General features: G+C 37.1%; 1 protein-coding gene and 1 pseudogene across 1 annotated transcript; one reads left to right on the plus strand and one right to left on the minus strand.

The window, feature by feature from the left end:
• The first annotated feature begins 24347 nt into the window (after positions 1 to 24347).
• LOC150028008 (uncharacterized) lies at positions 24348 to 25010 on the plus strand (annotated as a pseudogene).
• Positions 25011 to 59066: 34056 nt separating this feature from the next.
• LOC137837520 (uncharacterized) lies at positions 59067 to 62282 on the minus strand. Its single transcript, XM_068646535.2, has 2 exons — positions 60128 to 62282; positions 59067 to 59355 (listed from the first exon to the last, which is right to left on the minus strand). Exon 1 carries the CDS (start codon positions 62253 to 62255, stop codon positions 60156 to 60158), a length of 2100 nt encoding a protein of 699 aa, XP_068502636.1. The 5' UTR covers positions 62256 to 62282; the 3' UTR covers positions 59067 to 59355; positions 60128 to 60155.
• Between the last annotated feature and the right edge of the window lie 9807 nt (positions 62283 to 72089).

Genomic DNA, 72089 nt, shown 5'->3' on the forward strand with positions numbered 1-72089 from the left:
TAAGCTTGGGGAGTTCAAAAGATGGGGTTATGTATACAGACCATGTTTTGAAAGATTGTTTGGGAATGATAAATCCTTTTGCAGAAAATCCTCTTAGAAGGTGGAAACCTTTAGAAGGTGTTTGAAAAGCATTCCTAACATTCATTAAAAAAAATGGTGTGTAGGTAGAAACCCTTGGTAATGAAATAGATAAGGAAGAAGGACACCTTGTGATGTGAATGCAATAGCAAGAATACATGATTCTTTGACATTCTTAGGAGCAACTTGAGTTGGTCATGAAATGGCACTTTACTTAGAATTGGATCAATGTTCTAATTCAAGAACTCACCAAGACTTTGCACCAAACCAAAGCTCATATGGAAGTCCATATGTTGTCAAATGGAATCAAACAACAAGGAATGAAGAACAAGAATTGAAACTGAACAGAATTGAAATATAAAGCTGGAAACGCAAACTTAAACGGTGCAAAAGAATGGAAAACGCTAAACAAAGGAAACTACCGAATGAAATTGGAAAGAATTAAAGAAAGAACACTTATGGAGTAAAGCTTGTTGGATTTGAGACTTGGAGAATGCAATCACGCCACTTGGAGCCTTGTTCCAAGACAAGTGAAGGAATGCCGCCACTTGAAGCTCACCATTGGCACACAAGACAAGGCAAAGGAAGAAGAAGACCACAAGACTCACAATTTCTCTCTAAATTTGAGTATAGTCTCTCTACTTCTATTTCCAAATCTCAATTGTGAAGGACGTAATCCCTCCTTTTATAGGAGCAAGGGCTGGTCATTTACATAGCTTATTCCCTAAGCTACCCAAAAAGCTCCTAAGATCACACCCCCTTACTAAGCTCACTCCCCAAGCTTATAGAATTTTCTAAACTAAAGCCTAAAGATGCTTTTACAAAAGAGGTGTCTAATGTTTCCCTCTAAGCACCTTTGTAAACACTATTCTATATTATTTACAATTTAAAAGAAACTATAAAGAGAGATATTTAATTGAAGCCTATTCTTGAAAGCTTGTAGACTTCTTTGGCGTTAGGCTTGATCCTCTCTTTATTTTATGTCTTCTTTTAATTTTGAGAAGAGTAGAAGGAAGAACTTCAAATGTGAAGGTGAATGACCTCTTCCTTCATTAATAAAAGCCTCCTTTATTTGATTCTCATCATACTCCTCGAGTTGGAGAGAATTCGTCCACGAATTCTGAATCCCTGCATAGAACAAAGTCAGTTTATTTTGACAATTAAAAGAGGAAGAAAAAGGCAAACATGACTTAGCTTTTGTAAACATTGGGATTGCAGAAAAGGAGGTTCTAGAAATTGACCAAGTTGGAAAAATTTGTTTGGGAATGATGATATCTTTTGGAAAAAGGCCTCTTAAATGGTGACAACCATTAGGAGGTATGAAAAAGTCATTCCTAACATTTTTTAACCAAGATGGTAGTGAAGTAAGAACATTTGGTAATGACAAAGATAAGGAAGGAAAACACCTTGGATGTGGAAGGATGAGACCCATGTCAATTTGGCCTTCTTTGTCTTTTTCATTTTCACGTGTGGTAGGTGGGGGAATTAGGTCTTGTTTTACCTTGTTTATTATTAAGGTTTGCTTTTGTGGACAATGAAGAGCTATGTGCCCAAAACCTAAACATTTAAAACATTTGGTTTTTAAAGTTTTGGTGGATGACTTAGAGGTAGAAGGATTTTGGGTAGAAACTTTTTGGGAAGAAGTGGTTTCTTTGCAAAAATTTGAAGGAGAATTTTGAGTAGAAACTTTGGTTGCATCCTTCCTAGAAGAGTTGTAGAAACTATCATCATGAGTATTTTTGAAAGTTGTTTCCAATAGGTGTGATTCTACCTTGATGGCTAAGTGAAACACTTTCTTTAAAGAAGTATACTCATGTAGTTTTACCAAATCTTTAATTTCTCTTCTTAAACCACTTACAAACCATTTTATCTTTGATTTTTCATTAACATGCAAATTCATTTTAATCAAAGATGTTTCAAATTCTTGAAAATATTCATCTACCATCCTATGTTCTTGATGAAGCCTTTGGAACTTCAACAAGTGTTCCTTCCTAGAAGGAGGAACAAACCTCGCGCGCATACACTCTTTCAAATCATTCCAAGAAACCACGGGAGGTCTCTTGTGATATCCAATGTCCATTACAATGCTATGCCACCATTTCTTGGCAAAATCAAAAAATTCTAAAGAGGCTATTTTCACCTTTTGGTCTTCATAGACCCCATAGGCTTTGAAAATTTGTTCACATTTAGCCTCCCAATCTAAATACACCTTAGGATCACTATTACCACTAAAGCTAGGTACTTTAACACTTTGAGCATAAGTGATGGAGATCAAGCTCAAGAGAACATGGAGGCCACTCATCAAGCTCAAGAAGAGGTGGAGGCACAAATGGAGGACGCCCATGGAGGTCAAAGTCCACCTCAAAGGATTACAAGAAGCATGTTCAAAGCTTTGGGAGCTAGAGGACATTTATTTTCTATTTTTGTAGTTTCTTTAGTTGAAGGTGCTTAGAGGGAAACTTTAGAAACCTCTTTTGTTATAGCATCTTTTAGGCTTTAGTTAGGAGCTTTAGGGGGGTGTGTTAGTAGATAGGTGTAGAAGTAGAATAGGAGGTGCCAAAGTGAAGGAAGGAGTCACACCTTCCTCATGGCTTGAAATAGGCGCCGGTTTTAGCTAGCTTTGGGAGGGAAATTTGAATTGTTTTAGCTTGCATTTTCAGCACCTTAGGCTATATATAGAGGTGCTCTCTTTGTAAAATGGAGATTGGAATTAATCTAAGAAAACTATACTCAAATTTTGAGTGACCTTTGGAGAGCTTTTGGAGCCTTCTTCCCTAGTCTTATCTTGATGGATCCATGGAGTCCTCAAGTGGCGGCATCACTCTCATCTAGGAGCATTCCACACTTCTAGTGGCGAGATCATCCATCCTCCTTCCATCTTCATGAGCATTCTCTTCTCCTTCCTTTCTTCTTCTTCAATTGTTCATGTTGCCTTGTGTTTTGAGTTGTTTTAGTTTCGGTTCTTCCATTTTCCAGCACCTATATTCTGTTTTGTTTCTTAATTCTGTTCGGTTCAATTGAATATTGGTTTATTTCTGTTCGGTCTTTTCAATTTTAATTCCTTTGTTGATTCAATTTGACAATATTTGGTTCATCCAAATGAGTTTGGGATTTGGTACTAGTTATTGGTGAGTTCTTGTCTTAGAACCATGATCCAACTCTAAGAAAAGTGCCTCTATATTTTCCAGCTCAAGGTGATTCCTAAAAATGTCAAGAATCTTGTTCTATGTGGCTATTGGAATCACATCAATAAGGCAATATCACATGTTGGCTTCTATCTTCACGTTTATGTATTTTCCATTCTTCCTTTTTTTCAAAGCTCCCATAGGTGTTGAAACTCTTTAAAACAAGCCCATGATGATGTTGGCCGTGAGCATTGGAAAAATCTTTGGAAGAATGCCTAGGAGAATGATGTCTTTCATGATTGGAATGTGAAGATCTTTCGTACTTCAATTCAAGTTTTGACAATCTTTTCTCCATGCGTTGTACTTCTAAAATTCGAAGCCTTGTCTCCATTTGGCTCAACACCTCAAGATATTGTGCATTTGATAGTCTAACATTTTTTAAATCTTCCATGAGAGCTGCCTTTTGAGGTGAGTAAGGTTTGGAGGATTCTCCACTAGAAAAATGAGCCATGATCAAAAGGTACAAAAAAAACAGAAACAAACAATTAAAGAAACCTGTTAGCAAAATAAAGTGAGATGTAGGTTGCTGGAAAATGCCAAAAGAAAGTACTCAAACCACTCCAAGAAAATATTTTGTCCTCAACCAAGCCTTTCTTGTGGATTGGATGAGCTTCAAGTGAAAAATGTCAAAGCAAACCACACTCACTTAAGAACAAGTCACCACAAAACTTAGAAGAAACAAGAAGACAAACAAGGAAAGGTATAAGCAAGAAAAGCTAAACCAAAACAGAATGCAAGATATGACAAACTGGAAAAGAATATGAATGAAAGACAAGCAAGAAAATAAGGAACTCAATGAATAAAGAAGGCACACAAAAAGAGTCCTAAAGAGAAGTGCTAGAGTAGATTGAAGAAAACAGAAAACAGCTACTTGGAAAAAAAAATTAATGCAAACTGTGCTATGTTTACAGATTTAACTGTACTGATTGAAAGCGAACTGGAATGTGAAAAATTAACCACAGAAACTTAAATGTCTCAACTCAATAATGGCACTGGAATGAGGTAAAAACAGTAAGCCAATTGAGAGAAATAAATTTTTCAAAATCGCTGCCCAATTACCGTATTTTTTTCGGCAGAATTGTACACTTTTCGTATTTTATTTATCATTTTTTGTGTACTTGGAATTTTTTAGTACTTCTTTTTGCTATGCTTTTGTAACACTTTGAAGAATGTAAATCCAAATTTTCACAAATTTCCAGTGAGCCAATTAATTGCAGTAAATTGAAAACAGTAGCACGTTTGTAAGAAAACAGAGGAGCCTATTTAGGAATGAAAAACAGTATGATGAACTAGTAAAGACATAATGGAAATTATGTAAAGGAACTTGTATAGAATGAGAATACAAGCACGAACTCAAATCTAAAAATGAAAATGCACAAAGGATCAAGCAATAAACTCAAAAAACAGAAAGTAAACCAAAGCAAGAAACAATCAAAGCAATAAAAGTACTACTAGAAGTAATGACAATTATGGAATAACATGACTAAGACAAAACTTGACATGATTACAAAATTAAAAGACATATAACAAGATATACCAACAAGTGAAAGGAAGCTTAAGGTCAGCTCTAGGAAGGAGAATGCCATTCCACAAGAGCAGCCATACTCATATGAACACTGAGTGCTAGAATCCTTTTCACAAACACATGGTGTAACAAAAGAACACAGCAAGAAAACTCAAAATAAATCCTAAAACAGAATGGTAAACAACTTGAATGAAAGAGCTCTTGAAAGTAAAGTGCAATACAACTCAAAAATTAAGCAAAAACAAGCCTAGACTCTAGATACCACATGACGTGAATGCAATAGCAAGAATACATGATTCTTTGACATTCTTAGGAGCAACTTGAGTTGGTCATGAAATGGCACTTTACTTAGAATTGGATCAATGTTCTAATTCAAGAACTCACCAAGACTTTGCACCAAACCAAAGCTCATATGGAAGTCCATATGTTGTCAAATGGAATCAAACAACAAGGAATGAAGAACAAGAATTGAAACTGAACAGAATTGAAATATAAAGCTGGAAACGCAAACTTAAACGGTGCAAAAGAATGGAAAACGCTAAACAAAGGAAACTACCGAATGAAATTGGAAAGAATTAAAGAAAGAACACTTATGGAGTAAAGCTTGTTGGATTTGAGACTTGGAGAATGCAATCACGCCACTTGGAGCCTTGTTCCAAGACAAGTGAAGGAATGCCGCCACTTGAAGCTCACCATTGGCACACAAGACAAGGCAAAGGAAGAAGAAGACCACAAGACTCACAATTTCTCTCTAAATTTGAGTATAGTCTCTCTACTTCTATTTCCAAATCTCAATTGTGAAGGACGTAAGCCCTCCTTTTATAGGAGCAAGGGCTGGTCATTTACATAGCTTATTCCCTAAGCTACCCAAAAAGCTCCTAATATCACACCCCCTTACTAAGCTCACTCCCCAAGCTTATAGAATTTTCTAAACTAAAGCCTAAAGATGCTTTTACAAAAGAGGTGTCTAATGTTTCCCTCTAAGCACCTTTGTAAACACTATTCTATATTATTTACAATTTAAAAGAAACTATAAAGAGAGATATTTAATTGAAGCCTATTCTTGAAAGCTTGTAGACTTCTTTGGCGTTAGGCTTGATCCTCTCTTTATTTTATGTCTTCTTTTAATTTTGAGAAGAGTAGAAGGAAGAACTTCAAATGTGAAGGTGAATGACCTCTTCCTTCATTAATAAAAGCCTCCTTTATTTGATTCTCATCACCTTGGAGGTGCAAATTATAGCATGGCACGAGTCAACATGATTGATTTAGTTGATGAGACTTTATGAATCAGTTGATCATTTCTTTCTTTCTCTTTTTCATTTTCTCTTTTAGTTTTCATTTTTAATAAGTCCTCATGAACCTCTTTGGGAGAGAGGGGTTTAAAGGTAACCTTGTGCCCTTGGAAGGTAAAAGTCATTTTGTTGGTAAGGCCATCATGTAGAACTTGTCTATCATATTGCCATGGCCTTCCTAATAGAATATGGGTTGCTTCCATTGGCACAACATCACATAAAACCTCATATTTATACTTTCCTATTGCAAAGGTTATGAGGACTTTTTTATTTACCATGATTTCTCCTTCGGCACTAAGGCATTGTAATTTATAGGGCTTTGTATGAGAGATAGTGGGTAAACCAAGCTTCTCCACTATTCTTGTACTTCCCACATTAGCACAACTACCCCCATCTATTACCATGGAACATAACTTGTTAGTGATAAGGCAGCGGGTGTGGAAAATATTTTCTCTTTGGGTGTCATCCAAAGGTTTTGGAATGGTCCCAAGCATTCGCCTTATAAGTCACCTTAGCAAGTGTACCGGCCAAAGCGCTCATTGGTTGGAGCTCAGCCACAGTTAGGTCAACTCAGCTTCTAAGCCAAGATGATGGGCCTAGGGGTTGGGCTCAGGACATGGTTTGACTCTTTTCTATATACTTAATGTAATCCCCTCGCGCAAAACCCAAGCGGTCAGCAAGGGGTAGTAATGGACCTAGGGGTGCGCTTAGTGTGTATGGGTTAGCACGAGCAAAATGTTTCCTTTAAACCTAAGCCCATGTGTGCTAGAGCACAATGAGTAGGTTGCAGGTGTAGTACGTAGCGCCTCGCCGCAGGTATCTACGTGAAACAATTGGACCCCTGATGCTGGTACATGAGTTGGTACCCTGGTAGCTATTCTGTTAAGATTTTATGCACTCTAAAAAGGAGAGATTTTGTTTAGTTGTGGTGCTAAGAGAATGTGCCCTAAAAAATAATATATTTATTGACACCGACTTTCAGTTGAAAGGGACTCTCGTGATAGAAAGCTGCTACAAGTGGTAGGCTATAAAAGGGACTTGAGATCCCAAGTAAAGGTAGGTTGTTTCTAAGACTGAAACTAGTTACTTCTTGTTTCTATAAGCCCTGAACTAACTTGATCGTCGGAGTGCAATCAACAGGTAGGGCCCCCTTCTGTTAAAACAGAGTCGCGTCCAAAGGGAAGCACAAAATCCACCAGAAATAGGAGGAGCCACTACTTGTCTCTGAGTCAACCGGTGACAAGGTCAACCGGCAAGAACAACAAGGTACCTCATATTCATTATCACTAGGAGTTTTTGAAGGGGAGGGGGAGTTAGACCTAGAAGATTGATCACTATGTTCACTTACTACTTGCCCCCCTTAACCATCATGGTTCGCTTTGTTGGACAATCGGCCGCTATGTGCCCAAAACCTAAACATTTAAAACACTTTTTACTTAAGGTTTTGGTAGGAGTTTTAGGGGTTAAAGTGGAGGGTTTAGAATCACTCAGTTTGTAAGTGGACTCCTTTAGAAAAAATTTGGGAAAAGTTGAAGAAGACTTGTTCTTTCCAAGATGAGTGGTAGAAGCCATCATTATGAGAGTTCTTTCCTATAGTGTGGAGGCACAAACCTAGCGCGCATGCATAACTTCAAATGCTCCCAAGAGACCACAGTTGACCTCTTGTTAAGTCCAATGTCCATTACAGTTTTGTGCCACCATTGCATGGCATAATCCAAAAATTCTAAGGAGGCTAACTTAACTTTTTGGTCATCTTGGACCTCATGTACATTAAAAATGTGTTCTACTTTAGCCTCCCATGCTAGGTAAATATTGGGATCACCTTCTCCACTAAAACTATGTATTTTTACACATGGTAAAGAAGGTTTTACCACATTTTGGCGCCTATCATAAAAATGATGCATTCTCCATTCGACCTCATCTTCATGGCTACCATAGTCTTGATAACTTCTTGATTCACGCCTAGGATTATATCTTCTTTCTCTTTGAGGTCTATCATAGGTTGCTTCTAGCCTTTGGAGTCTTTCCTCCATTTTCCTCATCTCTTCATCCTTTTGTGTTATAGATCTTTTTGCCACCGCCAATTCTCCCATAAGGAAAACCTTTTGGGGAGATTGAGGTTTAGAATATTCTCCACTTGAAATATGAGCCATAAAAACAAAACACAAGTAACAAACAATTAGAGAAAAGAAGTTAGGAAGAAAAATTTGTAAGGTTGTGCCACTTGTCAAGATCACTCCAAGCACTCAAAGAAAGAAATGTCTTCCCTTAGCCAATGTCTCTCTTGTGGATGAAAAACTCTCAACTGAAAAAGGTCAAAGCCTTCAACACTTCATCTCAAAGGAAAATCACCACAAAACTTTTTAAGGAAAGAAAATAAAAGACAAACAAGAAAAGTTCAAACAAGAAAGACCAAACCAAATTTGAAAAAGAGAATATGAGAAAACTTTGAAAAGGAAGACAAACAAGAAAAGGCACACAAAAAGAGTCTAAGATACTTACTAAACTTTTAACTATGAAACTTTTTTTTAGGAATTGTTAAAGCAAAAGGATAAAAAGTTCCACAAGGTTGAAAATAATTTTGCCAATCAAGTTGAATCCATATTTTGGAAAATGAATTTCTTTGATAAGTGACAACCAAAGATGCGTTTTAAACTTTTCTTTGCTGTTTTTTTTTTTACTAATATGACTTATGGAAAGAAATGACCATAGTTTTCATCATGCATAATTTCCAAGAACTTTCAATTTTCACAAAAAAATTGGGGTTGGATTCAATATAATTGAACACTTGAAATCATGTGTTTGGAACTTTAAATTTACTTCTACTAAAACCAAGTTTCTAGTTACTTTTCAAACTTCAAAATTAAAAGCAAGTAAGTAGAATTAAAACAAGGACCCCTAGAACACTAATGAACATAAGACTCAAAGTAAAAGGCAATATCAACAAAAGACATAACAAGAAACATATTCAGAACGACAAATGCTATGAATATCGGTTAAAAAAATAAAACAATAGGTTGTTTTTCCACTTCTTTAGAGAACACTCTTTTTAAAAAAGGTTTTGATTTAAATCAAATTTGGATTCTAACAAAGAGTGGATTACAAATTCAAACTACCCAGAACACAACCACAGGCAACAACTAAGCCTTCAACCAATCTTCATGGATTTGGAGACATGAAAGCCCTTGTTCAACACAGTATACATGTGGTGAAGGAAATTTATGGATGTATTTCCAGAAGAAATACATGTATTACCTCCAAAGAAAGAAGTGGAATTCGCCATCAATCTAGTACCTGGAGCTGGACTAGTGTCAATGGGACCTTACAGAATGGCTCAAGCCGAGTTGATTGAACTAAAGAAGCAAGTTGAGGATTTGTTGGAGAAACAATTTATCAGACCCAGTGTATCACCATGGGGGGCTCCAGTGCTTCTAGTTAAAAATAAAGATGAAGGGTCTCTGTTGAGTGTAGATTACAGGCAATTGAATAAGTTGACCATAAAAAACAAGTATCCTCTATCCATAATTGATGATTTAATGGATCAATTACATGGAGGCTCAGTGTTCTCAAAGATTGATATGAGATCTGGATACCTTCAGATTTTGGTAAAGGTTAAAGATGTTCAGAAGAGAACCTTTTGGTATCATTATGGACACTATGTGATGAAAACCATCCGACCTCAAAACTTTCAGCTAAGAAGATAGAAGAAGATCGAGACTTACTGAAGAGATTGTAAAGTCTTTTACTTCTTCTTAGCCTTGTAAAATTTGTATAGAGTAGTTAGGAAGTTTTGGGCCAAAGAAGAGAAAAATGTAAATAGAAAAGAAAAAATAGTGTAAAATAGTAAAAGAGGGGTGCAAATAGAAATGTAGGCAAGGAAGGCATGAAACTCCACATGTCTTCTCCTTAATGGAGAGGATTTGCACTAATAAGGTGGTGACACTTGTCACACTCTCATTTGAGAGGTTTTGGGAGACTTTCTCCTATAAGTAGCAATCTCTTCTACATGATTTTTAACTTTGATTTGTGTAATGAAATGTTGTTCAATTGAGACACTTTTACTTGTTCAAAGTTCTCTCTAGAGTTGTCTTCTTGTTAGACAAATTTCTAGATTGTTCCTAATAGTGTTGGCCTAACCTCACTCTCGAAATTAACTGTTAGCCTAACCTCACTTAGATTCACCGTCATAATTTTCATCTCTTTCAAATTTCTACATTTTTTCATGCTTCTACAATAGTTTTCATTATCCCTAGAAGATATTCAAATCAAAACAATGAAAAAGATCTACAAATGAAGATGCAAGCTAGGATTGTATCATTTGATAATCAAAGCTTTGGTTTAGGAGATAAGTAGCTTCTTCTTTGATTTTTTTTAATATCGTGTTGTTCATATTTTTTCTTAATTCTCTTCAATGTTTACATATTGATTTTGTGTTTTTTGTCTTTTTGTTTGGTTCAAATGAATTGTTGTTACTTGAACCTTCTTCATGTATGTCCCTTTAGGTTTTGCTTTGTTCATGTTCATGTGTTCTTTTGAATTTTGTCGAGTTTTCTTCAAATTTGTTGAGTGAAATTTTCTTATAATTGAGTCATTTTGATTTTAAAATCATATATGTTTTGTCTAGAGTAATGTTTAGTCCAAAAATTGTCATAAGCTCCAATAATTAGCTTTTTCAAATTTTTTTCAAACTTTTTCATAGATTAAAACTCTTGAGTGCTTTTGATTTTCATTTTTGAGTTCCTAAATTGCTACTAGATCATTAGCAGTTTTGTTTAAAGTTAGGGTTCCATGATCTTCTTCAAAAGTCATTTTCGAAAATTCTAAAAAATATTCCAAAAAAATTCTGAGGTGCAGAAAGAAAATCAGGAGGTTCGAATATCAATCTGAAACGTTTTTCAGATTTGCTTGAGCTGTGCAATTTTCATCCGCCTTTTTCATCTTGTGCCTTCATCTGTATCATCTTTTGTGTGAAATTTTTTATTCGCGTTGAATTCTGTTGAGATTGTTGTGTATTTTCATCTGCGTTCTTCATCTTGTTCTTCAATTTTTTGGAGCGATATTGGAAATCTATGATTGGAATCGGTTCTATATTGGATCGTTGAAGCATTGAAGCCAGTTGTTAGTGCTAGTGCGAAACGGAGAAATTTCAGCGACAGAGAATCGGGAACGGCAGTGGCATTTTTCGGCGAAAACAGTGGAGCTGGTTTGCAAAGTGTAATCGGAGGAACGATGCGGTATCGATTCCGAACGGCGGTTTTACGTTTTCCGGCGAGATAGGTGAACGAATAACTGACCTCGTTGATCTGTTTGATTCTGGCAATATCGTTTTCAGTTGTTTGCGGTAGAGGAATTTTATTCCGGTTGCTGGAAATACAAAGGTTTGTTTCAAAAAGTTAAGCTCTCCTGGAAATAAAATAGGTAATGAGTTTGTTTGTGGAAAGAATTGGATGTTTCAATATGCTAGTTCTATAATTGGAATGGGTTTAAACATTTCTTCCCGCAGTAGGAGCTTTTGGTAAAAACATTGTTGAAGCAGTTGCCTTTGGTTGAAAACTGCAGTTAAGGTGTTTGTTGAATTGATTCAGTGAAAAATATATATATATCTAAAGTGGTAAAAGCTTATTGGAAATCTGGTTTTCTGCACTTCTGTAAATTTTGGTGCACCTGAAGTAGTTTTTTTTGTCTTGTTTATAATTTTAAACTTTATTCTTGGCTTCTTTTGACGTTCTGCATATGTTTCATGGCTGTCTGAAATGTGTGAGTGAAGGAAGAAGACGATGAACAGTGTAAAAGATAGAAGAAGAGAGAATCCGAGTATATTGCTCTAATTGTTTTATTCTGCATGGCCATCTTTCACGTGCATGCTTGTGGCACTTTTTTCATGTATTCAATCTGAGCTAACTAATATATATATATACACGTGAGCTAAGAAGGACAGAGGCTCAGCCCAAAGGGTTCGGCCCAATCCAGTACAAAACAGAAATCTGTAAAACATCTCTCTGTTAAGAGACTTGGTAAAAAGGTCTGCAGGTTGATCCTCACTGCTGATTGGTAGTAAGTGAAAGAGACCTCCATGAAGCTTCTCCCTTACCACATGGCAATCTATCTCTATGTGCTTGGTCCGTTCATGGAAGCTGCTATTTTGCGCTATGTGTCTCGCTGACTGGTTATCACAGAATAAGCTAGCAACTCCATTGGTGGTTACGTGAAGATCTTCGAGCAAGAAAGTCAACCATTGTATCTCGCAACTTGTAGCTGCAAGAGCTCGGTATTCAGCTTCAGATGAGGAGCGGGATATGGTGCTCTGTTTCTTGGTTCTCCATGATACCAAGGATTCTCCAAGGAAGATACAGAATCCTGTGGTGGAGCGCCGCGTTGTAATGCATGATGCCCAGTCTGAGTCACTGAATGCCTTGATTTGCAAACTGGTATCCTTGGGATAAAAAAGACCTTGTGCTGGAGAAGTCTTTATATAACGAAGGATCCTCTGTGCAGCTTGGTCATGTGCCTTCGCAGGGGATTCAACAAACTGGCTAAGGAATTGCACAGCAAAGCTAATGTCTGGTCGTGTGTTTACTAAGTAGAGCAGCCTTCCAATGATTCTTCTATACAAAGATATATCATGAACTTTTGTATTTCTGTCAAACAGTTTTTCATTCTTTTGCGCCATGGGTGTGGCCGCTGGTTTTGCACCTAGCATTCCTGCATCAGCCAAAATCTCAAGAGCATATTTACGTTGACAAATGTGGATTCCCTCCCTAGTTCTAGCTATCTCGAGTCCTAGGAAGAACTTTAAATGACCTAAGTCTTTTATTTTGAAGGCTGCATCTAAAGAACTCTTTACTATATTAATTTCATTGGCGTTATTTCCAGCAATAAGGATGTCATCAACATATACAAGTAAAGCAATGAAAGAGCCTTCAGTGTTTCTTATAAAAAGAGAATTGTCGGCTTTAGAGCGAGTAAAGTTGATGGAATAAAGAAAGGAAGTGAGCTTGTCATACCATCGTTTGCTTGCTTGTTTTAGACCGTAGAGAGATTTCATTAATCGGCATACCTGATGTGTTTTGTTGGAAGCAATACCTGGTGGGATTTCCATGTAGACTTCTTCTTCTAGGTCACCGTGCAAGAAAGCGTTGTTCACGTCGAGCTGTTCAAGATGCCAGTCCATGGCGGAGGCTACTGCAAGGATGGTGCGAATCGTCGTGAGTCTTGCCACCGGTGAATAGGTTTCCATGTAATCAATGCCTTCACGCTGTGTGTATCCCTTTGCCACAAGCCTTGCTTTGTATCTTTCTATGTCTCCGTTAGCTTTTCGTTTGATTCTGAATACCCACTTGCACCCAATGGCTGTCTTGTTTGGTGGAAGTTCCGTAATCTTCCAAGTTTCATTTTCTTCGAGGGCCTTTATTTCAGCTTTCATGGCTTCCCTCCATTCTGGATATTGCTTGGCTTCCTCATAGTTTTGAGGTTCATTTTGGCATGAAATTGACAAAGCATACTTTAAGTGATGTTCTGCCAAATTCTTGTAAGATATAACAGAGCTAAGAGGATACAACACCTTGGTTTTCTGTGTTGCATTGTTGCATGGTGAGGTCATCATGTTGTGATGGTAATCTTCCAAGTAAGCTGGTGGTCTCTTAACTCTTGAAGATCGCCTGAGTTCTTCTTGTTCAGCGTTTTCCTCTGTCGCAGTAGGTATGGGAATGGCAGCCTCACCCATCGTAAATTCAGTGTCTTCAAAAGTAGTCTCGTCACTGTTTTCCCTTTTTGAGTTACAAAAGTAGGTTTCATAGAATATCACATTTCTTGACACAAGTATCTCTCTAGTATGGACATCCATAACCACATAGCCTTTAGTACCATGCTTGAAGCCAAGGAAGATACATTTGCGTGCCCTGGGGTCAAGCTTGTGTCTGTTTTGCTCAAGGGTAGAAGCAAAACAGAGACATCCAAATACTTTGATATTGTAAAGATCAGGAGCCATACCATGCATTAGTTTATATGGACATTCGTTTTGAATAACAGGGGAAGGAAGGCGGTTTATGAGATGCACAGAATGAAGAACAGCATAAGACCAGAAAATTTTTGGCAAGTTTGACTGATACAGAATGCAGCGAGCAATGTTAAGAATGTGTTGGTGCTTTCTTTCCACAGTGGAGTTTTGTTCGGGAGTTTCATTACAGGAAGTTTGGTGAATTATACCATGTTCATCATAGAAATTTTTCCAGCAAAACTCTTTTCCATTATCGGTTCTAATAGCTTTTACACTTTTGTTGAATTGGTTTTTAACGTGAATGACAAAACGTTGCATGTAATCTCTAGTTTCATTCTTACTTTTCATTAAATGAATCCAAGTATATCTACTGTGATCGTCAACAACAGTGAGAAAATATTTGTGCCCATGCAAAGAGTGTACATTTAAAGGTCCCCATATATCCATGTGAACCAAATCAAAAACATGATCGCTACTAGTTTTGTTTAAAGGAAAGGGAAGCTTATGTTGTTTAGCAAGGTGACAAGGAGTACATACATCAATGTCAGTAGAGTGTATATCCGTGTATTGTTTGGCAAGTTTTTCTAACACCCTTTTTGATGGATGGCCCATTCTACAGTGCCATATATTTAACCCCTTGACAGCTTCAAAATTTTCTTGTTCACGCAGGGAGCAGATCTGGCTTTCTTTTTCATCAATGTGGAGATGGTATAGACCATTCACAATATCAGCTTGACCAATAATCTTCGAAGTATATTTCTCCTGTATCTGACAAACATTATCAGTGAAAACAAGCTTACATTTTAAAGAACTTATCAACCTTTGTACAGATAGAATGTTCAGGGTGAAAGCAGGTATATATAGCACGTTATGAAGGGTAATTTTGTGAGTTAAAATAACAGTGCCAGCATGGGTAGCAATGACATTATGATTATTTGGCAATTTGACCTTTACTGGTTTTATCTCGTAAAAGCTAGTGAAGGAGGTAATGGAGCACGTTACATGATCCGTGGCCCCAGTGTCAAGGATCCAGAGATTTTTACCTTCTTTACCTGTGTTATTTGATTTCAAAGAGTTTCCTATGCTGTTATTTACCACTCTCTGTTTTTCCTTGCACCCCTGAATCATGTCCATAAGCTGTTGTAATTGTTCAGCGTCAAGATTTCTCAGAATTTGGTCATTGTGAGCATCGTTGTGTGCGCTCTTTTCTCCCTCTGTTTCACTGGTTTCCTCACTTTTCATAGTGTTCGCAGCATAACTCGTTCTTTGCTTGATCCAAGGAGGATACCCGTGCTTTGAGTAACACTCATCAGCCGTGTGATTCATCTTATTGCAAAAAGAACATTGCTTACCATAGTTCTTTCCTCTTCCCCTTCCGTAGTTGCGCCAGGAAGGGTTGCTCCCATTGTTCTTCACATTCACCTTTTGGCCATATTGATTAGCATTGTTAATGAGAATCTTTGTATCCACTACTGCACTTTCAGTTAAGTGTCTTTCTTGTTGCTGAACCAAGGAGAAAACACGATTAACCCCTGGCAGAGGATCCATTAGCAGAACTTGCGTCTTTACAGTATTGTAATTTTCTCCCAGTCCTTTTAGAAAACACATGACCCTTTCTGACTCCCTGTATCCCGCTATGATCTTTATCATATTGCACGTACACTTTGATTTGCAAATGCAGGTGGGCAGCGGATGCAGTGAATCCAGCTCTTCCCACAGAGTTTTAGAATCAGTATAGTATTCGTTGATGCTCCTTTCACCTTGTTTGATGGAGTTGATTTCTTGCAGAAGGTCTGAAACACGAAAATGACTCCCCTTTGAGAATCTTTCTTCAAGATCTTTCCATAAGTCTCTTGCATCATCAATGTACACCGTGCTTTGAGCGATCTGTGGAGTAAGGCTTCGTGTAATCCAAGAAACTACTGTAACATTGCATCTTTCCCAAGCCTCGTACTTGGCATCACTTCGCGGGGGTTCAAGGATTTCACCGTTGACGAACTTGTATTTGTTCTTTGACAACAGCGCACGCTTCATTGCTCTGCTCCACGAGTGCTAGTTTGTTCCATCAAGATGTGGCGTAACCAATACCATACCTGGGTTTTCTCCAGGATGAAGGTAATATGCACTGGTGGGGTTTTGTTGGTCATTCTTGGATGGGTCTTGTTCATTGACAGCCATTCTCAAGAGGACAAAGCAAAGGGAGATAAAACGGGAAAAAAGAAATGAAAGATGAGAGCGTAGGGATAGAAGAGAACCAGTCGCAGCGGAGAGCAGAGCGGGTCTGACCCGCTCTGATACCATTTTGACGTTCTGCATATGTTTCATGGCTGTCTGAAATGTGTGAGTGAAGGAAGAAGACGATGAACAGTGTAAAAGATAGAAGAAGAGAGAATCCGAGTATATTGCTCTAATTGTTTTATTCTGCATGGCCATCTTTCACGTGCATGCTTGTGGCACTTTTTTCATGTATTCAATCTGAGCTAACTAATATATATATATACACGTGAGCTAAGAAGGACAGAGGCTCAGCCCAAAGGGTTCGGCCCAATCCAGTAAAAAACAGAAACGCTAAAAGGCCCAATCCAGTACAAAACAGAAACGCTAAAAGCTTCTGTTAAACTATTTTGGTGCAGATTAGTGAAATTTGGTGGTGTGGTTTTATGCTGGTGCAGAATTGTTGTAGCTTATTCTATCAGTTGAATCAGTTTGGTAATTAGAGTAGTAACTTGGGCATGGAAAGCTCGCGCTGTATTGGCTGTCTTATTGCAATTTTGGTGATTTGGAAGTAAATTGAAGTAAGCGAATTGAGTTCTGCAGAACTACAATTTAAATGGGACCGTGTCAGGGAAGTTAATTTGGCTAATTGAATTGAAATTGATTCATGCATGGTGCAGTACTTTTTTATTTGGAAAGGTGTTTTGGCTGGAACAAATCCACACGTGTTATATGTGAGATTAAAGAGAGAGAGAAATTCGTTTAATTGTTTGTGTAGTTTGGCAATTGATATCCGTGAGTTTGTAAAAATCAATTCAAATAGTAAATTGAAAATTCATGTGGACCAGCTGGTAATGAGTTGAATTATGAAAATTGGAACAAATTTTGCACTAAACAGCAGAATTGACCAGAGGAAAGGAAATTACGTTGTGGGACCCAGTTGGTGAAATTGATTTGAATTTCTTTTGTTGAATTGGTGAGTTGGAAACGTGAGTGTGGTTTGCTTCTAACGTTTAAAAGTAAATCCTAGGCCACCTAACGAAACCAACATGGTGTGAGAAAGAACAGTGCCAAAATTCCCTGTTTTTGTAAAAATGTTGGGGATCCGCTAGAAATTGGAATGAGTGCATGGAAACAGTAATTGGTATAGTGTTGACATTGCTTTGACTCATTTGGTGGGTCCATGCATTTTGTTTCATTTTTGTTACATTTGGGCCAAGCCAATGATTTGTGAGTCCAGTAAGCAAGCTTGAATCAAACAAATTGAAGAAATTTGTGGGACAGCGAGAAGTGAAAAGAATGATGGTTTCTTCCTGCACCTCCATATATTCTTTTCTCACCTCCATAAATTTTCGTATTTTTAAAAATACCCTTATGTAATATTCTGGATTACGTAATTTGGAAGTTTTTTTAAATTCGTAATTAGCTTCTGGGTTATGTAATCCGGAAGCCTTTTTTCAAATGCATGATTAATTTTCAGATTATGTAATCTGAAAGTCTTTTTTAGCTTTTGGCACCAAAGCTTCAAAAACAGAAATAGAAATTGCACTCAAAATCAAAATCAAGCAACCAAATCAACGATAAAAGGCACCACTTGGAATTTATGACATTGTAGGATGAACATGACTTTGACAAAACTTGTATGGATTCAAAAATAAAAAAGAATCAACCACAAACATTTTGCACCGATTAAAACATCAATAAGACTCAAATAAAATTAAAAACAAAACGACCAACACAAAATACTCAAAGGAACCTAAAAACAGTTTGGAAGATCTAGAACAATTTGAACCAAAATAAAACCATACAGTAATATGAACTAAAAACAAGAATAAAACAGCAAGACAACCAAACAACATATGACAACCAGGAAATGAAAAAGACTCAAATAAAATGAAGAGAACACTTATCTCTTGAAAAACCTTGGCTATAGATACCGAATGATGGGTTTCACTTCATGATCGGTTGTTCTTCTTGGAGATTTGAAAAGGGTGGCGGAAGCAATGGATGTGATGGATCAAGGAGGGCTCATATAGAGCTATGGGTTCCTTGTAGGTGCATTAAACGTATGAAGAGTGATTGATTGGGCCATATCACTTGAAGAAAGGTGGAAGTGAAGATTAAAGTGTCTAACCTAGAGAGACTAGACAAGGGAGTATAAGCTTGCAATATTTGGCAGCATTTCACTCATAAAATTGATCTTACAAAACATGAGCCAAAGCACCCTATTTATATGAGATGGTACCTTTGAGAGTAAGGAGTAAGGGTATAATGGGAAATACACAAAAGAAGGGTTGTTACATTATTGACTAAAGTCAATGTCGCACCCTAGGAGAAAATTTCTAGAAGCTAGGTTAACTTCCTACCCTAAAAGGCTCTACTCAGGCTACAATGATAAGCACACCTCCCATATTATGCTAAAGGAACCCTACTCTACCGAAATTACAAATAAAGAAACTAGCTCCCATGGCTTGGGTTTTACTTCTTGTGGTCCTCTTTGAACATATACAAAAAAGTTTCTCTGTCATCAGTAGCAGAATCCCAATCTTCTTGAATCCTCTTTGTCATGGACCTAGTTATTGAGCCTGAACTAGGGTCTAAGCTTGGGCCTCTTCCATAAAAAAATGACCTCGACTTCACTCCCCTCTTGATTGGAGGATCCATCAACTGAAAGAACCCACTGGAAGTCATTAGGATCTGGCTAAAGGCCCTCTAATGCAAGCTCTACCATGAAGTCAGCATACACCTGCCCCTTAACCGGCCCCCGAGGCTCGTACTGTATGTCGAACTCAGAAAACTTAATCGCCCAGTGGACCATCTGACCTGCTATGTCAGGCTTTTGAAGGACTTTGTGAATGGGCAAGTCGGTCATCACAATCACAATGAAGCTCTCGAAATAGTGGCGGAGCCTTCGAGTTGTAAACACCACGGCTAAAACGACCTTCTCAATAGCTTGGTACTCTGGTCCCTGCAATACCTTACTCACAAAGTACATTTTCTTCTAGACTTTGTCTTGATCCTGCACAATGACCGAGCTAATTGCCCGATATGTGATAGCAAAATAAAGACGAATGAGAGTACCTGGCAGCGGCTTACCAAGAACGGGGGGGACTAGCCAAGTACTCTTTCAACTTGACAAAGGCTTCTTCACACTCGGCAGTCCACATAAACCGGTTGTTCTTCTTCAGGCATTGAAAATATAGATACCCCTTGTGCATTGGCTGATACGAAACGAGACAGGGCAGCCATGTGTCCATTTAACTGTTGGACTTCTTTTACATTAACAAGGCTTCTCATCCAAATAATCTCAGCTCATTTGTCGGGGTTCGCCTTTGTACCCCTTTCAGTTAACAAAAAAACAAGGAACTTCCTTGATTCAACCTCAAACACACACTTCTCTGGATTCAACTTCAAGTTATACTTAGCAATTGTCATGAATAGCTCTTCTAAGTCAGTAATGTGTTGATCTTTCTCTTTCGATGTGACGACCATGTCGTCCATATATGCTTGAACATTTCGCCCGAGCATGGGGCCGAGGATCCTGTCCATCAACCTCTGGTAAGTGGCATCAACATTCTTGAGGCCAAAAGGCATAGTAGCTGGCAAACTCGACCATAAAGGCAGTCTTGCTCTCATCCTTACGATGCATACGAATCTGATTGTACCCTGAGAAAGCGTGAAAGAAGCTCAACAACTGACAATCCCAGGCATTGTCCCCCAAGGAGTCTATGCTTGGCAGCGGGTAAGAATCCTTAGAACATGCCTTGTTCAGGTTAGTGAAGTCGACGCACATTCTCCATTTCCTGTTGGCTTTCTGCACCAACACAACATTTGCCAGCCACTCAAGGTATTAGATTTCCCTTATGTGTCCAACGTTGAAAAGCTTCTGAGTCTCTTCTCTAATGATCAGACGTTTTTCCTCATTGAACATTCTCCTCCTCTGAACCACTAGCCTGACTTTCTCATCCATAGTAAGCCTATGGCACAAAAAATCTGGGTCTATCCCGAGCATGTCGATGGATGACCATGCAAAAGCACTCTTGTGCTTTGATATCACCTCGGCTATCTTGTCCCGCAACTCCTTGCCTAGCGAGATGCCGAGCTTGAACATCTTCCCTCCTATCTCCCTTTCTTGAACTTCACCAGCAGGTCCAGATCGCCTCTCGTTGGCTACTTCAGTCTCTATAATCTCTTCAGGCCTTCCTCCTTGAACGGCAACTGAATATATTCCCCTCTGGTTCTTCTAGCTACTCTCGTAGCACTTTCGTGCCACCTTCTGATCAAACCTGAGGGTAGTTACTCCTCCCTCAAGAGAAGACAACTTCATTTTCATGTGCCTTGTAAAGGCTACCATACCTAACCTATTCAAAGAAGGTCTCCCCAAAAGCAAATTATAAGTTGAAGGTGTATTAACTACAACATACCATAAAACAATCGTTCTAGCCGAGGTGCCATCAGAAAAGGTTGTCCTCAAATTGACGTACCCCCGCACTTCCACCTAATCTCCCGCAAAGCCAACTAAGCACCCATCATGCGACCTCAGTTGGTCGGGAGATAACTACAAATTATTAAGCGAGGATACAAACCAAGTAGCCAATAGGATGACCAAGGACTCGAGACAGATCACACTATGAGCAGTCATCTCAACAATCAAGTCAAGGCACTACCAAATATACGATGGACCTCCCAAGAAGAAGAATTGGGCATAGACCAGAACATCAATTGTTCTTTCTTCTGGTCTTCTTAAAAGATAAAAACATGTTTGTAAATAATTTGGGCTCACTTTAGGTGTCCAAATAGCAAATTAGGCTAGAGTAGGCTCACATAGCATAAAAGGGACTGTACTTAGCGAAATGGGCTTGCACCAAACCCATTTTTTCAAGACAAGTGACCTAGAATTAGGGTTTTTTAACCTAGCTTCTAGAAGTTATGCCTAAGGGACGTTTTTGACCATGGTTAGCACCCTAGGCAGCCCCTCTCCCCGTCCTTTTCTACCTTTCACTCATCTTGCTCTCCAAGTCACTCCTTCCTATATAAAGGGTGTCTTCCTCCATGTATTGACACATTGAATTTTTATAGTAAAGAAAATCTACAAGAGTGTTTTTGTGAGACTTGTGAGCTCTCTTTTGGGGTCTTATCTTCGGTGGGTAACATCTCGAGTGGCGGCTCTTTGCTCCACTCATCTTGGAGTCATCTCTTCTCCACGTGGCGTGACATCCCTTTTTCTTCCATAAGCATTCTTCATCCCTTCCTCTTTTCATATTTCTTTTTGCGCCATCCATTCCATCCCTCTTTATGATATCATGCCTGTCTTTTAATTTTGGTTATCACTTGTCTTTATTCATCTTATGTTCCTTCCATTTCCGCAATTTACTTTCATCATAATCACCATATTGTGTTTTTCTCTTTGCCCTCTAGAAGTGAACCTTCACACTTACTTGACCACTTGGTTAAGTTTGTGTCCAATGGGGATCTTCTTTGGGTTCTCACCTTAAATTTTTAATCCAAAAATCCTAAACAAAGTGCAACCCATAAATTGTGCAATCCTAAAATCAACTCAAAGTCAACTAAGCACCCATTATGCGGCCTCAGTTGTTCGGGAGATAACTGCAAATTGTTAAACATTGACCAAAACATCACGTCGCTGAGCTCCTCTGGTCAATGAGAACTCTATATACCTTCCTCCCCACAGTGACAACAGATATCACCATTGGATCATTCTCGTGAGGGACCATGTCTTTCAAATCAGAGCTCGTGAGGTAAGGGTCGGGCTCTGGTGGATGGTCAGGTCTCCTCGTCTCCTGGGACATCACTACTCGTGCGTATCGCTTGCACTTAGTAGCAGTGTTCCCTCCTTCAGAAAACTCTCCCGATATGGTGTTTAACTCTCCATGGACTGGTGTCTCATGCATTTGATCCCTTAGGGCAACTTCTCCTTTTGGCTCTTCCTGATCAGCCTCAAGGTACTCCTTTAGGAACCTTTCCTTCACAAGCTCACCAATTGGTAACCTACAACTATACACCACTCAACATCATGCCCAAATCCTTTGTGGAATTCGCACCAAACATCCTTTCGCGGCCCCAGATTATTCCTGTCAGACTTCTGAGGAAACTTCATCTTGTTTACCACCCCTGGCATGCCCAGCAATTCCTTATAAGATACTCGGAACTTGGGCCGAAATTCCAACTCCTCTCTAGCCTTCGTTTTGGGCTCGTTCTTCCTGCATGCATATGGTGCGTACCTCGAGTCCATTTTCTTCTCGGTCGAGGTCTCATTAACCCTCAAAGGTTGGGAGGCTTGACTGCTCTCCTTAGGCTTAGGCTGCCTAGAACATGAGCTGCCACTCTTCGTGGCCACAGCCTCCTCCGCATTGATGTGGGTGACGGCCCGTCGTCGTATCTCAGAGAATGTCTCTGCTGGATTTCTAATCACTGAATTGTTGAACGGTCTTGCCGCAATCCCTTTCCCGAAAGCGATGACCATCACATCTTCATCATGGGTCTGGAGTCTCACTGTGAGTGCCCATAATCTATTCAAATACCCCTTCAACAATTCCCCCCCCTCTCCCGCACATTAAAGAAGTGATATAACATTGGAGGCTTGATCTGGTTGGTGGAGAACTGTTCTCTAAATAGCCTAGCGAACTACGCAAAAAAGGTGATATGGCCATCAGGGAGCCAACTAAACCATTGTAATGTTGTACCTGTGAATGTACTCATGAACATCTTGTACTGAATAACCTCCGATCCTTCAGAAACAATCATCTGGGCATTGAATGTTGTGAGATGATTCTCAAGGTCTTCTACTCTTGTGAAAACAATCTTGGGCGTGATTTAGTGTGCCGGCACAAGCTTATCCATGATTGCTTGCGAAAATGCCTTGGAACAATCTTTCAAGGGAAAGTTTGAACCCCGTTCCCTTGTAGAACATTGGTCATGCTGCTATATATCCTTGCGCAAGTCTTCGTTGGTCTTGCACAACTCTTCTAGCCAATCCTAAATAAGCAGTTGTTAAGCTCGGCCTTCTACTCATAGCCTTTCTTTCTCGACTTTAGCTTTTTGCTAGATCCGCTCCTACTCTTACTTATACTGGTCATTGGCTTCCTAGAGGGCCTTTATGGTCTCCATGAGCTGCTGTAAAGTGGGAGCCTCACTTCCTTTAGATTACAACAGTCCTTGGCTGGTGTTTCTCATCTCGTCAAAAAACTCGTACATGAATATGGATGGGATCATATTTTATCGTGCCCCACGGTGGGCACCAAATATTCTCGTCGGTTGACTCTTTCGCCAGTTGACCTGGGTGGAAAGCTCCTCTTTTATCTACCTCCCTCGGATTCTGTTTCGCGTCTTCTTATTGCATTGGAATGTGGCTTCATTAAGACAGAAGGGCTCTACCTGTTGATCACACTCCGACGATCAAGTCAATAAGAGCTTACTGAAAGTAATCAGTTTCAATTTAGTATTCAGAAACAACGTACCTTCACCTGGGGTCTAAAACCCCTTTTATTACTGTTAGATATTATTAAGTATTATAAATATTATGAGATATTATAGATATTGTTAGATATTTCATGTTTAAGTAATGGGCTTAGCCAATTTGTTTCTTTTCCTATATAAACATAACACTATGTGTTCAATATACACAATGCATTTACCCTATTCTTTATTTTCCTTTAATATGGTATCTAAAGTATAGGTTAAGGTTCAATTTTTATTGTTGAACCCACTGTTCAGTGAAATTTTCCAACTACCGTCCCACCGCCTCGCTGGAGCCGCTACCGTTGCTGCCTCACCAGAGCCATCGCCAGACCCTAACCGGGGTCGCCGTCGGATCCTCACCGGAGCCGTCGCCGGATCCTCATCACAGATTCCGCCAGAATCTCATCGGAACCGCCGCTGGAGACACTGTCAGAATCGCCGTTGGAGACGCTGCCGGAATCGCCGTTGAGACGCTACTGAAATCGCTGTCAGAGCCTTCATCTTTGTTGTTGTCGCTACTTGACCGGTGAATGGATTTATCTTTATCCTCTATGGCTTCTTCCGCTTCCGCTACCACTATGGCTTCTTTCGTTGTCGCTGCCATTGTGACTCCTTCCGCTGTCATTATGCCAGATCCTTCTCTTTATACTAATTATGTCAATGTTCATATTTCCTTTGACAAATTGGATGGAACCAATTATGACACTTGAGCCTCGGATATTAAATTATGGCTTAAAGGTCAAGGTTATATTGATCATCTTACCTGTCCTAATGTTTTTGAAAATGAGGTTTCCCGTTGGTTGAAAATTGATGCTCAATTATGCATTGTTATCAAATCTACCATTCGCTCATCTTTAAAACAAATTTTGCGTACCTGTGAGAAATGATCAGAAGTTTGGGAACAAGCAAAATTATTATACACCAATGATACTCAACGTCTTTATGGTGTATGTCAAAATCTCCTCACAATTGTTGTTCCCAAAAGTCTTAATGGTAGAATGGCGAAATATCTGGGTAAACTTCATGCTCTTCTTCATGATTTTAATGAGTTATTACCTCCTACCCCCAATCCTTCTCAAGAACTGGAACAAAGATCTAAGTTCTTCATGTTATAGGGTTTACATGGCCTTCTTTATTATTATTCTCATGTTCGTGATCAAATTTTGGGATCTCCTATCATACCCAATTTTACTTCCACTTGTTCTACCCTTCTGCGTGTGCCAGGTAAACACACCACATAATTAACATCTCATGTAGATCACTCTTCTGCTTTAGTCTCTCAGCATAATGATCGTACTCGTCCTCCCAAGTCGGGCAAAGGGCGTCACAAGTGTGATCATTCTGGAAAACTTGGCCACAAAATTGATAGATGTCCCTAGGTCTCCATTTAACTTATTATCCATTAGTCGTCTCACTCGTTCCCTTAATTGTGTTATTTCTTTTACCAAAGATTTTGTTTCTTTATAAGACCGGAGTTTGGGATGGATGATTGACACCGGATGTGAGTCTCATGGACTTTATCACTTATAGATCTCTGCATATGTTGGCACAATTATGGATTCTCCATCTCTCATTCATGCTCGGTTAGGTAATCCTAGTCTTGCCAAGATGCAACAGCTTGTTCCAAGTTTTTCTAATGTGTCTAGTTTATCATGTGAGTCATGTCAATTAGGGAAGCACATTTGTAGTTCTTTTCCTAGTAGTGTCTCACAACGTGTTTCATCTTCTTTTACCTTAGTTCACTTTGACATTTGGGGATCAAGTCGTATTAAGTCTAATTTAGGATTTCAGTATTTTGTTACTTTTATTTATGATTATTCAAGATGTGCTTGGGTGTTTTTAATGAAAAAACATTATGAGTTGTTTTCTATATTTCAAATATTTTACAAAAAATTAAAAATCAATTTGGAATTTCCATTCAAATTTTGTGCAGTGATAATTAATGTGAGTATCTTTCTCATTCTTTTAAAAATTTTATGGCTTCTCATCGTATTCTTCATCAAACTTCATGTGCTTATACACCTCAAACAAAATGGGGTAGCTGAGCGCAAGAATAGACATCTTGTTGAAAGAACTCTTACTATTTTAATCCATGGTGATGTTCCTCAGTGTTTTTGGGGTGATGTTGTTCCTAGTGCATGTTATCTCATTAATCGCATGCCATCTTAAGTTTTAGATGACAAAATTCCTCATTCTATTTTATTTCCACATGACCCTCTCCACTCTTTACCTCCAAAAGTTTTTGGGTCCACATGCTTTGTTCATAACTTTAGTCCTGGTCTTGATAAATTATCTCCTAGGTCACACAAATGTGTCTTTTTAGGGTTCACTAGATCCCAAAAAGGATATAAATGTTTCTCACCTTCTCTAAACTGTTATTTTATTTCAGCAGATGTCACCTTCAGTGAATCTTCCCTTACTTTAAGTCTTATTCTTCTCCTTTTATGTCTTCATCTAATCAAGTTAATATTCCTCTTGTTGTGCCTAGTGCACCTAAAGATTCACCATCGCCACCAACTCTTTAGGTGTATAGTTGTCATCAAACATCTCATCGTCCATCAGATGACTCTCTTCTAGTGCCAACACCTCAACTCCTCCGACTTCGATAGTTGAACCTAATCTTCCTATTGATATCCCTATAGGTATGCGTTCTAACCGTAATCCCTCTCCACATTATATTGCTTTGAGTTACCATAGACTATCTCAACCCTTTTATACCTGCCTTTCGTCTATTTTTTTGTGTCCCTTCCAAAATTTGTAGGTGATGCCTTAGCTTATCCTGGTTGGTGTCAGACCATACTTGATGAAATGAATGCGCTTCAAAATAATGGAACTTGGGAACTCGTTCCTTTACCATCTAGGAAGTTTATTGTTGGTTTCAGGTGGATTTTTGCTATCAAAGTTGGTCCTGATGGTACTATTGATCATCTCAAAACTCATCTTGTGGCTAAGGGTTATACCCAAATTTTTTGTTTAGACTATGGTGATACTTTTTCTCTAGTGGCAAAGATGGCTTATGTTCGCTTATTCATAGCTATGGATGCTTTCCAATAATAGCCTATTTATCAACTGGATGTCAAATATGCCTTTCTTAATGGGGATTTGCAGGAAGAAATTTATATGGAGCAACCTTCCGGTTTTGTTGCTCAGGGGGAGTCTTCTGGATTGGTATGTCGTCTTCGCAAATCCTTATATGGCCTCAAGAAATCTCCTAGGACTTGGTTTGGGAAATTTAGGAATTTTGTTCAACAGTTTGGTATGACTAGCAGTGAAGCAGATCATTCAATTTTTTACCGTCGCTCGAGTGCTAGGTATATTTATCTTGTAGTATATGTTGATGATATTGTTCTTACAAGCAATGATCACCATGGCATCTAACAAGTAAAACAACACCTTTTTCGGTACTTTCAGACCAAAGATCTTCGCAAACTCAAATATTTCTTGGGGATTGAGGTAACACAATCCAATACTGGTATTGTTATCTCTTAAAGAAAACATGCATTGGATATTTTGGAGGAAATTGGGTTGATGAATTCGAAATCTGTTGATACTTCCATGGATCCCAATGTCAAGCTTCTACCCAATCAGGGGGATCCTCTTTCAGATCTTGAGAAGTACATGAGATTAGTTGGAAAATTGAACTATCTCACTGTTACTCGTCCTAATATTTCCTTTGCAATCAGTGTGGTGAGTCAATTTCTTAATTCTCCATGTGATGATCATTGGAATGCAGTCATTTGTATAATAAAGGACATTAAAGGCTCTCTTGGAAAAGGTTTGTTATATGGTCATAATAACCATACTAAAGTCGTTTGTTATTCAGATGCCGATTGGGCAAGATCTCCATCTAATTGAAGATCAACTTTTGGTTATTGTGTCTCCATTGGTGATAACTTGATCTCTTGGAAGAGCAAGAAACAAAGTGTTATGGTGAGATCTAGTGCAGAAGCAGAATATAGAGCTATGGCCTTGATTACTTGTGAGCTTATTTGCTTAAACAGTTACTTAAAGAATAACAATTTGGAGAAGTCACTCAAATGACACTTATATGTGATAATCAGGTTGCTCTTCATATTAGCTCAAATCCAGTTTTTCATGAAAGGACCAAACATATTGAGATTGATTGTCATTTCATTCAAGAAAATATTATATTGGGAGATATCAAGACTTGTTAATTCAAATAATCAATTAACATATATTTTTACTAAACCCTTACGAGGGCCTAGAATTGATTACATTTGTAACAAATCACTTCTTTGGCTGCTTTAACTTTCCTTGCACAATTTGCTTCAAGAAATTAACTTAGCGATTTCGTAAGCGCGATCATATACTTAACTGCTTCGAACCACTTCGATTTCGAATAACAATCACTCTAACAACTTGTAGTCTTAAGGCAATGAACCTTAGTGTAAAATCACTCTTCAAACAATGAACTTTAACTCAACTAATGGCTTAAGACACCGCTAACCCGACCTGCTTCATCAAAACGGGTCTTTAACTTTATTGCCACTGCATGAACTTTTCCTGGTCGCCAAAGACTCTTGGCGATATCAGCTTCTTTCTGCCTTCACAACTTGGCCATTGTTCCTTCATCTGGGGGTAGAGGCGCCTTTCGGATCCTTCTCTACCTCCTTGAGCTTCAGAACAAAAGACCGGGTGGCTGGGCACTCTCTTCGAACCTACCTTAGCCACCCTCCAACCTTCTTCCACCCTTTACACCATACCTGAACTCGTTCGAGACGAGAAGGATTTTATCTTGCCTGAACTCGCTCATCGGCGAGAAGGTCTTTAACTCGCCTGAACTCGCTCTTAGGCGAGAAGGTCTTTTAACTCGCCTGAACTCGCTCATAAGCGAGAAGGTCTTTAAATCGTGCCTCTACATTGCCCCAGGGGTTACATCTCCTCCCCCCCAGAAACACTGAGGACTTTCGCTGGTGCCTCTACATTGCCCCAGGGGTTACATCTTCTCGCCCCCAGAAGCATTGAGGACTTTTCACTGGTGCCTCTACATTGCCCCAGGGGTTATATCTTCTCGCCCCCAGAAACACTGAGGACTTTTCACTCTTCCTCGCCTGCACTCGCTCGACGGCGAGGAGGTCTTTATCTCGCCTCAGAACGCGCGAGGGCGTTGAGGTCTTTTAACTGGTGCCTCCGATCGCCGAAAGACGATGAGGACTTTAACTTTAATTGATGCCTCCAATCGCCGAAAGACGATGAGGACTTAGAAACTTTTTAGAAAGCATGCAACATATCTTTAACTTGCCTTAAATCACATATAGGTGACAAGGTCTTTCTTCAAAACTTTGGAAAACAGCAAGCATGCAATCTAAAACAACCTTAAGCTTCGAAAGCTCTTCTTTATTGGGTGGCCTCATTAAAAACCCTCCTTAGGGAAAAAAGAGTGCCCCCTTCAAACTGTTTTAACAGAGACATTGTAATGTAACTTCGTGCTTGTCTTTACTTACAAAGTTCTTAACTGTAATATAACTTGAGGTGCGTGGCGTTCCAAGTGCGAGGAATCGCCCCTCCTTCCAATGTCTCTAAGCGGTAGGCGCCGTTCCCGAGCGCCTCGGTTATTCTGAACGGTCCCGTCCACTTAGGCGACAGCTTATTCTCCATCTCGTACTGGTGGGCTTTCCTCATCACCAGGTCGCCTTCTCTGAACTGTCTCGGCATCACCTTCGAGTTATATCTTCGTTCAATCCTTCTCTTCATCGCCTCAGCTTTTAACCTCGCCTCTTCCCTGACCTCATCCAGCAGGTCCAGGTTCAACCTTCTCTCTTCATTCGAGTCTTCCTCTACGAAGTTCTGGAATTTCGGCGAGCTCTCCTGGATCTCCACTGGAATCATTGCATCACACCCATAGACCAAGCTGAACGGGGTCTCATGGGTTCCTGACTGTTCGGTGGTGTGGTACGCCCAGACTATACGGGGTACCTCCTCAGCCCAGCTTCCTTTGGCTTTCTCTAGCCTTCTCTTCAAACCTCTTAGCAACACCCGATTAGCTTACTCTACTTGGCCATTTGTCTGAGGGTGCTCGACGGATGCAAACACTTGTTGAATTCCCACCCCTTCGCACAGCTTCTTCAACAGGTGACTTGCAAACTGAGTCCCATTGTCCGACACCAGGCGCTTGGGCACACCAAACCGACACACAATGTTCTTCCATACGAAACCTTCGATCTTGTGTGCAGTGATCTGGGCCACTGGTTCTGCTTCGATCCACTTGGTGAAATACTCAATCGCCACCACCAAGTACTTCATCTGCCTGATCGCCAGCGGGAATGGTCCCAGGATGTCGATTCCCCATGTATGAAAGGGCCAAAGGCTGTAAATCGACTTCAACTCCTCGGGAGGCGCCTTGTGCCAATCGGCGTGTTGTTGGCATTGTTTGCAACACTGCGCATATCTCTTGCAATCTTCTCTCATTGTTGGCCAATAGTAACCTGCACGGAGAGTCCTTGTGGCCAGAGCTCGACCCCCGACGTGGCTTCCGTATATCCCTTCATGGAGCTCTGCCATAATCCTCGTGCATTTCTCGCCATGCACACATTCCAGGAGTGGGTGAGTGAACCCAGACCTGTACAACTCGCCATCAATCATTGTGTACTTGCTAGAATTTTTCTTTATCTTCCTAGCCTCTGTCGGATCCAGCGGGAGAAGGCCATCTGCCAGGCACCGCTTGTACTGTGTTATCCAGGTGTCTGGCTCATGGGTAGCGCAGACCTGCGTCATGTTCACCTTCTCTCCTCGACATGCTCTAATTCTCAGCGATCTCAAAGTTTCTTGCGTCAAAGACCTGTGACTTCTTGCCGCTTTTTCCGTCGACTTGCTTATCTGAAGAACCAGGTGATCTGCCACAAATGCTCTCGGCGTCTTCAGAGTTTCTTGAATCACCGTCCTCTGCCTACCCCCCTTGCCTGAACTGGCGAGCTTAGCTAGCAAGTCAGCTCGGGCATTCTGCTCTCTGGGCACATGCACCACTTCAAAGGAGGCAAAGGAACTCTTCAATTCTTGCACATACTCCAGGTAAGCCGCCATTTGTGGATCTTTAGCCTGGAACTCGCCTGTTACTTGCCCCGTGACTAGCAGCGAGTCACTCTTAGCCATCAACACCCTGGCTCCCATCTCTTTGGCCAGCAAAATCCCGGCGATCAGCGCCTCATATTCTGCTTTATTGTTGCTGGCTTTGAAGGCAAACCTCAAAGATTGTTCGATCAGCACGCCGTTGGGCCCTTCCAAAATGACTCCAGCACCGCTACCCTGCTGGTTCGACGATCCATCCACCGAGAGCACCCAACGGAAATCGTCCCCTTCAACTCGTGTCGCCTCAGATGAGAGCTCGACCACGAAATCTGCGAAGATTTGCCCCTTAATCAGGCCTCGGGGCTCATACTTAATGTCAAACTCCGACAGCTCCACTGCCCACTTCACCATCCTTCCCGCAACGTCGGGCTTCTTCAAAACCTTCTGGATGGGGAGATCGGTCATCACCAGAATTGTGAAGCTATGGAAATAGTGGTGCAACCTCCTTGCCGAAAATACCACAGCCAGCGCAGCCTTCTCCAGGGCCTGATATCTCGTTTCGGGACCCTACATCACCTTACTAAAAAAATAAATAGGCTTTTGAGCCTGATCTTGATCCTGGGTGAGCACCGCACTCACCGCCCTCTCAGTTACAGCAAAATACAACCTGAGAGGGGTTCCCACCAGCGGTTTACACAAAACTGGCGGGCTCGCCAGATACTCCTTCAGCTTGCCGAAGGCTTCCTCACACTCCTTCGTCCAGGCAAACTTGTTATTGCGTCTTAAACACTGGAAATAGGGATGGCCCTTCTCTCCGCTAGCTGACACGAAGCGAGACAGGGCGGTCATCCGACCTATAAGCTGTTGTACTTCCTTCACAGTGGCCGAGCTCCTCATCGTCAAGATGGCGGCACACTTATCCGGGTTGGCCTCTATTCCTCTTTCAGTTAAGAGAAATCCCAGGAACTTTCCAGCCTCCACACCAAAGATGCATTTCTCTGGATTCAGCTTCAACCTGAACTTGGCGATCGTCGTGAACAATTCCTCCAAGTCTGCAACGTGCTTGCTTTTTTCTGGCGAGGTCACGACCATGTCGTCTACGTACGCTTGCACATTCCTTCCCAGCATCGATGCAAGTACTCGATCCATCAACCTCTGGTACGTGGCCCCCGCGTTCTTCAGCCCAAACGGCATCACCTTGTAGCAGTAGCACGATCTCTCGGTCATGAAGGCAGTCTTCTCTTCATCCATGGGATGCATCTTGATCTAGTTATACCCCGAGAAGGCATCCAGGAAGCTCAACAACTTACACTCTGCAGCACTATCCACCAGGGCGTCTATGCTTGGTAAAGGATATGAATCCTTTGGGCAGGCCTTATTCAGATCAGTGAAATCGACGCACGTGCGCCATTTCCCATTACTCTTCTTCACCAGCACGATATTTGCCAGCCATTCAGGGTACTGGACTTCCCTGATATGGCCTGCAGCGAGGAGTTTCTGTGTTTCGTCCCTAATCGCCTGCCTCCTCTCCTCGTTGAACTTTCTTCTCCTTTGTCGCAATGGTCTCACCAAGTTGTCCATCGCCATATGATGGCACAAGAAGTCGAGATCGATCCCGGGCATGTCCGAAGCGGACCATGCAAACGCATCCAGATGCCGTTCTATCACCTTGGCGATCTGGTCCTGGAGCTTGACCTCCAGGGATCTTCCCAGCTTGAAGATCTTTCCCCGATCTCTCTCTCGAGCCACTGCTCGACGGGTTTTGGCCTGGTCTCTCTTGCGATCACCGCCCTGGCGATTCCCAGCTCTCTCGCTTCCTCAGGGCGATCCCTCGCCTCTTCTTCCTCCAGACCGGCGTTCCCCTCCCCCAGCTCAGCATCCACCATCTCCACGTCTCTTCTGGCGGTCTCTTCTACTACCGTCGATCTGGGCTTCACACCAGGAGGCGGGGTGGTTGTCACGTAACTCACCGATCTCTTGTTTTTCAGGCTATTCTCATAGCACTTCTTCGCTTCTTTCTGATCGGATTTGATGGTGATCACCACCCCCTCCATAGACGGCAACTTCACCTTCATGTGCCGGGTCGACGGTATAGCGCCTATCCTGTTGAGCGTGGGTCTTCCCAACAGAATGTTGTATGCTGAAGGAGCGTTTACGACAAGGTATTTGATTTTCTCTGTTCTTGAACCCGCCTCATCTGTAAACGTAGTCCTCAACTCAATGTAGCCCCTGACCTCCACCTGGTCACCAGCGAAACCATACAAACACCCTCCATAGGGCCTCAGCCGGTCAAGGGGCAGCTCCAGCTGCGTGAAAGTCGGCCAGAACATCACGTCTGCCGAGCTTCCTTGGTCCACCAGCACCTTGTGGACCTTTCTTCCTGCTGTGATCAATGAGATTACTATGGGATCGTTGTCATGAGGCACAACGTCCCAAAGATCTTGCTTGGTGAACGTAATGTCCACATCCGGCGAGTGGTCTTCAAACATATCCACCGTCATTACAGACCTTGCATACCTCTTCCTCTGTGATGCGGTACATCCACCACCTGAGAAACCCCCTGCAATGGTGTGGATTTCTCCGTGCGTAGGCATCTCGTGCTGCTGAGCTTCTCCACCTGCTGGTTGGGAGCTCGACGCGCCCCCCGTCCTTCTATCCAGCAAATAGTCATTTAGGAACCCGCTCTTAAATAGATCGTCGAGCTGGTATCCTAAACCCAAGCACGAATCCACGGTGTGGCCAAAGCCCTGGTTAAACTCACACCAGGCGTCTGGCTTTGGTCCCAGCACCTTGTCACCCACCTTCTCGGGCGCTTTCAACCTGGCTGATATGTTGGGAATGGCGATCAGGTCCGCCAATCCCATGACAAACTTGTGCTTAGGCGGGCGATTGTACTCCCGGCGTGCTGGTTGCGGGCGACCTTGGCCCCTGCCCTTGTTCTTCCTTGGATCATAAGGATGGCGAGTCCTCTGATCCCTCCTGGCCGCCGCTGTCTCCAGAACCCTCTGTGGGTGGATCCTGGTCTGGGCGCGCGGCCTAGCGGGAGCCACGCTTCCTCTCTTCTCGGCGACTTCACTCTCGTCGGCGATGTGGGCCACCGGAAGTCGCCTAACCTCAGCAAACGTGGCGGGGTGAGCCCTGATCAATGCCTCGCAGAATGGTCCCGGCAGCACGCCCTTCTTAAATGCGTAGACCAGCATTTCCTCATCTTTGGCCGGCGATCTGACCATCTGCGCCCCAAAGCGATTCAGGTAGTCCCTGAGGGACTCTCCCTGATACTGCCTTATATCAAACAAATCATAAGACACCCTGGGCGGTGCCTTATTCACAATGTACTGCTCGACGAAAATCTTCGAGAACTGTTGGAAGTTGGTAATGTGACCAGTAGGCAGGCTCACAAACCATTCCAGCGTCGTTCCCTGGAGTGTGCTCACGAACATCTTGCAGTACACGGCGTCTGATCCTCCTGACAGCATCATCTGCGTATGGAACGTGGTGAGATGAGCCTCAGGATCCTCCACGCCCGTGAAAACAGCCTTAACAGGTACCACACTCGCTGGAATAGGCGTGTCAGTAATCGCCTGAGCGAAAGGCATAGGAAAAACACGAGGCGGCGTTGACGGCACGACCTCTTCAGCAATAGGACGCCCTCGCTGCTCCTGAAGAGCTTGACGCAGCTCTTCAGTCACTTTACTGAGCTTATCATTCCTGGCCCGAGAGGCGACCAGGTCCTCATGCATTCTCGCTTGTTCTATGCGCGAGGCTTCCACATTCGCCTGCAACGAACGCATAATCTCCACCATCTGCGCCATCGTCATGGCGCTGGCGCCTTCAGCAGCAACGGGCGCAACTGGACTTGAACGGTTGCTTCTCATTTTTCTCATGAAATCTTGGCAATTCACAGAGTGTAATGAACAACACTTCCTTCAGCGACGATCGATTCAGCGATCAATCGGTCAGAACTTCGCGAAACTCCGCAAGAAAACTCAAGAACACAACGAACCTCCACGAAAACCTGCAACTCCACCAGAAACCAACGCTTCTTCCACGAGAAACCAAACAAACCGAAGAACTCAGATCTTCACCGAACAAATTTCGCGCAAGGAGCAGAAAACTTCACCTCACCGAACAAAAATCCAAACGAACGGTGGAAAACGCGAAATCACCGAACAAATCTCAAACGAACAGCGAACAATGGTTGCACCAGCACACAACCACGCCGAAAACTACAAAACCTCCAAGAACTCACGCTGTGGATGGGAACTTGTTAATTCAAATAATCAATTAACATATATTTTTACTAAACCCTTACGAGGGCCTAGAATTGATTACATTTGTAACAAATCGGGTACATACAATCTATATGCACCAACTTGAGGGGGAGTGTTAGATATTATTATATATTATTAGATATTACGAGATATTATAGATATTGTTAGATATTTCATATTTATGTAATGGGCTTAGCCATATGTTTCTTTTTCATGCAAACATAACCCTATGTGTTCAATATACACAAGGGATTTACCCTATTCTTTCTTTTCCTTTAATAATAACTATTTGTGTAACAACTTTCGTTCACGAGAATATAATCTCAACTGAAAGCATAACTAAAAACATTTAATCTTTTATCTTAATAGAAAAACCACCTGTCACGGGCACCAATTATCTTTCAGGTGCTAACCACATGCTAACATTTTGTTTCACGTGTTCACCCTTATCTTTTATTCTCACCAACTAATAATTATCATGTAACCAACATGCAACGTATTCAGTTAACAAACTTATGCGTATATTTATTCACGTAACAACCATAGATGTGCATATACTTATCTATAGGTTAATGCATGACAAAACTTATTACTTTAATTATTTTCCATTGGGCTTACCAATAAAATTGGGCCAAACTCATGACCCACACTTTGGGACCAATAACCGAGCTGACCATCCAGAAGCCCAAACCGAGGCTCGAGCACCCGAGCACTCGTGCTCGATACAATAACATTCAAGAACTTTTCCAATCATCAAAAACAATATTTAACTTCCAAACTATCAAAATCTAATATTTATAATGTTCACACAACATCAAATCAAATAATTTTATCAAATGACATCCTTGCAAGAGAAATTGAAACTTGGGATCACGTCCCCTCCACATTCAGATCTTCTAGCCTAGGGTATTATTGAAAGTTAAAGTTAGCTTCCCTTACCTTAATTGCTTGTTTTCCAAGCAACCTCTAGAATTTTATCCCCTCAGTTTGGATAAGCTTCAAGAATGTTCCTGTCGGTTGACTCAAGGGCCTTCGTACGTCTCACGATACTCCCACGCCCGATTCTCTGTGCCTTCGTTTGTGCCTTTCTTTCGATCAAAGACCTGAAATCACAAAGCAAAGGGCGCCCTAGAGGCTGTTTGCACTCTGATGCTCAAGTCAATGTAGGGCTAGGAAACACCAAAATTGTTATGTGTAAAGTTCTGTGTCGACTGTGTGTGGGTAGCAGCGCAAATGAATAGCATACCTTACTATGTTTGTTACTTCCCTTTATACAGCCTAGGGTTTCCACTGTTTCCGTTACTCAAAATAGGCTTCCTGAAGGGGTGGGCCCCAGTGCCACTGTTACCCACTCTTAGGATAACCTAGCGCATAGGGTTCCCTAACTGGAGTGCAACCTCTGACAGGATGACCACCTGGATGCCTCCTCGTGCACCTAATCTCTGGGGTCACCCATCCTGGGAGCGTCCTAGCTGTCCACGCGCCATGCATGCAGCTCACTGCTGGAACGTGACCCTCACAGGTCGTATCCTTTCCAGCGGCTATATACTTGTGTTACGCTTGAACGCGTCATCCACTCCACACGCATGGACTCTCGTGACCTAGGCTTCTCCCTTACTGATAACTGGTGTGTGGTCTGGGATCCACCTCTCGTCGCCTAGCTTTGTTGTTCGAGTCCCCGATGTCCGACCTCTCCATACTGCCTAGTGGCACGTCGGTACATCCTGGTGACCGATGTTTGACCACTCTTTGGTTCCTTGGCGCACGTGCCTCACGAGACACTGACTCACGCCGCTCGTGGGACCCCGCTTACGTGGCCCCAACATTACTGATGGTCAACGACGCCCGAGGACTGGTCGGTACACAAAATAAGTGCCTAATGCAAGTTATCCAAACAGAACAGAAATTCAGTATATAGTAGAATAAGTTGAGAGGATTACTCTTCTCAACTTACCCCACCAAGATTGATAACTAAATCCTAAGGAAAAACATAGGATAAAGGATCTTTAGAGCAAAAAAGAACTTACTCTGTTTAAAAATCTAATCGGGTAGAAATGTTCCTTAACTCCTTAGCTACAGCGAGGTGCGATCTGATTCTAAAATAGATTATGTATTGATCCTGCCTGTTGACCAAAACGTTGGAACTTGCCTCGTCAAACTTGGATCGACGTGTGCACCGCTTCACCCTCCGTCCTTCGTCACGATCCACCTCAAGAACCTGCAAAAGAACAGAGCGGCGCCGCTGCGGCCGATCGCACTCCAACGCCCAAGTCAGTGACTGAACCACCAAATACTTCAAGAGTAACACTCAAGAACTCTCAAGGAACCGTGAACCAGTTCTCTCTCACAGTATGCTCAAGAACTTGCAAGCGTAAAGAAGACAATCTGAACGTGCGTACCTCAGAAGTTCGTTGGGAAACCCTTATATACCTGGTCACTTTCTCTCTCCTGGCAGTTACACATCTGGACACATGGCCCGCATCCAGTCGTACACGTGCCATCATCTGGAGCCTCCTTGACTTGGGCGCTGCTTCTGACTCTCCTTTGGCTAAGTTACTTATGCATAATACTGCTCAGTGCATAGCTAACTTGGAGCGCGATCTCTACTGGAATTGGCGAGTTAGGGTGCCTTCGTACACCTTCCCTGTGGTCTCGCCGGCCGCCTTCACAATTTGCACTACCTTCATCTTCGGCGATGTGCTTGCCCCGGCGATCTCTAATCACTTGGTCGCCCGAGTTTACATCTGGCGACTTCATCTTTAACCCGGTGACCGCCGGTTCTGGTATGCTGGAGATCGGAGCACGCCAACTTAATAACTGGCGATTTCACGAGCCCCCCGACTTCCTTCCCTTCTGCCAACCTGGCATCTCGTCAACACGCCTATACTGTAGCTTGATGCCACGTCATCACTTCCGACTATCAAGACGGTACATGTATGGAGAGAGAAGAAAGAGAAATGGAGAAATCGAGATAGAAAGAAGAAAGAAAAAAGAAAAGTATCGTACATTGGAGGTTCTGTGATTTTTTTTCACACGGTTACATTCACTACACTACATGAATATATTTTTTTATCAACAATAAAAAATAAATTAAATTAAAAAAATTATTTAAATTATTCAACCCATGTACTATAAAACTAAATGACTAGATGGCATGAATATTGAAGGTTAATATTATATTTTATTATTTTACTTATAACTAATTAAAAATTAATTTAAAAATAATTATTAAATATTAATAATTTTTTTATTTTTTTAAATAATATTTAATTTAATTAATTGTTTTTTATTTCTAAAACTATTTTTTATTTAATGATTTATTATAATACAACATTTACTTCTATTTTTGTCAGATTTACAATTTCTTTATTTATTTCATTTGCTTTTGTCATTTTATTAATAGTTTTTCTTTACTATATGCAGAGTAAAAACCAGCCCAGCTGCATGAAAGTTCTATTCATTGGATTTGAACTATATTAAAGAACAAAATATATTCCTGAACCAACCACTTCAATAAGAATCAACTATAACTATAGTAGACACCACAAACCAATACAATTTCACATCAAAAGTTATACATTGATTAGTATTTTAACATTTAAAGAGGATATTTAAGTACTTCTAATAATATATATTTATATTCAACCGACTTCCTTATCCAACTTAATTAAGGCTGTGTGAAACCAATTCCAGTAGATGAAGAATAAATTCTTGGCATATATTTGATTGTTCACACTGACTTTTCTTAACGTATCTGAAAATTTAATATTTATTTCAATAAAAGAAGATATCTGCTTCATTTTACTCACAAATTTTGCTGTATAATGTGCTTGCTGAAGTGAGCATCAGTAGTTAGTACAAACAATATAATAACAATTTTCTTTTATGTCTCTTATTTATGGTTCGTTTTCAATTTGGCCTAACAAATCATATAATTGATCTTTGGTGGACGTATCATATTAAATTATATAATTAATCATGTACATTTGTTTCAACATCTTTGGCTTTCTACTCTTGAATGTGTGAATGCTAGGAAGATGGATTTGAAGGAAAAGAAGAAATTGATGCTCTCTCTTTGCTAAGCATCTCAGACTATCTCAGATATATTTTTAAGTAATAAGAAATCAATAAATAGAAATTTTAAAAATTATAAAATAATTTTTTAAAAAATAATAATAATTAATTACTGTATTAATTAAATTAAATATAATTATAGAGATAAAAAAATTATTGATATCTAAATTAATTTATATTATTTATAAATAATTTTTAAATTGATATCTAATTAGTTATTAAAATTTTAGATATCAATTATTTAATATTTTAAAGTTAGTAACTAATTAGATATTAATTTAAAAATTATTTATTAATAATATAAATTAATTTAGATATTAATAATATTTTATTTTTCAAAATATTATTTAATTTAATTAATGTAGAAATTAATTATATTTCATATTTAAAATTAATTTTTATTTAATAATTTTTTTTGTAGTGTTGATTGTAAATAAAAAAAGATTTCATTAGATTTTAATTATATTATATACATATATATTTCTAACTTAATCAAACATAAATAACTTTGCATCATAACTAAAGATGACAATATGAATCATTTTGATTATGATCTATTACACCACCAGTTTATCAAAAATAGGCTAGAATAATTTGATTGAAAATCATGATCTGGTGGGAAATCAACGGGTTAACCTAATCAAAATGAAAAAAGGAGATTTTTTTTTAACTTTATTAAATTGATCAAAATTTAAAAACACTTAAATGACTTTAGCAATATAAATAACTTAACTTATATTTGATTTAAATATATTTTTTCCGGTTTGTGCAAGAGGAGTTAATTTATAAATAAATTAACAGTAATAATAAATATAATTTTTTATTAAGAACAAAATAGTAAAAACATAATATATTGAAAATTTTAAATCTAAACTTTTAATATAAAAAATAAATAAAAATTAATTTACGATATTAATCCATTTTATCATCTCTAATTATATAAAAAAAATAGAAATAGAAAGTAAAACACCTCATTCTAGAATAAGAAACTAAAAAAGTTGCAGATGAAGTTAATTTCATTTGAAAAAGAAAATGAAAGATAGAAATAAATCCAATTCTATATCCAAAGGGTCAGTCAAGTCACAGAAACAGTTATAAAAGAAATATTGCATGACATTGCAGTTGTCATGTCTCAATAATGTTCGTTTTCGGGGTCCAAATATGTTAGGAAAACGGAGAAAAAAATAGACAAACTTTTGCTAAAGTACGTACATAAAAATAATTGAAATCGCTTCCCAATTTTTTATGATTATAAATAATATATTATACTAATGTATTATTGCTTTTGGTGAAGTTTTGATTAAGTAATTTAATAAAAAAATAAATACAAATCATGAATTGAATGACCACTTTCATGATTTTCAATTTAATTTGGGCGGAATGAAAATAGTATATAAAATCACTTAAATTTATAGAAACTAAACACTTCGATTAAACAAACATATTTTGAGGAAAAAAAATTATGTTTATATTGAAAGAAAATTTATTTGAACAAACTTAAAGATGAAATTTGAATACATTTTATTATTTAGTTTTGGAAATGATGGAATGAAAGTAAAATAGTAATAATAGAAAAACAATTTGCAAAAATTGGGAATGTTACTGGAAGCATATGCAACAATTTTCGAAATAACTTCAACTAACAACACGAAAAACATTTTCTAAGAATTCAAACAACAACAGGTACAAAATAAAGAGTCTAAACTTAAAATCATGCAAAAAAATAAGAATAAGTAAAGAAATTTAATAAAGAACTTCAACAAAAATAATAAGAACATGGAAAATTCTATATCCCGCTTCAACAACACACCCATACATCATGATAATGGATTCACCACTACAAATCTCATTATTTAATGACTACATCTAAAAAATTTATTCCTATCTTTTGTGAGGATTGGACAAAACATTTTCTTTTATATTTTTTTTTATGGTTAACACAACAGCTTATTATAGTAAATTTTATGACTTTTCTAGGAGAATTATATATCCAGGAGATTAGGGGAGAGACATCTATGCATTTTGATCTTGCCTTTTCTTTCTATTTTAACATTTTTTTTATCCTTTTTTTTCATTTTCGGTCTTCTTTTTCCTTTGCTTTGGTGTTCTTTCCCATGTCTGTCTAATCTTTGTCTCAATTTGGTGCCTTTATTGAGTCTATCTCCATGCCTCCCAAATCAAATAAAGATTTAGAAGAAACCCTCTAGACCATTTTAGACAAACTAGCAAACCTCCAAACCCAAATCCAACAAACCCATGACCATCATGAAACCCATTATAATACCTTACATCACACTCTAGAATCTCGTCAAAAACATTGGAAATCCAAACAAGAGGCGGTCACTCTCACTTTCCATACCATTTTAACATCTAAACCACCCCCGTTAATTTCCCCTAATGAAGCAAACAATTCTTCTACTCCCTTTTTTGTTCTGACCATACCCCCTGTCCCACTCCCACCCCTAATTTCTCAGGCTGCATCATTCGTCTTTGCCACAATAATGTCTATTGTCCCCCCCTCTCATTACTCCACCTCCCCTTCTTCCTACCTGGTGAGGACCAAGGAGAGAGGACGCCTACCCATGATGATGACCAAGCCCAACCCATGACCTCAGCACCCACCATACCTTAGAGGATTACTAGGAGTAGAGCACAAACTCTGGGTGTTGAGCATCAGTTGGTCTCTCTTTTTGTAATTTCTGTAGAATAGGTCTATATAACATAAATAGGAGGTTAAGATATAATAATGGGCCTATGAGAAGTCCATTAGGGTAGGAAGGAAACCCTAGCTTCTAGAATGATGCATAAGGTGCGGCTTTGACTAAAGTCCACCTTAAAAACCGCACCATATTTGCTTCTTCCCCTTCTACCCTAATTCCTTGTTTTCCAAGACTCCTCACTCTATAAATAGGAAGTCTCCCCCTTTGTAAACACAAGTTAAAATTATAGTAAAGAAATTTTACACAATTTTTGTGTGAGTAGTGAGTGAGAGAGTCTAAGTAGTTTCCTCCTCATTATCATGCATATTAATTTTGGTCATAGTAGTTTGTAAGTCTTTGAAATATTCATCAACCGTCCTAGGTCCTTGGTGAAGCCGTTGGAGCTTCAACAAGAGTTCCTTCCTATAATGAGGAGAAACAAACCGCGCACGCATGCATTCTTTCAAATCATACCTAGAGACCACGTTGACCTCTTGTTCAAACCAATGTCCATTACAATTTGATGCCACCACTGCATGGCATAATCTAAAAACTCTAGGGAAGCTAACTTAACCTTTTGGTCCTCTTCGACCTCATACACATTAAAAGTTTGTTCTACCTTAGCTTCCCATCCTAAATATAAGTTAGGGTCACTTTCCCCACTAAAACTAGGTAATTTAACAAAAGGAAAATAAGTCTTTGGTGGTTGGTGTTGGTGGTGCCTAGTTTTCACATTTTGCACTTTCCATTTTTCTTCTTCTTCTTCACTCCCGTAGTGCATATGATACCTTGTAGTGCGTATAGGTTCCCGTCTCCTTTCTCTAACTAATCTCTCTTGAGTATCTTTTAGCATTTGCATTCTCTCCCCTAGTTGCCTCAACTCCTCTTCTTTGTGGGCCAAGCTCCTCTTGGCATCTGCAAGCTCCCCCAAAATATGTGCCTTTTGAGAGGATTGTGGCTTTGAAGACTCTCCTGAAGATAAATGAGTCATAATTTTGCACAAAAGAAAGCAAACAAATAGTGAAAATAATAATTTAATGCACTCACTCATGTGTATCACTTGGCTATTTAGTAAAGGATGGAAAAAAATTTAATTTACTCAAGGAAGACTTGAACTCCAAAAGGTCTATACTTGGTAGCAACACTTCAAGTGAAAGAGATAAATGCTCTTATCACTCGCTCACCAAAGAATCCCCAACAAAACTAAAGAAATATTTGAAGACAAACAAGAAAAGATGAATGAAAGAATAAACCAATTTAGAATTTAGAAGATGACAAAACTTTTAGCAAGACAAATAAGAAAAGTACTTGTGAAAACTCAAAGAAACTTACTTAAACTTTTAACTATGAAGTTTTTAATTTTCGTAGAAATTGTAAAAGTAAGAAGGATTAAGTTCCACAAATGTGAAAACAATTTGCCACATAAAAATAATCATCTTAATATTTTAATCTTTGAAAAGTGAATTGCATTCAAATTGTTTTGGTATTTTTTTTTATGAATTTAAAATGTCCACATTCTTGACATGCATATTTTTACTTCACTTTCAAATTTTCACAAATAGAGTGGGATTCAATTCATATGATCACTTGAATTCTTTATTTGAAACTAAATCAACTACCACTTAAACAAATTCTAATTACTTTTAGCTCTTCACAATTAAAGTTAAAATTAGCATAATGGATTTAAAGACTCCTAAAACACTAAGAACATAAGACTCAAGCAAGATAGGTAAGGAAAGAGAAAAAATTACACAAATAATTCAAAAGCAGAATTTAAATTGCTTAATGAATAAAAAAACGGAATTGTAAATGACAAGAATTTAAAGGCTGAATTGATGGACAAAATTGAAATTGCTAAAGATAAAAGCATAACTGAAATGTGCTGAAATTTAAAGGTAGAAATCCACTCAGAAAAGATAAGCACAATTCAAAACCATGCTCTGAATACCACATGATGTGAGTTGATTTTAGATTGGCACATTTTAGAGGTTTCACTTTTGTTTATGCCTTTTAAGATTAGCAATTATGATGAGAAACCCAAAGAAGTTCTCACTAGATATGAACTTAACCAATTGGTTAAGTAAGTGTGAAGATTCACTTCTAGAGGGCAAAGAGAAAACACAATTATGGTGTGATGATGAATAGGTGTGGAATTAAAGAGCATATAAAGGAAAGAAAGAAGATAGAAACTGAATAGGAAAAGATAAACACAAGAACATAAAGGAAAAGAAAAAATAAAAAGATGAAAGGAAAGAGAAGCTTAGGATGATGAAGGTGTGGTCACGTCACTTGGAGGAGGAGGAGACTCCAAGATGAGTGGTGAAGAGCCGCCACTTGAAGTGTAGAGCACTCAAGATAAGACCCAAGTTCTAGGAGACTCAGCTCACTAAACACTCTGACAGAGTTTCTTTTCTATTCAAAAATCAATGTGTGAAATACATGAGGCAAGACACTCTATTTATAGGAGAGAGTGTCTTGGAGAGCAAGATAGAAGGGTAGGGTTGTCATTTGTGAGAAACCTTCTAGAAGGTAGTTCAAAAAAACCTTAAACCTAGGTGCACATGTCATGAAAGGTAGGCTTGGCACAAGCCCAAATTACTAAGCACAAACTACTCTAGCTTATTCTTCTATTTGCCACCCCTAAAGTGAGCCTAATTCATTTTACATAAACTTGTCTTGTGAAAAAATTAGAAGGAAGAACAATTGATATTTTGGTCCATGTTTGGTTCTTCTTCTACTGAGGCTTTTCTAAGGCCTGGTAGGGTTTGGTCTTGTATGTTGAGATGACTGACCTAGTTGTGAAGTGTTTGTTGTGTCCTTGGTCATCTGCTTGTCGAGTTGGGTTGTATCACTTATCCACCAAATATACACCCCAAGATTCAAAACCTACTCCACACATACCATTCGATTTTCTCACATCCTCATAGTTTACCCCCTACTGCCCCCATAACCATCACATTCCCTTAATTCCAAACTCCACCGCCATAAATATCAAACCCTATTATTATCCTCACACCGACAAACACATCATGACTTCTCTCATTCAAGAACTGTTGTATGAGGGCATCATACGCCCAAGTACTAGCCTCTTCTCCTCTCCAGTCATACTCATTAAAAAAAAAAGATGGATCATGGAGATTTTGCGTAGATTACAAGACTTTAAATGCTAACACTGTGAAGGATAGATTTCTTATTCCCATGATTTAGGAACTATTAGATAAATTAACTGAGGCGCGAGTATTCACTAAGCTTGACCTAAGATCTGGTTATCACGAAATACATGTACACGCTATTGACTGCCACAAGACAGTTTTTCGCACCTTTGATGGTCATTATGAGTTTTTAGTTATGCCATTTGGCCTATCTAATGCTCCTTCTACATTTCAAGTTGCAATGAACGACCTCCTTCGACCATACCTAAGGCGTTTTGTGCTGGGTTTTTTTTATGACATTGTAATTTATAGCACATCCATGATAAACCTCATTCAACATCTCACCATTGTTCTCCAATTACTTCAAACCCACAATTTTTTTGTTAAAGAATCAAAGTGCAATTTTCCAGTCCCTACAATTACCTATTTGGGCCACATCATTCATGTTAGAATTAAAGGCCTTAAACAAGAGGGAGGTGAATTGTTTAAAGAAAGATTTCTGAAAATACTGGACAATAATGAAGATTAATGCAGAATCATAAAAGAAGCTATCAGATCAGCCAAAAAACAAAATTGTTTTAAATTGATTCCAGAAAATCAATCGGTTGTTTATGCGAATCAACCGATTGTTTTTATCAACACTTTGCTAAAACACAGATCAAACAGTTTTACAGAAATGAGGGATAAAGAAATTCAAACACAGTGTTTCACTAAGTAATCAACCACAAATTACACAACACAAACACCAAAGAGGTGATCTTGAATCCTTCAAGAATACTCACCCTCTGTGAAACACAAACACTACAAGTCAAAACACCCTCTGGCTATAAACACCAGTATCTTACAGTTTTACAAATATGAATTGAAACACAAGTAAGGACAGGAAAGATCACACCTGATACAAAATGAATATAGCAGATCCTATTCCACTTTTAACCAATGCAAAGCCTTAAGCAATCTTGCAATCTTGGAAAACTTTTAATCTCTTTTGTTATCTGATCTCTCTCATTTTAGAGATTTAAAAACCAGTTATATAGCCTCAAAAATAGTCATTTTAGACTTTCAATCAGGGGCCAAAACAGATTTGAATCAAGGAAAAATAGATATAACAGACTTAACCTATTTTGTTAAGATTTAAAAAAAAACAATCGATTGAAAGCATGATTCAACCGATTGAATTGACTTTGACTGTGAGGTCAGCCAATTTTAGTTTTTTCAAATCCTTTCCAAAACCACCAAGTGTAAAACAACCGATTGAAACGACAAATCAATAGGTTATTTTTCACTTAATTTGTAAAACTCTTTTCTTTTGAAAGAACTTGATTGATTCAGTTTTGAATTAAACTAAGAGTGGATTAACAAATTCTAATCTATCCTAAACCCATGCCCACAAGCAGCAACCTAGTCCTCAAGCAATCTTCATGGATTTGGAGACATCAAAGCTTCAAGTTCAACAATTCAACAGGGAACTGTTTCCCCAAATCCAAAAAAGATTCAATTTATTCTACAATGGCCTGAGCCCAAATCATTCACTACACTACGTATGGTTTTGGGCATTACGGGTTCTATCGAAAGTTTGTCCACGGTTATGCCACTCTTGCCACTCACGAATTTATTCAAATTGAGATTTTTAAAATGGAATCACGGTGCTAAAAAATCCTTTTTACAGTTCAAATATATCCTAACTACACTCCCTATCTCGCACCTCCTTGATTTCATCATCCCTTTTGTATTGGAAATTGATGCTTTCAACAACACCATCGAGGCCGTTTTATCCCAAGTAGGGTATCACATTTCCTTCTTCAGTAGGAAGTTTTGTTCAAAGAAATAGACTAGTTATGATGGGTTTCACTTCATGACCGGTTGTTCGGGCCTTTTCCATCAAGTTTAGTATATGTTAAAGAGATGTTAGAAATTACTGAATCTGTTAAGAAGTGGAGACACTATTTCATTGGCAATCACTTTCAAATTATCACAAACCAGCAAAGTTTAAAAGGACTACTTGGGTACAGTTTTGACATACTTTAACCTCCCGGAAGTCACACCAGGTCGTTGATTTCCTCTCTAGTCCACCATCCTCGATATTCTTAGCCATCTCCTCCCCAGTACCAAATATCATTACAAAATTAAAAAGATACAATCAGACAACAATAAGAAAACAAGAAAAAACTAAATTTATAGGTATTCTCAACTCAAATTTCAATTTTCACAATGACTTAATGTACCACGACCAGAAACTTTACCTTCCATCTGCAACCAATCTTTGTCCATCCATTCTTCATGAGTTCCATGCAACCCCATCTGCAAGGCATTCCGGTCTGAAAGCCACGTTAGCTCGTTTAGTTGTTGTTCCGTCCGGTTGACTGGGACGTCTTCGTGCGCGACCTCAACCGTCAGCTAGGGACTCCTTCCCACTGGTTACCTGTGGATTCCTGCAAAAAGAGGACAAAAGGGCGCCCTAGCGGCCGTTTGCACTCCGACGTTCAAGTCAGCCAGCCAGAAACACCAAAATTGTGCACCTCCGTATCTGAGCACCGCGTATGGCACTCTGAAGGTGGTAAAAAAGGAAATTGTGTCTAGTGTATATTTTCCCTTCTAGCAAAAATCTTTCCCTAGTCCCTTGTGCATAACCTCAAGGCTCGAGCAAGCAACTAGAGAGTTTCTGGGAAATTTGCCAAAAGTTCCAACCCTGTTTCCAACATTCCCGGCGCCATTTAAACTACCCAAGCATTTAAAGCGCCTTAAAGCGCTTTTAATCATAAGCGTAACGCACTTAATCAACGCGTCTAATTAAAAAACATAGCGCATTTAAGACGTTGAAACGCTTGGGAGCCTTTATAGTACCTTAAACGCTCGAAACAGAAACTATATTGAATGACTTTAATTACCTGGTACCTGACTAAGTGGTGTTTCTATTCTGACCTGGCTGTCGTACACGTGGAGGGCCTCACAGCGCCGTGACCCCCTCTGGGGACGTTTCTGCCCATCTGGGGACGTTTCTACGTGCGAGTCCTCCTGCTTGGGAGTGCTACTGCGCAAGGGGTGACTTTTTGGGTGCCAACTCATGCTCCCAATCATCTAGTCACTCACTTTGAGGGCGTATCTGCCTTTCCCTCGTACCCTGCACCTAACTGCCCTGGCGTGACCCCCCCCCTCGAGTCGTATCTGCCCCAAAGGCGTCTCTGAGGCGGCAGGGGTACTTCACGAGTCAGGCTGCCCTTCATTGGTGCTATCACTATGGCCTTGAAGCCACCCTTTCCTTCTCTTTATCACTGCCCCGGATCTTCGGGATCTGAGGCCTTCCCACGGCGTCGCTCCCTCCATGGTCTTTCCTACCCATGGGTATCGGGGAACCACACTGTGATTGCCTTGCTTTAGTAATGTTTGATCTGGCGACGCCCTGGTTGGGCGACGCCTTCATCTAGGCGACGCCTTGCCTTGGCGACGCCTCTTTCTTGACGACGCTGGCACTTGGCGTCTCTTTACCTAGGCAACGCCTTGTGTTGACTTTGACTCCTGGTGTTGACTTTGACTCCTGGTGTTGACTTTGACCTTGACTTAGTCAACGCCCGGATACGGGACGGTACAGTTGCCTCATTCTATTGGTCGGGTATGTACAGGGATACAAAAAATTTCATCACAAAGTGTCTCTTCTGCCAAAAGAACAAACTCATCAACCAAAAACCCTTAGGATTATTACAACCCATACCCTTTAAACCAAAATCTGGGATGAACTAACAATTTATTTTATCACTCACTTACCATCGTCTTTCGGCCATACAGTAATTTGGGTGGTCTGTGATCGCCTTTCAAAATTAAATCATTTCATAGCCCTCCCCACCTCCTTCACCGCCTGCCAACTAGCCAATCGATTTTTCGTGGAGATCTGCAAGTTGCATGGCGTCCCAAAATCCATAATTTCAAACTGCAACCTGCTCTTTCTCAGTAACTTCTCGAATGAACTTTTTCACCAACAAGGAGCAAAATTGAAATTTAGTACAACTTATCACCCTCAGACTGACGGTCAAACCGAGGTTATCAACAGAAGTTTAGAGGTATACCTTCACTGTTTTACCAATGACAATTTGCGGAGTTGGTGCAAATACTTGCACCTGACCGAGTTCTGGTACAATTGTTCTTACCATTCAGCCATCAAAACGACCCTATTCCAAGTGTTCTTTGAAAGACCACCACCATCCATCCTAGATTATATGTCTGACACTGCATCATAATCGAATCTGGACACCACCCTCCAAGAACGAATGCAGATTTGCACTAGTTGAAGACCAATCTGGCATTGTCGCAACAACACATGGCCAAGAAAGCGAACACAGCGCGTCGTCGTCACATCTTTGTCGTCAATGATTAGGTGCTCCTCTACCGACAAACTTACTGCAAAACATCCCTCACCAGCGCACCTCACCACAAACTTACCCGTAAGTTTTACGACCCATACACTATTACAAATCGCATTCGTAAAGTAGCATATGAACTAGCTTTTTCACTGACTTCCAAGGTTTACCCAGTATTTCACATACCTCTCATCAAACCATATCATGGACCAAAACCCCCTCTACTACACCACCCCCTCAACCACGAAACAAACCCACACTTTTCATATTCTCCAAAATATACCCACAACATAACCTTAACTGAGACTTTACTTCCACCAAAGAAACTCACCTAACATGGTACTGGATTCATCAGCACAAGCCACGCATCCTCCATCTACAACTCGCATTGTGCCTCGTCACCTACCATCTGCCTATGTTTCACGTGACAATTTACTTACACAAGTAAACTCACCTAACACAACATTAGATCCGTCAGAGCAAGACACGCAACTTCCATCAACGAAACGCATTATGCCACGTCACACACAATCTGACACACCTTCACGTGATTCTGTGCAAAATTTAGAAAATGCAGCTAACACGTACCCACTTGTTCCAATGTTCCAGAATCCTCTGCATTCCATAGAAACCCATCTCGCAACCCATTTTCATCCCTCCTTACTAACACCACACTCCCACATTACAACCATCATGACCCAACAAACTTCAACAAGCCCAACAACCATTCCCACAACATATATATTCCCACCATGTCACTTCCAGAACCATCCACACACCACAAAAAATTCATTGCCCACAAACCCCAACCCCCACCGACATCAAACCTTCAAACACCTTCCCTTGAAACACGTCCCCACCATAAACCCAATGTGGCCCAATCACTTTCTCCACAAACAACAACACCAATTCTCAATTACAATCCACCAATAACCACACCACCCTATTTCACTTTCCCCACCCCAAGCTCCTATCCAACTGCATCATCAACCACGACAAACTTACCAATCTCATCCAACCAAAACCTTAAGGACAAGGTTACTTTGCAGGGGCCAACTATTGATATTGGCCTCAGAACTACAAGGCTTATTAGAACGGTATCTAGGCTCAATGGGTTAAATGACTACATCTAGAAGGATCTGTTTTTGTCTTTTGTTAGGATTGGAGAAAACCTTTTTTGTTAGGATTTTCTGTTATGTTTTTTCAGTATGTTTCAGCACAGTTGTCTATTAGGACAAGCTAGATGACTTTTCAAGAGGAATTATATATCCCAGGAGACTAGGGGAGAGACATCTAAGTATTTTGCACTTGCCTTTTCTTTCTATTTTAACGTTGTTTTGTTATCCATTCTTTTGTTTCATTTTTTGTCTTCTCTTTCCTTTGCTTTGGTGTTCTTCCCCATCCATGTCTAATCTTTGTATCACATCACCACATATACCCTTCAGTAATATCATCCTGATACATGTTCGACTCCTCTCTCAGTCGTATCAACCACTTCAAACTTTTTACGCTAAAGCATTTTGAATTTGGGAGCAAATGTGCTACACGGGGTCGAGACTCCCTCGACCACGAACAACTAAGAAGCCCAAACCTCACTCTCACACCCAAATAACAAGATTAAAGGAGGATTAAAGGGAAAACGTGTTAATACATATCCACAAGCGTACAACATCTACTCATCCGTATACATAGATTGACCAACATCATGCAAAGGTACGCATTTATTAAACATTTACTACATTCAACCACCTAAGATAGAGCACTAACTTAAGTATCGGAGGACCTTTTGCAAGTACCTCTTCGACATTTCAATATTTCAATCAAGAATCGAGACCCTTTAAATGCACAAAATCAACATATAGCAAGAGCGGGAGATTTTTCTGACTAAGCAGGAACAAACACTAATAGAATACTGTATTTTTCATAATAATTTAAACACTACCCTACAAGATATATTATGTTTTTCATGAAATTTTGTACAGGAATGTAATAAAAAAATATCATTCAATAAAAAATGAGTTCATAGACTTTTTTTATTGACTAGTAACTTATGAAAAGTTTTCAATTTAAATGGGCTAAACAAGTAAACTAAATATTTTATTGAACTTATTATAAAAAACTAAAAACTGTTTACTTTAAAAATAAACATATATTATAAAATTCGTTCATTGTATCTAGAAATTCTAAATATAAATTTAATATTAAAGAGAATTAGTATTAAAAGAAATTATTCAAGAAAATAAATCATTAAATAAAATAATTTAATAACAACTAATTTTATCAACAAAAAATAATTACTATGATGACTAAGTTAGATACTATTTTATAAACTAAATATTATTGATATTTAGGGTAGTTTTTTTATTAATAAAAATTGATAAAATAATTTTTATATTTGTACTCAACATTAGCTACTAAGGTTTTAACTACTAACTACTTTAAATTCTAAATTAATTTTTAATTTAAAATTAAAATCTAAATTAGTTAGTAGCACATTGATAGTTAATATTTGATTCCGATTTAGAAATTATTTTATAAATTTTTATTAGAATAAAAACTATTTTAAATACTAATAATTTTTTTAGTTTATAAAATAATATCTAACTTAATCAGTACAGTGACTAATTATTTTTTGTGTCTAAATTAGTTGTTATTAAATTATTTTCTTGTAATGAATGTTGGAATAGATATAGGAGAGTGATTTTGGAATAGATCTCAAGATTCATGTATATTTTTGTACATGTTAAAATACTCCTAGTAATTTCATTTATATTATTTTTTATTGTTTATAAAAAAAATAGAATAAATAGAATGTGAGGTACAAATGTAAAAACAAAAGAATATTATCAAGAAAAAAAAAATATATATATATAAGAACATATGGAATTAAAGAGATTGGTAAACATGAACAATAACATTATCAAATAAATATAATATTTTTTATAGTTCAAAGAACTGTATACATTTTTTATAGATAAAAATAAATAGAATAAAAAAATATTTGAAGAATAATGAACATTTGAAGAATCTTGCAACCCTTATACAAAATAAGAATTAATATTGTTGTATTAGGATTCCTCAATCATATAATGAAACGAGAATAATGATGATTAAATAATACCTGGTAGACCCGGGATTGTATGGCTGAGGGACGAAGACATGATCTTGATCGGGTTCCTTGGTAGACCCGTGATCGTATGGCTGAGGGACGAAGACATGATCTTGATCGGGTTCCCCTTTAGGGTGTATCGCTTAGAATGGAATTATGTGAGTAGAGAGACAAAGAGATGAGAGGCTCGAAAATCCCTTTAGGGAATGAGTTTCGGCCGTGTGATGTTAGAATATGAGGGTGTCTCTTTAGTTGTCTGGTAATCTTTATTTATAATACACCCAAGGGGAAACCCTAATTATTTATGGTAATAGTAATTACGTTCATCAAGTAATTACCAATAATATAATAGGATAATTATGGTAATTGATCAATTAATAAGATAAATAATCGTGAGGTGCCACATAATATTCTTACATTCTCCCACTTGGCCAAAGGATTATTTATTATGAGCATTAGATAAGTCTGGCCAGATTTTAATACTCATTTTAGTCCTAAACTGTAATTGTAGCAGGGAATTACAGTCTTTGAATCAATATTCAACTCAAGACCCTCATTAATCATACTACAATACAAATTTAAAACTTAAGTAAATTTTAGGATCAATTGATAAGTAAGCCCTTTAGACTTTGATTTGTACAGTTAGTGTCTATGTATATTTAGGCATGCATAAACATATTTAAGGACACACAAATCAAGGTAAACGAGGAAATTTTATTAAACATAAGTAAGTACAAATAAGCTAAATAAGGTCTTTAGATAATCCCATCTTCGAAACATGTTCTTCGAATACTTTAGGTGGGAGACCTTTAGTCATCGGATCCGCAAGCATATTTTTAGTACTAATATACTCAACACAAAGCTTATTTTCCTCAACTCGCTCACGTACGAACAAGTACTTTGTATCAAGATATAATCCAGCGCCACTCGAACTATTATTGTTCGAAAAACTAACGGCAGCTGAGTTATCACAATAAAGCTTCAATGGCCTGAAAATGGAGTTAATGACTTTGAGTCCAGCGATAAGATTTCGCAACAACATTCCATGACAAGTTGCATTGTACACTGCAACATATTCTGCCATCATTGTTGAAGTTGTTGTTAATTGCTGCTTATGACTCTTCCATGAGATAGGCCCGCCTGCTAACATAAAGATATACCCAGAAGTGGATTTCTTGTCATCTTTGCATTTTGCAAAATCAGAGTCAGAATAACCCACCACTTCTAAACTGTCACTTCTCCTATAGATCAACTTATAGTCTTTTGTGCCTTGTAGATATCGAAGTACTTTCTTAGCTGCTTTCCAGTGATCTAGACCAGGATTAGATTGATACCGGCCTAGCATTCCAGCAATGTACGCGATATCCGGACGAGTATAGACTTGAGCATACATAATGCTTCCAACTATAGATGCATAAGGTATCATCGCCATTTGCTCTTTTTCAGCCTCTGTTTTCGGACATTGAAAAGAACCGAAAACATCTCCCTTAATTACTGGAGCCACAGAAGGAGAGCAATGTTGCATGTTATAACGAGTGAGGACACGGTCAAGGTAGGCCCTTTGGGATAATCCCAAAATCCCCTTAGCTTTATCTCGGTATATTTCGATGGCAATAACATAAGCGGCCTCTCCGAGATCCTTCATGTCAAAATTATGCGAAAGTATGCGCTTTGACTCATGCAACATGTCTATACTATTACTTGTCAATAGAATGTCATCTACGTAAAGGACAAGTATAGTAAAGTTGCTCCCACTCATCTTGAGGTAGGTGCATTGATCCACTTGATTCTTAAGGAAACCTTGTTTCTTCATAACTTCATCAAACTTTATGTACCACTGCCATGAGGCTTGCTTCAGCCCGTAAATGGACTTCTTCAGCTTGCAGACTAGATGTTCTTGACCTCCTGGTTGTTGCATGTACATGTCTTCATACAAGTCGTCGTTAAGGAAAGCGGTCTTGACGTCCATCTGATGTAGCTCTAGATTAAAGTGAGCTACGAGGGCCATTACGATCCTTAAGGAATCTTTTCGAGAGACAGGTGAAAAGGTCTCTTGATAATCAATTCCCTCTTTCTAAGTGAACCCTTTTGCAACCAATCTTGTTTTGAAGCGTTCAATGTTTCCATTCTGATCTAGCTTGGTTTTGAACACCCATTTAGATCCTACGGGTTTTACTCCGTCGGGTAATTCTACTAGATCCCAAACATTGTTTTTCTTCATGGAGTCAAGCTCATCGAGCATGGCATTATTCCATTCAGAAGACTGATCACTAGTAATGGCTTCATTGTAAGAGGTAGGATCAGTATACCTTCCGGCATCCATTTCTGCTTCAGTCAGGTAGGTTACATAATCATCCAAATTAGTAGCAGTTTTAGTTCTAAATGACCTCCTGAGCTGATTAGCGGGTTCTGCATTGTACTAATGTTTGTCGTTCAGGGTGCCTTCATTCTCAGATGGATTCAAAGTAGCATCAGGTTATGAGCGTGGAGTAGGTGGTGCAGTGACGCGCGGAGTGGGTACAAGAGGAGTGATCAGAGGCAAATTAGTGGTCGATGTAGATCTCCACCCCCCCCCCCCCCCCCCCCCCCGCCCCGCCGCCTCTTGTACTTCTAGTAAATCCAGGTAAGGATTGTCACTGCTCCCACTGATCTTGAAATCCTCTAGGAAATGAGCATGCTTAGTTTCTACAATGCGGGTGACGTGGAAAGGACAATAAAATCTATAACCCTTTGAGTGATCGGGATACCCGATGAAGTGACAAGTTACTGTTTTCATGTCAAGCTTCTTTAAGAGATTAAGAGAGGGTTATAAACTTTAGCTTCAGCAAGGCAGCCCCATACTTTCATATATCTAAGACTCGGTTTCCTTCCAGTCCAAAGTTCATAAGGAGTTTTAGGGACAGATTTGGAAGGAACTCTATTGAGTATATGAACTGCTGCTTTTAATGCCTCGGTCCAGAGGAATAAGGGCAAATTGGAGTTGGCAAACATACTACGCACCATGTTCATTAGGGTCTTGTTTCTCCTTTCAGCAACACCGTTTTGTTGAGGAGTACCGGGCATGGTGTATTGGTTCACAATCCCCTGACTTTTACAAAACTCATAAAATGGACCAGGGGCTTGTCCCAAATCAGTATGTCTACCATAGTATTCATCTCCTCTATCTGATCGCACAACTTTTATTTGAAGATCAAGTTGTTTTTCAACTTCAGTTTTATAATCTTTAAAAGTTGTAAGTGATTCAAATTTTTCCTTAATGAGATACAAGTACATGTAACAACAATAATCATCTATAAAAGTGATAAATGAATTATGTCCTGTTATTCCAACGATGTTGTAAGGGCCACTAATGTCAGTATGAATAAGTTCTAATAATTTTGAACTCCTAGTGGCACCTTTCTTAGTCGTGGATGTCATTTTGCCTTTGAGGCATTTGACACATGTTCCAAAATCAGTGAAATCGAGAGATGGTAAGACTTCATCCTTCACAAGTCGAGATAAGCGATCTCGTGAAATGTGGCCTAAACGTTGATGCCACAACATGGATGAAGTTTCTAAGTCTCGTTTTCTCTTGGTCTTTGTTAAGTTCTCATTAATATTATATGATAACAAAAATTTGGAGAAGTTGTCATCTAGTTCTAACTTATAGAGACCGTTATCCAGAAAACCAGTACCAAACAATTGAGAATTTAAAGAAATAGTAAGTTTGCCATGACCATGGGAAACATAAAAACCATCAATGTCTAAGTTTGGTCCTGATACAAGATTCCGAGTAATTTCGGGAATATATAAGGTATCATAAAGTTTAATACATTTTCCAGTTTTCATAAGTAATTCTAAGGTTCCCACAGCTTCGACAAATAGTTCTTGTCCATTCCCCATCTTAAGTGTTCTTTGGTTTCTTTCCAGCTTCCGGATTGTAAGGAATCCCTTGATTGAATTGGTCACATGAACCATAGAACCAGAGTCAAACCACCAAGTATTAGTTGGAACATTTAAATTAAAGGACTCAATTATCATATTTAGATGATTACCTTTCTTAGCCAGCCACTCCTTAAAGCTTGAGCACTCAGACTACTTATGTCCTACCTTGCGGCAAAACTTGCAGTAGGACTTGCTAGTGGGTCTGTTAGAGCTGGAGGGTGCACTTGCATCAGTTTTAGGGACCTTATTAGTTTCCTTTTCTTATGGAATTTGCCCTTCCGCTTCTTCGATTCAGCAGCCACGAGGTAAGCAACATCTGGTTTCTCTAGCTTCAGACACTCTTCTTCTTGAACAGTCATAGCAATCAACTCACTCATGGACCATTTGTCCTTCTGAGTATTATAGTTGACTTTGAAGGCTTCAAACGCAGAAGGAAGAGAAGTCATAATGAAGTGGACTAGGAAACTTTCACTGATTTTCACCAGTCAAGGTCTCAATTTCCATATTAGGGGTTGGTTAGACAACGAATTAAGATACTTAGGCTAAGGAAAAAGTTAGAGTGACATAGGGAAACTTAGATCTAAAGCAGACATAAGTAAGAACCATTATGATAATGAAGTTGTGATAAAATCTATTATAACATCAAAATAATAGACTAGATTAGGTTCTACTTAAATAATCAGCTTTCACTTTGGTTAATTACCAATTATTTAAGCATAATGAACAATTATAAGTAAGGTATGCGCAATAAGAATGTGACACATCATCTTTGGACAGAAGTGAACATTTAAGCTTATGCACATATTAAGTTTGCAAAACACAAGTGCAACAAACATCGTTGGACAAAATAGAAGTAATTGTGTTTTTAGACAAATGTCATGTGAATATTTAATAATTAAGTGTACTCACAAGTAAGTGAAGGTGCTTAATTAGACTCAAATAACAAGACATAACCCATCATCGTTGGACAAAAGGGAGACTCCTGTTATTAAGTTTAAGCAAAAAATTTAATTTTAATTTTGTCAAACTTAATATATATATATATTTTTATTTTTTATTCTTTTTAAGAGTTTAACAAAATAAGTATTTTTTTTAAACATAATTACGGTATCATGAGATTTACCATATTTAATTCGATAAATAAAAGGAAACGCGTAAATATGTTACTCGTAAACCCGATAAGGTGAGTAGCGGAATATTAAGGATTTGATTTTAGATTTGGTATTCAAAATTTTAATTAGATTGATATGTTTCCAAGTTTGACACGACTGCTATTTTCGAAAATAGTAATAATAATAATAATACCCGAAAATTAATAAGGCAAGAATATACTATCCTAAATAAGGAAAAACTTGGAGACTAAGATATCAATTTTTATTTATTTTTTTAGGAAAACACAATCAAATCAAATCCATTCCTAATTAAGGGAATCAATGTATTTCGAAAATTTGAATTAAGGAAAAATATTATTTTCAAAATTTCCTAATTAAGGGAATAATTAATTTTCGAAAATTCTTTATTCCTAATTTTCGAAAATTCATACGAACAACAAATAATGATGATGAACATAGAATCAAAATTAATTACATTCCAAATAAGAGAATACTCACGAAAATTATGAAGAACACATAACATTCATATTAAATTTTAATTTTCAAAATCTTAAAATAATTATGGATCTCGAAAAAATTAAAATTTATTTTTATGATATCAAGGTGGATTTTCGAAAATAAGTGGTTCAATAATATACCAAAATAAAAACATCGAAAATCAATAGGTTGAATCAAAATCTTCGTTTCTTCCAAATTTAGGGAAAACGAAAGAAGAATCGATTAAGCAACATAAACGCTCTGATACCACATGTTGGATTAGGATTCCTCAATCATATAATGAAACGAGAATAATGATGATTAAATAATACCTGGTAGACCCGTGATCGTATGGCTGAGGGACAAAGACATGATCTTGATCGGGTTCCCCTTTAGGGTGTATCGCTTAGAATGGAATTATGTGAGTAGAGAGACAAAGAGATGAGAGGCTCGAAAATCCCTTTAAGGAATGAGTTTTGGCCGTGTGATGTTAAAATATGAGGGTGTCTCTTTAGTTGTCTGGTAATCTCTATTTATAATACATCCAAGAAAAAACCCTAATTATTTATGGTTATAGTAATTATGTCCATCAAGTAATTACCAATAATATAATAAAATAATTATGATAATTATCAATTAATAAGATAAATAATCCTGAGGTGTCCACTTAATATTCTTACAAATATTGCTTACCATATTTCTCCCGGCCACCTAACATAATACTATTCCAAAACACAAAAATGATAAAGCTTATAGCCCTGTGCCACCATCCACTTAGCTACTACAAACAAGGTCCAAAACACATTTGTATGCATAATACGGACAAATATGTCAGTGGCAAGATGACATGTCCATACATTGTCATCATGTTTCTAATTGATCATACTTTTGATTCGTGGCCACAAAATTTAAACGTGACCAAATGAGAAGATTTTATACATTCGATTACTTTATTTAAAATAATAATAAAAATAATTATTAGTACATAAGAAGTTTAATTAAATATAAAATGTCATTTAATCATCTGTAAATCAAACTCGTATTATTGAAAACACTCTAAAAATATTCATTGTAGAATTTCTGACTAGAAATACAAAGAGCAAGAGAGAAAGCATTTGTTTTTATTTAATATTAAATTTTTCTCACAACCAGAATGCATTCATGTGATGTTCAATTACAGAAAGCAAAGAAGTGCCTTACAACTGTATAAAAACACAACAATAATAATTGATGAACAATACAAACGAAAAAGAAAAGGATGACAAGTCTTTCTCCTTATGAGACAAAACGCTCGGAAACTTTGCTTCCGTTGTTTTCCTTGTGTGAATGCATAGTGCATCTTTTTGCTATCAACAACGTTCTTTATTGGCATATATTCTTCATAAATAACCTACAAAGTACACGCACATGGTTAGCATAATAGTCTACAGTCCCTTTCATCAGTTATTCTCTCAATAATATCAAGAAATCAGGAAATAATTCTCCCTTGTATACTAATGCAGGCAAAATGGTTGTTATTTAGATTATGAATATACTTTTATTTTTTTTCCTTTGATATCTTTAAAATATGTTTGTACACGAAGAAAATAATTCTCGAACAATATTTAGATATCTACATCTACGAGAGATAAAAAAAAAACTAGAAAAATAAGTATAATTAATAATGAGAAAAAAAAATGAAAAGTGTTGATGGAGTATTTATAATTATGGAGTCCAAATATCAGTACCCAATGCACAAAAGGTGTATAAGGTGTTAATTTCGAGTAAGAAACTGTAGTATATTATGGTGGTGTTATATCCTTGAAAAATGTTAGTCGCTATCAAAGCTTTGAAAAAGATAAAAGGTTAACATCTTTTAAGAATAATATAAGTACGCTGAAAAGAATATACTTAATTTGTTTCTAAATAATAAATTAGATAAACTTGGTCACAATGGCCACAAACTTCTGAAAAAATTCAATAAATAAATGGTAAGTTGAAAGCGCCATGATTACTTTATGGTCAACAACCAAAAGTCTTTATAATTTTGAAATTTCTAAAGAAATGAAAGTTTTATTCGGTCGAAAATAGCTTGGACGTGATTGCATGTAATTAAGAGAGTTTTAACGTAAATATTATATATATGATTATTATGATAACGTAGGTTTTGTGAAGAAGATTACCATGAGGGACACTACGCAAAAGCACTATCTAGTAGTGATATGGAGGAGGAGGGGATGCGTAGATGTAGTGTGGTGGAGGTGGTGAATGGACAGGAGGAGGAGGAGAGTTATACTTGTAAACTGGGGGTGGAGGGGATTTGTATTTGTAAACTGGGGGTGGTGGAGATGGGTACTTGTATGGTGGGGGTGGGGGAGAAGGGTACTTGTATGGTGGTGGTGGAGACTTGTACTTGTAAACTGGTGGTGGGGGTGACTTGTATTTGTACACTGGGGGTGGAGGAGATGAGTACTTGTATGGTGGGGGTGGGGGAGAAGGGTACTTGTATGGTGGTGGTGGAGACTTGTACTTGTAAACTGGTGGAGGGGGTGACTTGTATTTGTACACTGGGGGTGGAGGAGATGAGTACTTGTATGGTGGGGGTGGTGGAGAAGGATACTTGTAGGGAGGGGGTGGAGACTTGTATTTGTAAACTGGTGGTGGTGGAGACTTGTACTTGTAAACTGGTGGAGGAGGAGAGTTGTACTTATAAACTGGTGGTGGAGGAGAAGGGTACTTGTATGGGGGAGGTGGAGGAGATGGGTACTTGTAGGGAGGAGGGGGAGACTTGTACTTGTAAACTGGGGGAGGAGGAGACTTGTATTTGTATACTGGTGGTGGAGGAGAAGGGTACTTGTATGGTGGAGGAGGAGGAGATGGGTACTTGTATGGAGGAGGAGGAGAGTTGTACTTGTAAACTGGGGGAGGAGGTGACTTGTATTTGTATACTGGGGGTGGAGGAGAATTGTACTTGTAAACTGGTGGAGGAGGAGACTTGTACTTGTAGACTGGTGGTGGTGGAGATGAGTACTTATATGGTGGAGGTGGAGGAGATGGGTACTTGTAGGGAGGAGGAGGAGACTTGTACTTGTAAACTGGTGGAGGAGGAGACTTGTACTTGTAGACTGGTGGTGGTGGAGATGAGTACTTATATGGTGGAGGTGGAGGAGATGGGTACTTGTAGGGAGGAGGAGGAGACTTGTACTTGTAAACTGGAGGTGGAGGAGATGAGTACTTGTATGGGTTCTTTGGTGGTGGTGGAGAGTGATAGTAGTAGGGAGGAGGAGGTGAGTGCTTTGGTGGTGGAGGAGAGTGGTAATAGTAGGGAGGAGGAGGTGAGTGTTTTGGTGGAGGTGGAGAGTGGTAGTAATAAGGAGGAGGAGGTGAATGCTTTGGTGGGGGAGGAGAGTGGTAGTAATAAGGAGGAGGAGGTGAGTGCTTTGGTGGAGGTGGAGAGTGGTAGTAATAGGGTGGAGGAGGTGAATGCTTAGGTGGTGGGGGAGAGTGGTAGTAATAAGGAGGAGGAGGTGAATGCTTTGGTGGGGGTGGAGAGTGGTAGTAATATGGGGGAGGAGGTGAATGCTTTGGTGGTGGTGGAGAGTGGTAGTAATAGGGTGGAGGAGGTGAGTGTTTAGGTGGAGGTGGAGAGTGGTAGTAATAGGGTGGAGGAGGTGAATGCTTAGGTGGTGGGGGAGAGTGGTAGTAATAAGGAGGAGGAGGTGAATGCTTTGGTGGGGGTGGAGAGTGGTAGTAATATGGGGGAGGAGGTGAATGCTTTGGTGGTGGTGGAGAGTGGTAGTAATAGGGTGGAGGAGGTGAGTGTTTAGGTGGAGGTGGAGAGTGGTAGTAATAGGGTGGAGGAGGTGAATGCTTTGGTGGTGGTGGAGAGTGGTAGTAATAGGGTGGAGGAGGTGAGTGTTTAGGTGGAGGTGGAGAGTGGTAGTAATAGGGTGGAGGAGGTGAATGCTTTGGTGGTGGTGGAGAGTGGTAGTAATAAGGAGGAGGAGGTGAGTGCTTAGGTGGAGGTGGAGAGTGGTAGTAATAAGGAGGAGGAGGTGAATGCTTTGGTGGTGGGGGAGAGTGGTAGTAATAAGGAGGAGGCGGTGAGTGTTTTGGTGGAGGTGGAGAGTGGTAATAGTATGGAGGAGGTGGTGAGTGTTTTGGTGGTGGAGGAGATTGGTAGTAGTAAGGCTTTGGTGGTGGTGGTGGAGATGAATAGATGTAGTTGTCAGCCAATGTTTGGGATGGGAAGAGAGAAATTAGTGTTAATGCAAGAGTAGATAGAATGAGAGAGGCCATTGGAAAACCCATGTTTGGGTTTTGGTGTTGCCATTAGGAAAGGTAGTGCTACCTATATATAGCTTCCTTTTTTACCCATTTATCCAACTATTTATCTTGGTTGGTGGTGGACTTAGATTTTATCTCTTACAACTCTCCAAACACAACGTGAAACTATTAAAAAGTAATCCAACTTGGTTGTGGGACGCGGATTTGGATTTGATAGAGACAGCTGGCTATCAAAATAATTACAAAGAAGCAATTAAATTAACTAACCAATTATCTTTAAATGTTGACTATGCCCTTATTTTCTTTATAAGAAGAAGACACCAGCTTTCATTTCAATTTTTTTCCACTGCCCAATTTTCCAAATAATTAATAATAACAAACACATTGTCCTTTTCAAGGTATAGGATATTATTTGATGTAATTAATCTTGTCACATATTTTACTTTTTTAACAGTCTTTTTTTAATAGAAACGTTTGAAGCTCTATGCATGGTAGTACTTTCCCTGGGACCATGGCTAATGAACTTGGCATCTTTTTATCTTTTTCACACTCTATTTGTGGAAGCGAAAAGGAATATTTACATTGCTATCTAAAGTACACAACTGTTGAATGAAACACATCAGCTTAAGAACTTCTCCATGACTTCCAATTCATTTTCTGTTTCCTAATAATTCATAGGAGAAAATTCATAAAATGCGCACCACGTTCATGAATGATGGGAAATTATTTATAAAATATAATACAATAAACAATTCACGAGTATATTTTGTACAAAATGTTGAATCTGTTCAATTGTTTGTTGCCTTTCCCATATATATATATATATATATATATATATATATATATATATATATGTATGTATGTATGTATGTATGTATGTATGTATGTATGTATGTATGTATGTATGTATGTATGTATGTATGTATGTATGTATGTATATAATATTTTAACTAAATTTGTGTTTTATATTTTATCTAAAAGATTTCTCCCAAATATGAGCACTGCTTCCCTACCCTCCCCAGTTGAACTGCTTTCAATAATTTATAAAGTCATAGATCATGTCGTCATTTTACTTTTTTTAGTTCAAAAATTATTAAATATTTAACTCTAGTTTTCAATAATTAAATATTTATTTAAATTTAAAACTTATAGTTATTTTAATTATTATTTTGAAGACAAAAAAATCTAAACTATTAATACTTATGTATTAAAAAAATATATTGAAAAATATATCAAAAGTAATGGAGCACGTTCACGGCTAGATGTTTCAGACGAATACACCCTCTCATTAATGAAAAATTTCTTTGAATTTTTTTCCTACAACTATTATATTCATGGTAAATTAAGTTTCATTAAATAACGGTCAAACATGGCATGTTGAGAGGTGTAATGATATATTGACCCGCATTTGATGTTCTTCACTTAGTAAATTAATTTTACCAAATAACTTATTTTTCACTCATTTTTTATATCTTCCTCTTCTTCTTCTCTTTATTTATTTCTTTCCTTCCTTATAATAAGGGTCATAGAAAATAAAATAAAAAATGAAAGTTAATGTTGTGTCCCTATATGTCTAGGTCAGATATAGTTGTAATGTTCCATCACCATATCCCAAAACCAATAAAATATGAAGGAAAAAAAAGTCAATAAACACGTACCTATGTTTCTACACAAAAGTAACTAAAGATGAATCTTTTTGGAAAAATGTAAAATAATAAAGAAAATAGTTATCACTTTATCCAATTTTACAAGGTGTAGTATAACATTTTAAAATATCTCTGTCAGCATTTTTCCTATCCACGTAATGAACATATTTTCTACTTAAAACTTGAAGAATTAAGATTAAAACTAAAAAAGTTACAGAAAGTAAATTAAAAGTTCATTCATTTTGAAAAGTAGAGTGTGATTGATTGGTTACTACTCTTGTAAAGGACAGTGACGTTATTGAAATCAAGTTAATGGAAAGAAAATACTTTTTGACTATTTATCCAATACCTGAAACTGAGACAGAGAGACAGGGAAAGCGCCTTCTAAAAAATGCCATTTTCGTTAGATTACACGTCTCTTATTTCTTAATCCCACCCAATCAAATTTTCTTTACTTTTTACATCTACGTCAAAATCTAAAATCTAGGACAAATTATATACCACTACGTCAAAATTTGATTCAGATTAAAATTAAAGTAATACATAAAAAACATAGCGTCAAACCTTCTTTTTAAGATAAATAATGGTTTTTGGTGATTTGCTTTTAGCAGGAATGAGGAGAGAGAGCTTACATTTGCAAACAAATTAAACAGTACTACTTTACTTTTTATATAATTTTTCCAGTAAACAGTTTATAATAATAACTATTAATATATTTATTTTTTAGTATAATAAAAAATATTTTAATCTTAACAAAAAAATTCAAATTCATTAATTTTAGTTAAACTTTATGTATTTTATCTTGTTATGTAAGGATCTAGAAAATAACCTTAGAGTAGAAGTGGTATATTTTAAATGATACCTGGATATTTTATTATTAAAATGAAAATGACATATAAATAGAAAATTCAGGTTTCATTTTAAAATAACCACCATCTCTAAGTTTCTCTTTTCCTTTCTCTCTCTTCTCTCTAAGGATTCTGATCTCCCAGCGATCGGAGTCTGCCATTGGACTCCTGGCAGCGAAGACTACAAGATTGCCCGATCAGAATCTCTTATAGAGTAAGTTCATTCTTGACCCTTGAGTTAATTTTGATGTTATTAGATTTATGTTTTGCATATGATTCTTTTAGAGGTTAATTTTGTTAACAAAAGGTCCTAGTTATATAGTTAGATTTTTATCACGATTCTGTGGTGCAGGTTAAATTACCTTTAGGCTTTTGGTAGATTTGGAGCTCCTAGTGAGCATTCAGGTAAGGGAAGCTAGTTTTAAATTGTCAAGATAGAACCCTAGGCTAGAAGATCTGGATGTGGGGGTGACGTGGTCACCAGTTTCAAATTTTCTTGCCAGATCTCTTGTTTTTGTGTAGATTGGAAATTGTTTGAGATTGAAATGAAAAATTTAGATATAGTAGATGGTGTAGAATGTATATAAGTGTAGAATGTATATATTGTATTTGAGAAAGGTTTGTGATGATTTTCTTGAAAATTTCAGAGCATATATTTTGATTATTTCGTGAAAATTGTTTGTGACAATTTTTAAAGTAAATTATGAGTTGATTATTTAGAGAATTACTATGTTGATTGTAATCTGAATTTTGGTGTTTTTGAGATAAATTAGTTGTTGGGTTTAACAATTGGTGATCAAACTTTAATTTTCATGTTGTGGCTTTCCCATCCTTTTTATTAAATAATGTTGGATACGTGGTGCTAGGTATATGTAAAGTAAAAAGAAGAACATTTATTGTTCATGCTCTTTTCTTTAATTCTATAAATGCTATACAATGTTGGATAGTATTACAATACATGTTTGAATTAGTTTTTGCTTGTTCAAATTTGAAGAAGTTGAGGACTGTTGGATATAGTTGTAGTTGAGAGATAATTTTCTTTCATTCTCCTTTTATTGTCTCTCTTTTTGGATAGTAAAACTTGATGTTATTTAGATACACTTTGGAGCCCTTTTGATTCAAGAAATTTATATGATTAGTAAATGAATTGTTGTGTTTTTTGGAAATTCTAAAATTTGGAATGATTTGATTGTTTGATGTTGGAGATTGTGATGTTTAGAATATGAATTTTAATCAAAACATAGTATTTTCAGGAAAGAAAATACCGTGTTAAGATTGTTTAGGATATGTATTGACTAGGGATTCGTCTAGAAGGAGATATCCTGACTCTCCTAAGATAATGGAATCATATAGATGAAGTTATTCAGGTGGTGAGAGTCGAAGGAGGTTCATATGAATGGGTAAGTTGTTTGAAAGATAACTAACTTGACCTATTATATGAGTTAACCCCGTCATACTATCATACTATGAGTACTAGGAGAGATATGATATTGAGATTCTTTATGCGCATAGCTGTGTGGATTTCACAGTGAGATAGTATGACAGGTGCAGATCTCTGAGTCTATGTGTTGTGAGTCAATAGAAGTCTGACATATGCAAGATGAATTTTATGAATGTAATAGACACATGGCTTGAGAAATCATATGAGAATTGATGAATTATGCTTATAAATTTGAAATTTAAATTATATCAAAACTTTTTATATAGATAGCTTATCCTGTTATTTGTTTGTGTTGTTTCTTTATCTGTGATGATTGTGTTTTACATGGGAGCCGATGAGATTGCAGGTAATAGAGTTCAGCAGATGAAGGATGAAATAGTTTTATTTGAATGCTTTGTTTGGTTGTTAAAACTTTTGATGTATATATTAAATCCCTATGAAGAGGGATATTTCTTTTGAGATACATATGAGAAAGTAGTATATGTTTATTTGTAATTAGATATTACTGGTTTTACTTTTATTTCATTATATATGGGTAAAATTAAGGATGTAACATGTTACATATGTTAATCAGGATTTATTCTTTATTTGTTTTGTAATTGCATATTAAAATTAGTTATTTTTTTTTAAATTAGTTGCATATTAAAATTAGTTATTTTTTTTTAATAAATACATCTAACAAAACTAAATAATGTGTTCAATTATATTAATTATTAACAGAATTAAAATAAAACTAACAAAACTAAAATTTGTTGGGTTAAGAATGTAGTTTCTTTTATACTAATAAAATATGTCAAAACTTTTTATCCTAATTCTTTTATTTATGTTTTCATTTTTTATTTTTTTTGAATTTAATGTTTTTAAACTGTTTGATATATTTGGGCTCAATTCCCTATCTAGCACCATTTACATATTTATTTCCCTATCTAGCATCCTTTTGTTTTTATTTCCCTATCTAGCACCCTTTTGTTTTTATTTCCCTACTAGCACTCTTTTATTTTTTATTTCCCTATCTAGCACAATTTTAAAAATAAATAAATAAATAATAAATTATTATTTTTTTAATAATTTTAATTTTGAATGCATTAAAAAATAAATATTTTTAATGTTTAAAATAATTAGAAATATAATTAATGAATAAATAAATGAGTTTTTACAAAATAAAAATAATAAATTAATAAATTAAAAATGTTTACTTTAAAATTATTTTTTTTAAAAATGAAGAAAATAAAAAATTAAACTCTACAACAACATAAAAGTTGAATCTATAAACATAAATTAGTATTTATTTTTATTATTATTGATGATGTAATCATGTTAATTTCAAGTAAAAAATACAGGACATATTTATAAAAAAAATCAAAGTCAATTAGTATTAATTAATAGTGGACACATAAATAATATTGAAGTGTTTACCTAAATGCAAAATTCTAAAAAAACTAATACAAATGTTACACTTAATGCTTAAAAATAAGACAAAAAAATAAGTCTAGAAAATAAAAACAGCAACAATAAAATAAAAACAAAAAATAGATATAAATAAAGAATGACAGAACAAAAAATAACAACTAAAAACATAAAAGATATAAAATAAAGGCAAAACAAAATAAGATAAAGATAAAAGATATAAAAAAAATTCAAACAAGATAAAGATAAGATATATAAGGCGATATTAAATAAGTATATGTTGATCATAAAAAGGAAAATAAATAAAAGATGATCATTCATTTGATATTTTCTTCAGTGGTACATTAAATAGTTTGTGCAAAATGAAACATAATTAATGACGAGAATTGCACAATCCAGTAATTTTTTTTATAATTTTAATTTTGAATGCATTAAAAAATATATTTTTAGTAATTAAAATAGTTAGAAATATAATTAATGAATAAAAACATAAATAGAAATAAATAAAGAATGACAGAAAAAATAATAATAACTAGAAACATATTAAATGAATGATCATCTCTCATTTATTTTCCTTTTTATGATCAACATATACTTATTTAGTATCTTCTTATATCTCTTATATTTATCTTGTTTTGATTTATTTGATTTTTTTTTATATCTTTTATCTTTATCTTATTTTGTTTTTCCTTTATTTTATACTTTTTATGTTTTTAGTTATTATTATTTTTTCTGCAATCTTTATTTATTTATTTATGGTTTTTGTTTTTATTTTATTGTTGTTGTTTTTATTTTCTAGACTTATTTATTTTTGCATTTTTTTCTTCTCATTTTTAAGCATTAAGTGTAACATTTGTATTAGTTTTTTTTAGAATTTTGCATTTAGGTAAACACTTCAATATTATTTATGTGTCCACTATTAATTAATACTAATTGACTTTGGTTTTTTTTATAAATATGTCCTGTATTTTTTACTTGAAATTAACATAATTACATCATCAATAATAATAAAAATAAATACTAATTTATGTTTATAGATTCAACTTTTATGTTGTTGTAGAGTTTAATTTTTTATTTTCTTCATTTTAAAATAAATAATTTTAAACTAAACATTTTTAATTTATTACTTTTTTTATTTTGTAAAAACTCATTTATTTATTCATTAATTATATTTCTAATTATTTTAAACATTAAAAATATTTATTTTTTAATGCATTCAGTGTAACATTAAGTGTAGCATTTGCATTAGCTTTTTTTTAGACTTTTGCATTTAGGGTAGACACTTCAATATTATTTATGTGTTCATTATTAATTAATACTAATTGACTTTGGTATTTTTATAATTATGTCCTATATTTTTTACTTGAAATTAACATGATTATATCATCAATAATAATAAAAATAAATACTAATTTATGTTTATAGATTCAACTTTTATGTTGTTGTATAGTTTAAATTTTTATTTTCTTCATTTTAAAAAAAATAAAATTAAACTAAACATTTTTAATTTATTACTTTTTTTTATTTTGTAAAAACTCATTTATTTTTTCATTAATTATATTTCTAATTATTTTAAACATTAAAAATATTTATTTTTTAATGCATTCAAAATTAAAATTAATAAAAAAGAAATAATTTATTATTTATTTATTTATTTTTAAAATGGTGCTAGATAGGGAAATAAAAAATAAAAGAGTGTTAGATAGGGAAATAAAAACAAAAGAATGCTGGATAGGAAAATAAATATGTAAATGGTGCTAGATAAGAAATTGAGCCGATATATTTGATGTAATAAATAAAATAATTTAAATAAAGAAGATAGTGAAATAAGGCTTAGAATTATTATAGTAAATTTTGTATGTTGACAATGTGAATTGTGACGATAAAATTTGAGAGTGCGGAACAACCAGATAATTAGCAACTGCCAGCTACTTCAATTGTTGTTTTTATGCTTTTGGTTAGAAGTGCGGAAGAAAGTGACCAGTTAATTAGTGAGAACAACCTATTACTACAAAATTAAAATTACTTGGACATTTTTAAAAAGGTTTTTGACGGTTATATTCTAAAATTGAACTAAGCTTTCTACTTTCAATATCCACTTATTATGGCAATAAATTAAACAAACAAAAAAACTTGCATAAGTTATTGGTGTTATTCTTCAATCAAATTTATAATTTTACTTAAATAATTTATGTTTTATTAAATCTATTACATTCAGAACTGAACTAAAAAAAATACTCATCTAAACAACCGTTAATTATAAAAATCAAAAGTTTTTTAAATTTTTTTCTAAAATCTCAGCTGTTCAATTCGACTTACAGTTTAAATTTTAAAACAAGATAAATCAAAATATTCCTTCAATATATTTTTTTTATTGCCAGTAAGTTATACATTTTTATTAAATTTTCTTGTAAATTGTTTGATCCGCATTATATATTTGATTTGCGAATTTTTTTGATATTTTTTTCTCCACATTATATCAACTCTATGTAATGATAATGTTTCAACTCCACCCTTTTATTTAACCTATTGTTGTATTTTTATGATTTTTAAGTTTATTTTAAAAAATTTACATGTCAAATTATAAGAATATATGATTTTAATTTTTAATGATATTAATCTTATAATTTTATTAGTTTGTTATTCAATATATTTATGAGTAGCATATTTTTTATCTTTATATTTAATTTAAAAGATAAAAAGAAATAATAAATTTTTAATAAAAGAAGAATTAAAAATTGAAAAAACTAAACCAAACAAACAGCACAAATTTTTAATTTTGTTCAAATTGTTCCTCTTTCAACCCAAACTAAAGTCCATACATTTTTTATGTTTGATTTGTTTGTGTTTTTAACAACAAATTGAATCATACCAAACAGCAAGCACTCTTATTATTATGATAAAAAATTTAAATATAATTTGAAAATAACATCAAGAATACTTATAGTATTATATGTAAGTTTTTTCTTAAATAAATAAACAAAAAATAAGTCGTCTTCACAAGCAGATTTTAAGATTAAACTAGCTCAAAATTGAAAATTCGAAAATAATAATAGTTTATCCTAGTTTAAAACTTGATCACTAATCTTCGTGAAGACCACACCCACTTAGGCCGTAAAGTAAATACAACATGTTAAACACTTCTTAGTGTTCTAGAATCCTCTTTCTGTGTGTGCTATATTTGAGATGGTAAATACAAATCTTATAAAGATTCATCTCGTAAACATCTCTCATATTGATGTCATTATGAACATCCTTAAATTAAGAATATTTTCTATCTTTAGTTGGTATGGTAATTAATGACCTGCATTAATGGTCATTAATTAAAAATGTCAGGAACAAAAAAACTCAAAATTGGTAAGGTAGTTAGCGTGTCTATTTGGACAATAATCATTGACTATGTCTGTGGGAAGGGTGTAGAAGCCATACAGAGGTTTGTGCTGTAATAAAACAATCACAAAAATGGTGTGCTCTGTGAGAGATGTCGTTCAGAATTTATGAAGAGAAGAAAATTTGTACTATATTCTACAAGTATGAAAAGGCTACTATGATGATGGAATTTTACTCTTCCTTCTTTTACATGGACTAAAAGCTTCATAAATGAGTTTCTATATTTGTTTTTTTGCATACCAAGTTTAGGTATATGCTTTCTATATAAGGAGATCACTAATTTATGGTACTTCCTATTGTTTCATTGAGGTAGAGAGAATATAAATGTATACGAAAAGTTATTCAACGGGTTTTTGACATGGCAAAAGTGGAAGAAGTCGTGCCAGCACGACTTCAGTGTGACAGGGAGAAATCGTGCTAAGTTGACACGACTTTAGTATGACATAGTAGAGTTGTGTCTAATTGAGACGATTTGTGCATATGAAGTCGTGCCGTATTGGCACGACTTATCTAAATTTGTATTTTTTTTAAATCAATCTCATTTTAGTAAAAAGCAAAAAAAAAAAAATAACCCCATTATGATCAAAATTTCTTATTGAACTTTGTGTCTATTTTTATGATATATGAGTATTTATGATTGTTGAATATGAAAAAAAAGGTGGTAGATGTAGTAAAAGCAATTAAGTTTTAAGGATTTTTTTTATTTTTTTTATCAACATAAATAATATAATAAATAAAAGTAATTGAAAGATAATTCAATCTTTCAATTACTTTTGATAACTTTTGATATAGTTGGTGCATTGGTGGGACGTGTTCGGGATCTGATCCCGAGCATTTAGGTACATTGTTCTGGTCTAATTGGTGTAAGAGGGTAAATACTTAACTCAACCAAAAACAATAATAGGTCCAATGATTTGTTAAGAAGTCTTCCCGAATGGCTAGTGAAATATATTAAAACACTTGAATAAATAATTGAATCACTTAGGCACAAATATTTACTCTAAATTCGACGAAAATAAATCGTCTGAGATAATGCTCTGCCAATACCTCTAAAATAAAAGGATATATTGACATAATATTTTTATGGTTGTTAACTCCTAAAGGGAGGATCTACGAATACTATAAA

The sequence above is a fragment of the Phaseolus vulgaris genome, chromosome 4 (genome assembly GCF_051622355.1).
Source record: "Phaseolus vulgaris cultivar YP4 chromosome 4, ASM5162235v1, whole genome shotgun sequence".
Classification (NCBI taxonomy): domain Eukaryota; kingdom Viridiplantae; phylum Streptophyta; class Magnoliopsida; order Fabales; family Fabaceae; genus Phaseolus; species Phaseolus vulgaris.

What these genes read in the sequence shown, in the direction of transcription:
- LOC137837520 (XM_068646535.2), bottom strand. Translation starts at nt 62,255, where the DNA reads ATGGGTTTTCCAATGGCCTCTCTCATTCTATCTACTCTTGCATTAACA.